Here is a 72,089-nt window from a genome sequence, read left to right on the forward strand (position 1 = left end):
TTAATGAGATCCCTAGGTGATTTTAAAGACACTGAACTTTGAGAAATGTGGGTCAGAAGAAGGAAATTTTTCAGAACGAAGCATGGGGAAAAAAAAATAATGAGAAACAGAGAAAGGGAGCATAAGGTGCAGAGTGAAGACGAGGAGGCCCCAGTCTTACAGAGTCTAAATGCCATCTCCGAGCAAGATTACAGAGAGGCTGGACGCAAGGCAGTATTTTCAGAGACAGTGGCTGAGCAATTTCCAAAACTGACATAAGATATCAAGCCATAGATTCTAGACATTCTAGCAACCCCATATATGGGAAATAAAGGAGATCCATACTAGGACCATCACAGCAAATCTATTGAAAACCACAGACAAAATAAGCAAACAAAAACAATTGTAAAGGCAGCCCAAATAAACCACAGAAACAGGTTCCCTGGAAAGGAGTACCAATTGGATAAAGGGCAGCCTTCTAAACAGAAATAATGAGAGCCAAGAGGCATTGGAATACCTCTAGAGTGCCAAAAAAATGTAAAATGTAAAATCTGACTAGAATCCTATATTCACAACAAAAATTCTTCAGAGATGGTGACATGTTAAAATGTAGACAAATGAAAAATGAGAGAATTTTTCTCCAGCAGGCCTGCAATGAAGTAAATATTAAAAAGCAACTTTTGGGTAGAAGAAAAAATGATCCCAGACAGAAGTTTGGAGATGCAAAGAAAAAATAAAGAACAATGCAAGTGGAAAAAACATCAGTAAATCAAAATGACATTCAACTGTGTAAAATAATAATAATGTATTATGGGCTTAAAACACACAAAAATTAAAATACAATCAATAGCAAAGAATTAAAGCATTAAATAAAATTACTGCATTGTCCAGAAAGAAATAGAAACAATTAATATTAGATTCTGATAAGTCATAATGCATGCTATGATCTCTTGAATAAATATTAAAAGAATGTCTAATGATCTACAGATTCAGTGCAATCTCTATCAAAATACCAGTAGTATTTTTCACAGAACTAGAACAAATTATCCTAAAATTTGTACCACAAAAGACCCTGGCCTACCAAAGCAATCTTGAAATAGAAGAACAAAATTGGAGGTATGTCAATTCCAGGTCTGAAGATATACCACAAAGCAGCAGAAATCAAAATAGAATGGCACTGGCACAAAAATAGACACAAAGATCAATAGAACAGAATAGAGAACCCAGAAATAAACCCATGATTATATGGTCAACTAATCTTCAACAAAGGAGGTAAGAATATGCAATGGCAAAAAGACAGTCTCTTCAACAAATGGTGTTGTGAAAACTGGCCAGCTACATGCAGAGGAATGAAACTGGACCATTTTCTATCATACACAAAAATAAACTCAAAATGGATTAAAGACCTAAATGACACCATAAAACTCCTAAAAGAAAACAAAGGGAGTAATTCCTTGAACATTGGCCTTAGCAATATTTTTCTGGATATGCCTCCTGAGGCAAGGGAAACAGAAGCGAAAATAAACTATTGGGACTTCTTCAGAATAAAGAGGTTCTGCACAGTGAAGGAAACCATTACTAAAATAATAAGGCAACATACGGCATGGGAGAAGATATTTGCAAATGATATATCCAATGAGGAGTTAATATCCAAAATATACAAAGAACTCATACAATTCAACAGCAAGAAACCTCAAATAATTCAATAAAAGTAGGTAGAGGGGGCACCTGGGTGGTACAGTCAGTTAAACATTCAACTCTTGGTTTTGGCTCAGTTTGTGATCTCAGGGTCATGAGATTGAGCCCTATGCCCTCTGTGCTTAAGGTTTTCTCTCCCTCTCCCTGTGCTCTTCCCCACCTCCCAAGTAAATAAATAAATCTTTAGAAGAATGGGAATAGGACTGAATAGACATTTCTCCAAAGAAGACATATAGATAATCAACAGACACATGAAAACATGGTCAACACCTCTAACCATTAGGGAAATGCAAATCAAAAACACAATGAGATATCACCCCACTCCTGTCAAAATGTCTGGCTAAAATGAGAAAGACAAGAAACAAGTGTTGGTGAGCATGTGGAGAAAAAGGAACCCCTGTGCACTGTTGGTGGGCATGCAAACTGGGGCAGCCACTGCAGAAAACAGGAAGGAGATCCTCAAAAAAATTTCAAAGTAGAAATACCATATAGTCCAGCAATTCCACTACGGGGCATTCACCCAAAGAAAATAAAAACACAACTTAAAAAGATATAGGCACCCATATGTTTATTGTAGATATATTTGCAATAGCTAAGCTATGGAAGCAATCTAAGCGTCCGTCACTGGACGAATGAATAAAGAAGAAATGGTGTAATACACAGGCAATGGGATACTATTCAGCCATAATGGGACGAAATCTTTCAAGTAGTGACGTGGATGGACCTAGGCGGTGCTATGCTAAGTGAAATAAGTCAGGCAAAGAAAGACAAATACCGTGTGGTTTCACTTAGGTGTGGAGTCTAAAATACAAAATAAAGGAACAAACAGAAGCCGACTCATGAATACAGAGAACAAAATAGGAGTTGCCAGAGGAGAGACAGGTGGGAGGGGGGAAATGGACAAAATAGGAAGGGAATTAAGAGGTACAAACTTCCAGTTATAAAACAAATGAGTCATGAAGATGAGAGGTATCACATAGGGAATACAGTCAATAATATCATAATAACGTATGGTGGCAGAGGGTAACTACACTTACACTCAGTCCTGTGTAATGTTCAGAATTATCAAATCACTGTTTTGTACATCTGAGCCAATATAAAACTGTATGTCACCTATGCTTCAGTAAAGAAGAAAAAAATGACTGAATTCATATAAGATGCTCGAGTTAACAGAGGGATTAATGTAAACAGAAAAATAGTCAAAAGGGAGGCAAGAGTGGAGAGAAAAGGTGACAGAGAACAGGCAAGAAACACAGAAAGCAACTGAGTGAGATGATGGATCTAAACGAAAGCATCAGGTGTTATATCCACTATGCTGGTCTGGGTAATGAACAGCATCTGCCTCCATTTGGGGATATTTCACTGCTGGCAGTTCTTAAGCCTCACGCTTCTGTCTTCACATCTAGGAAGAGTGAGAAGCTGATGCTCCCTCCTTTGGCACCAGGAAGAGATTCACGCCACACAAGCCCCCATCTCAGTCCCCTAACCGCTGTCTCCCTTCCTTGCTCTCCCTAAGCCATTTCAGGCTTGCGTGGGGAGCCTGACCTGTCCTCCCCGACAGCTTCAATTACGTAAGTAATAAACCTTTCCCTATCCGCTGGCATGTGCGCACGGTGTCATCAGCCCCAACACCCAACACATTTGGGGTAGAGCCCCATTGTGCTCCTTCCATGTGGCTAAGGCAGTTTATGTGCTCTAATGCATTAGACCACTGATGGAGATCTAAGTTCCCATGTTCCAAGATTATAAGATCTGATTTAAAAATAAAAACCCCAACCGTATACCATTTATAAGAGATACGTCTAAAATACAGGGACCCAGAAGGGCTGAAAGGAAGGACTGAAAGATGATTAACAGGAAGTCACTAAGTACATTTGGTTTTGCTAGATTAATATCCAAAGGCAAAAGAAGACTTGAAGGTAAAGTCCATTACCAGAGATAAACACTTTAAAAAATAAATAGATAATTCAATTCAGAGGATGATCTAACTATTCTAGCATTGCATGCATCTAATAAAATAGCATCAAAATATTAATGCCTGAGTAAAGTGTCAGAAACAATCATGGCAGGAGACTGTAGCATGGGTGTTTGGATAACTGAGAGGGCAGACAAATAGCCAGCAGAAACACAGTAAATCTAAACAACATGATTAGCAAACTGCTGCGATAGACACATCATCTTCACGCCAAACTACAAGAGATACGTTGTTTCCTTGAGTCTACTGTGGAGCATTTACAAAAAGTGACCAAGTGGTAGTTACATGGAGCTTTCTTTTTTGATGAATCATTGCACTGTATATTTTTATTTTATTCACATTACTGTTTTTATACAATTTTTTCCATAGTAATCTGGAAATTCTGTCTAGGATTATCAAGATCCTCTGTCGTGCCAAAGACTGAGAGGCTCTTCCTACTCTGGGCTTTCGCTGCGTATACCTCCCATTTTCAAGGCTACCCCTGGCTCAAACACAGGATGAAGAAAGATAAGGAAAGGGATTTCACGAGCTCATTTAAAAAAAAAAAAAGAAAAAAGTAAAAAACACTTTCTAGAATTTGCAAGCACTATTTCTGTTTATATCTCGTTGGCTAGAACTTGTTGCTTTCACAGCTATCTTCACAGAAAGGTGGGGGTTGAGGTTTTATTTTGGTTGGCCATGTGGCAAAAAATAAATAAATAAATAAATAAAAGGGGGATTCATTGCTACACAGGGAAAACTAAAATGATATCCAGATCCTGAAATGGAGAGAGAGAAACAAAAGATTTCCATTCTGATCTTATCTTATTGAAGGGACATTTTTTTCCCATCCTATCACTATAACCCCTACCTCCCCAACAGAGAAACTGTTCTCTAGGGTCCTCTTTGCCTCTGTTCCTTTGGTGTGGTATAAGGTGGGAAGGGATACACCAGGGAGGAACAAGCAAGCAAACAATTATAAAGTCCAAAGAGCTCTGCATCCGTACCCTAAACATAGTCCGTTTGACCAAGAGCTATGGAGGTCCTACTTTTCAACTTAAAATGAGGGAACTGCATGGAAACTGAAGTCATTAATAAATACCGTCTCTATTTTATGTAGGATGTCCAAGGATAAATCAAATGCAACTGTGGAAAGGCCAGATGTTATTCCCATTGCTTCACTTCAGTGTTTTCCTGGAAGTGATCTCACCCTGATGGCAATCCTGTTGTCCAACTGTGCATACTATTTATATCTAGAACTCCGGCTTTCAGGTTCAGAATGCAACAAACTGAACATAGCTATTGCTTTGAATGCTGAGCCTGTCAAGAGAATTCAGGCAGAATCTTCCTTCTGGGATGCATTAACGCTGATGGCTGTCCAGAAAGCAGGAGCTTATGTAACTTGTAAACACGTGGGGGATACGGGTACGGGGCTCTAACGTACGGTTCAGACTGTACCACCACATGAACCAGTGTAGGCAATCAAAGTCTCTACGGTCTTTCGCCATCCCCTTCCGTGAAGAGAAAAGTGAACCACAATTATCTCCTACTGATTAAAAAGTATAAAGTCCTAAAGCCGAAAGAGACTTTTGGTCGGAGCCATAAATGGAGTGCTAATCTTTAAAAGAAATAGAGTGACTGTCAGGGAGAAGTGTGAGGATAAGGATGACTTTGATGTCAAGCATTCTTTTGTTTTTGTTATGATCTCTTTAAATGTGGGGGTAAAGAGAGGCATCACGAGGACATAAAGTGGTTTTGAAGACTAGCATAGAGTTTTAAAATCTTTATTTATTTTTTTTGCTTATTTAGACCATGCGTGCGGGGGGGAGGGGAAGCAGAAGGAGACAGAGAAAGAGTGAGCGAGCACCAGAGCTGAGTGTGGAGCCTGACATGGAGCTCGATCTCACAATCCTGAGATCATGACCCAAGCCAAAATCAAGAGTCAGAGTCTTAACCGTTGGGAACCACATAGGTGCCCCTACCATAGATTTTTTTTTTCTTTTAGGATAATTATACCACTTTGGTTTTATTTATCCATCCATTTCCCAGTAACATTATTTGTAGGATGAAGAAGAAACAATACAATAATGAACATATTTATAGCTACGTACACTTTGAATACTTCATTTACATGATAAATGCAACGGAGAACATAGATAGTTCTTGTGTTATTTACCAATATGAAGGACACTAATGACTAAGGATCATAGAAATAATAGTTAACATTTCTGCGGTGCTTCCCATGGGCCAGGTCCTGCTAAGTGGCTTATATGCTTTACCTCATTGGATAGAAGGAGGTTCTATTATCGTCCCCAGACTCAGCAGAGGAAAATGAGGCGCAGGGAGGGCATACAACTTGCGCCAGCCCACGCGGCTCTTGAGAAGTGAGGTGGGACTTGAGCCCAGTCCAGAGACCATCGTTTTGAGCCTGGATTTCCCAGCCTGGGATTAAATGAGACATAACGTGTTTGAGGGGCTTAGTCTAGCTCTTGGCATATATGAGTTGCCAAAAAAGGCACCATGAAGGACGTTTATACAAAAATAGACTAATGCAAGCTGCAGCTCACACACCATTCACATCACTGAAGGTGTCGGAAAGAAGAACCATGGAGTTGAGAATCCCTTTTTGGTTCTACCTCTGCTACACAGTCATCCCCGGGTCCCAGCTCTGCCTCACTCCCTGAAGGGTTGGGTGCCTTTGGACCAATCACTTCTCTGTGAACCTGATTTTCTTCTGTAAAACAAGAGGATCTGTCGAGAAAGACTCCTAAGTTTTCCCTCTGCTCTGAACCTCTACAAGGTAAGTCACTGCTAAGATTTTGCCTGTGAGATTTAGTCCAACAGCCCAAGGAAGTTGATGTCTGCCTTCAATATATAGGAAGAGATTAACTGTCTATTAAGAGAAAGAGTCAGCATTTTTCACAGGGGATGAACAGTTTCGATGGCAACGGGCTGTGGTAGCAAAACTGCAAGCTTCCAGTGTGGGCATGACTCAAAACCAGAGAGCCAGGGAAGACCTTCAGAAGAGCTGATGGAATCGAATTATGCCAACGACTTCCATAATCCTGCGCCATTTCAGAGCCAAATGCGTCAGTGAGGATGGGAAATGCTGTGGCCTGCTCTGGAGGGCAGAAGCTGAGGCTCTGAAGATTGCTCAATGGCGCCCACTAGTGGACAGCCCAGTGTTGCCATGGACACTAGCTGGTGGCCGCGGTTCCAAGAGCTCTCTGTATCTCACAGGTGGGGAACCTGAAGGAGAAAGAGGAAATGCCTTGCCCAAGGTCACCAGTTAATTAGAGGTAGGGCTGACCTGTTGGCAGCCATTCTGGACCATGCAGAAAAGTCATCTTCCATACAATACACTAATTGTTCCCCATCACACCCTATCATTTAATATTTATTTCTACTAGATACTAGTCACCATGTTAAAACAAAGTGCAAAGTTCCTCTCTACTTAATCCAAGGAAATATAAAATACCTGGAGAGAGTCCTCTTCTGATTCTATCATAATTTAGTAACTGTGAATATAAAGTACTTGGGATCCCCTCTCCCATGCACATTTTTTTCTTTTCTTTTTTTTTTTTTAAAGATTTTATTTATTTATTTGACAGAGAGAGATCACAAGTAGGCAGAGAGGCAGGAAGAGAGAGAGAGGAGGAAGCAGGCTCCCTGTGGAGCAGAGTGCGGGGCTCAATCCCAGGACCCTGGGATCATGACCTGAGCTGAAAGCAGAGGCTTTAACCCACTGAGCCACCCAGGCACCCCATCTCCCATGCACATCTTACTAGAATCAAATGGTTCACAGAGATAAACGATATTGTAAATAAGGATTATTTGACGGATACTTGAATGTCTCATAAGTGACCAGGACAGCATATTTCAAATTCTCAAATAGAAACAATCTGACAAAATCCACCAGTCTCCAAACAAATACATGCTAGTAATGTCATTTACTGGATAATCAATCAGTACTTTTTTTTATTATTAAGCATAGTTGTATTTAAATAGCATTTTATCTTGTTAGAAAAATAAAAGCAGCATACGACTCAGTTCTTACACCAGGACAGTTGCAAATCTCTGCAAAGAATTAAGGTATATACAATGGATAAAATATATGACTATAATTCTGAAGTAATTTAAGTGTCCCAGAAAAAAGTTCTGAGGGAGTTTTGAGAAAGGGTGCTGACAAACCTAGAAATAGCTAGGAGAACTTCATGGAGCAGGTAACACTTGACCTGAACCTTAAGGATAAGAAGGACATTCAAGCATAAGGGCAGCAAAAAAAAAAAAGTGCTCAGGGAAGGCAAACTCACAATGATTCATGGTGGTGGTTGATGCAGAAAGGAGTTCCATGGACAGACAGTATCCAGACTAGTCCTGTCAGGGCACATCTCATGACTTTAGCTCTTCAAGCCTCTTCCATGTATCCGGCTGACCTCTCTCGTTTCCTGTCTAGTGAAGAACTCATGGTCAGCACTTCTACTCAAGCTTGTCAACCCTGGGCTTTAGCTACCTTTCGACTTCCCTCTGCTCATCACGTTCTCTGGCCCCACTCCAGGGTGGTCACACACTACTGGAGAGTCCCAGTGGTGGGTTCCCAGGCCCCAGCCACTTGGCAACCCTTTACTTCATGTCTCATTTCTCAGTTACAGTGGTCAGTTCCAATTCAAGCTCATGGTCATTTCTTCACCATCTTCATATTATCTACTTACCCCATCTCAGAGGACGGTGAAGCTATTCTACAGGAACTTTCCAACACACACTTTCACCACTGTAAAGTGTTTCTTTATTGTCACATATTCTCCATCTGTGTTCCAGACTACCCCCTCACCTTCTCACATCACTGCCTCAGCGATAATTAGGTCCCTCGACTCTTACATTTTCAGCCTCTCTCGGGAGAGAGCACGGTCTTTGCTTGTGGGCATTTTGTGCTTTAGGTGAATGTGAGATACACAGGGGGAAGAGCTCTCTCCTGCCTATTCAGACCTGGAACTCCCATGGTTCCAAGAGACCAGGAAGTAACCGTCATCCCAGAGAGATCATCCTTAGAGGACAATGGATGCAGAAGGAGTCAAGGTCAGACAGTCATCACGTACCATGACTGAGCCTCAGTTTTGGCACAAATCAGGAGCAGAAACAAAAAAGGTAGTAAATGCAAAAAAAAAGTGCTTCATTCTTTTTAGAAGAAACACACCAAGAATGAAGTGCTCTAAGTGGTGAAATGGAAGATTTTTGCATAACCCTTCTAATTTGGGCAAAGCAACATGTTTTTTTTCTCTTTTCTTACAATATGGCTTGGGGAAGAAAAGGACAAACTGTAATTTCTGATGATGAAAAGATGTTTCAAAATATTTAATAATGATCAACAAATGCACTAAATCATGCAATAGGTGATTTTTGTTTCAAAACCCTTGGCCAGAAATCCCCCTTCCAACTAATGTTGTTCTTCAGTGATGAATTGGAACAGCCTGTGCTATTTGCTCTTGAAAATGTGGGGGCCTCAGGCTAACCTGAATGCATGCTCCCTTGCGGGGTTCTCTGTTTGCTCCAACAAACCACCTACTCTCTGCTCTTCCCCGATAGCCCTTCTGTTTCTGTATGGTTTGGCACTGGTAAAACACAAAGGATGTACCGAGTTCTCACAAAATGCAAAACATGCTAATGAAATGTGGGAATTAGGGAGGCTTCTCTGGCTTAGTCATTTTCATTATGTCTTACTTCTCCTCTAACTCCTCATCAAAAGTCTTAAATTGGACAGACCATAAGGAAAGTTTTCAGTGACAACATAATTAAGGACATAAAGCTTCCATAAATGAAAGCAACAAAATGAAATTTCCTCAAGTCCCATGAAGGCTCCCACAGCATGGCAAGTTTGGTCTCTGTTCTAGTTCAACTCTTGAAGTCGAAATACACAGTTAAATTCTTATTTCTGAAGCAACAGTGCTGGGATGGTTAATTGTATGGATCCACTTGGCGAGGCCAGGGTATCTAGACATTTGGTCAAACACCAGTTTAAATGTCTCTGTAAAGGCATTTTTTTAGATGAACGTTTAAATCTGTAGACTTTGAGTAAAGCAGATTACTCTCAACAATGTGGATGAACCTCATTCAGTCAGTTGAAATCTTAAAAGAAAAAAGATGAAGGTCCCCCAAAGAAGAGGGAATTCTGCCTCCAGGCTGTCTTCACACTTCAAGCTCCAACATCAACTCTTTCCTGGGTCTTCCTCCTGCCTGCCTAGAGATTTTGGACCCGCCAACCTCTATAATTACATGAGCCGGTTTTTTAAATAACTCTTCTTGCATTTTCTCTCTCTTCAGCATATAGAGGGTTATTTTGTATATGTAGAATATATATATATATATATATATATATATATATATATATAATATATTTACAAAAATAATAGTGTTATTTTGTATACACACACACACACCCTATTGGTTCTGTTTCTGGGGAGAACCCTGATTAATACAAATGGATACTCTTTTGTTAAGTGCAAAAAAAAGACATCTCCAGAGGAAGGAAATTATGGTTGACCCCAGAACAACATGGGGGTTAGAGGCACTGATGCCCTGGGCAGACATGTATGATTTTTGATTCCCCCAAGACTTAACTATGAACAGCCTGTTGATCAGAAGCCTTACTAATAACACAAACAGTCAAATGACACCTATTTTGTATCCTTTATATATGTTCCATTCTCTAGTAAAGTAAGCCAGAGAAAAGACAATGTTATTAAGAAAGTCAAGGAAGAGAAAAAACACTTATACTACTATACCATATTGATTAAAAACCCGAATCTGCATGGTAAGTGGATCTGCAGAGTTTAGATCCCTACTGTTTAGGGGACAACTCTATCTGAATGTGAAGCTATGAAAGATACTTCCAGCCGAGAACTATTATATTTTCCCCGAAAACTTCTGTTTACCCTGCTGTCTGGCTAAGATTCAGTTTAGGTGGGGTGATGTACTTTGAAGGTCACATTCTGTCTTTTATGTCCAAAAGGTCCAACTGCCTTTCTTTTCTTGATAGTTTCTATTTAGCCACCACAAGAAAATTGTTTTATATCTCTGACATAACTTCTCATAAAACAATTTAAAAATAAACTTTGGAGACAGAGAGAAATACAAATGTACCTTGTCCTTGCACAAATGTATTCATGTATCCAAAAATGACTTCTCTATCCTCTTTCATAGCATCCAACACAAATATTCCTGGAGCAGCTCCAGATCTCCCTGGAGGCAAATGAAATTCAAAAATTCCATCTCTACTCTTGGAAACAAGCAAACAGTTGGATTAGGCTTGATTTATAAGGCCCTCTGCAATCCTTCAGGGACTCGGGCAGCTATGGGACAATCAACACTCCCTCTACCTGTTTCACTCAACCTGGCTCATTCTTACCCTCATTTCCACATCCAGGATGGGCCCCTCCCAGGTTCTTAGTCTTTCCAGACTTGCTTGCCTCCAATCTCATCTTCCATTCTCACAGTGCTGCATCTGGTGCCCTGCACACTTTGCCTATTGAATGCGGGATGACGTGTGTCATCGAACAGTGAAGTAGTATTGTGACTTTGAAAGTCATTCATACAGATGGTTTCTTTTTTAGGGGATATCGGTAGCTAAAGAGAGATATTAATCCCTGAACAGAAGAGCATTATTTCTTCCACTGCTATAATTAATTATCATTCAACTTACGATGTTCAGCTGGTCTGAGTCAATCAGAACAATCGTGCCAAGAATGTGTGTGTTGTAACCTCTGGCAATGCTCTGACCATGTCTGTGTGTGGTGCAATTTCAGGGTTCAAAGCTCATTGGGCCAGTTACATCTGTTTACCATGATTTGAGGTAATCTAAGTCTGTGTTTCCCTAGGTGGCCCAAGGCTGTTTGCTCTCTGCTGGTCAAAGTACTAGCAGATGGTGAAAGTGGGTGAGGAAATATACCCACTGTGAGTCGGCAAGTGTTTGATAGAGTGAGGGTTGTCTATTGACTGGGGCTTAGTACATTCTGGAATCTTACAATCAAATGCTCAGCTGTAAGACAAAATTCTCAGGTAGGATTTTAAAACCAACTCTCATTTGGGGAAAAAAAAATAAAAGGTAGATTTAAATAAAGAATGTGTGTAGGGTCTTTCTTGATTGTATATTTATGCCCAGTGGGACAAAGAAAATTTTATTAGGAAAAGTTCATGTATAATTTAAATCTCACAGACTAGAGTGATCTTATTTTATTTTATGGAGGTAACTACCAGTGACTTCTAGCTGTAAAGGTTTCTCATAGATGGCGAATCAATCAGTTCACAAGAGTTTTTGCGAGCAACCTCAGGTAAAATATTAGTGGTATAAGCTGTGGAAGCAGACAATGTCATCTGATGAGTCATGAGGAGGAATCTCCCCATTTTTGATCCTCTGTCCTTAGCACACAGTAGAAAGAGAGAGGACATTTACATTCTCTACAGGTACAAGCACTTCCCATGGGATCACAACTTTACATAAGGACTCAGCCCAGAGAGCAACCAATAGCTGCTGTCATTAGGAAAAACACATGTTGCACAGGCTAGACAAAGACTATAAATCAACTACTTTAAATATGTTCAAAAAATTAAAAGAAATCACATGTAAAGAACTGAAGGAAAGTATGAAAACAAGAATTTCAAGAGAGAGAAATTTTATATATATATTTTAATATATTTATTTATATATTTATTTTATGTGTTTATATAATATATATTATATGCGATATAATATATATTATAAAATGTATGTTTTATATATTTATTTATATAAATATAAATGTGCATATATATGTGTGTGTGTGTGTATGTGTGTGTGTGTAAACCAAGTAAGAATCCTAGAGTTGGAAAACACAATAACTGAAATAAGAAAAAAATTGTCTACAGAAGTTTAATATCAATTTGAGCATAGAGAAGAACAAATCAGCAAACTTGCAGATTTGTTGAGTAAGATTATCTAGTCTCAGGAACAGAAAAAAAAAAATCAATGAAGAAAAATGAACAAAGACTCAGAGATCCATGGGGCACTGTCAAGAACACCAATATATGCATAACAGAGTCCAGAAGGAGAGAAGAGAGATTAAAAGGCAGAAAGAATATTTAAAGAGGGGCACCTGGATGGCTCAGATCATTAAACATCCAACTCCTGATTTGGGCTCAGGTCATGATCTCAGGGTCATGAAATCAAGGCCTGTGTTGGGCTCCAGACTAGATGTGAAGTCTGCTTAAAATTTTCTTTCTCCTTCTCACTCTGCCTCTCCTTCCCCCCAACTTGTGCTTGTGATGTCTCTAAAATTTTTTTTTCAAATTAAGTATTTGAAGAAAAATATCAATCTACACAAATGAGAAGCTCAACAAAATCCAGGCAAACTTAAAAACTCGAAGACTGGACACAACATAACCAAACTACCAAAGGACAAAGGCAATAAAAGAATCTTGAAAGCAACCAGAGAGAAAATATTCATACATACAAGCAATTCTCAATGATGTTAATGGTTGATTTATCATCAGAAATGGTGGCGGCCAAAAGACAGTGGGATGACATAGTACAGAAAAACAAAACAAAACAAAACTGAAAGTACTAAAAGAAAAACACTTGCCAAATAAGAATTCTACATCTGGCAAAATTATCCTTCAAAAATGAAGAAGTTAAGCTATTCCCAGATAATCAAAAGCTGAGAAAATGTGTTGCTAACACTTAAGCTCTACAGGAAACGTTCAGAAAGTCCTTCAGGCTGAAATGAAAGGACACTAGATAATAACTTGAACCCATACAAAGAAATAAAAAGCATCAGTAAAGGTAACTAACTACTTTATTTACATAGGCAAATAAAACAGTAATTATAAATCTGGGTGTTGATGAACACACAAAATATACCAGTATAATTTATATGACAAAGCACAGGAGTGAAAAATGGAGCTATATAGGGGAAAATCTTTTGTATAAATTGCAATTAAGTTCATATTAAACTGAACTAGATTTTTATAAGTTATAATCAGTTTAACTAGTAAGAAAATGACTGAAAAATATATAGAAAAGAAATGGCTAGAAATAAAAGGTATACTGAAAATATCTACTGAACCCCAAAGAAGGCAGTTATAAAGGAACAGAGGAATAAAAAAGCTTATTTGCAGATGGTATCAGTGTGTATATAAAAATTCTAAGGAATCCATCAACAAATGAAAACTTTTTTATTAACATATATTATTTTTTTTAGGGGTACAGGTCTGTGATTCACCAGTCTTACACAAATCACAGTGCTCACCATAGCAAATACACTCCGCAAAGTCCATCACCCAACCACCCCATCCCTTCCACCCTTTCCCCTCCAGCCAACCCTCAGTTTGTTTCCTGAGATTAAGAGTCTCTTATGGTTTGTTTCCCTCTCTGGTTTTACCTTGTTTCATTTTCCCCTCCATTCCCTATGATCCACTGTCTTGTTTCTCAAATTCCTCATACCAGTGAGATCATATGATAATCATCTTTCTTTGATTGACTTATTTTGCTTAGCATAATACCCTCTAATTCCATCCATGTCTTTGCAAGTAGCAAGATTTTGGCTGGGGGGGGGGGTGATAGCTGTATAATATTCCATTGAATATATATATACACCACATCTTTATCCATTCATCTGTTGGATGGACATCTAAGCTCTTTCCATAGTTTTGCTATTGTGGACATTGCTGCTATAAACACTGGGGTGCATGTGCCCCTTCAGATCACTGCATTTGTATCTTTAGGGTAAAAACCCAGTAGTGTGATTGCTGGGTTGTAGGGTAGATCTATTTTCAACTTTCTGAGGAACCTCCATACTGTTTTCCAGAGTGGCTGCACTAGCTTGTTCTCACCAACAGTATAGGAGAGTTCCCCTTTCTTCACATCCTTGCCAACATCTGTCATTTCCTGACTTGTTAATTTTAGCCATTCTGACCGGTGTGAGGTGGTATCTCATTATGGTTTTGATTTCTATTTCCCTGATGCCAAGTGATGTTGAGCACTTTTTCATGTTCCTCTTGGCCATTTGGATGTCTTCTTTGCAGAAATGTCTGTTCATGTCTTCTGCCTATTTCTTGACTGGATTATTTGTCCTTTGGGTGTTGAGTTTGATAAGTTCTTTACAGATTTTGGATACTAGCCTGTCATCTGATATGTCATTTACAAATATCTTCTCCCATTCTGTTGATTGTCTTTTGGTTTTGTTGACTATTTCCTTTGCTGTGCAGAAGATTTATATCTTGATAAAGTCCCAATAGTTCATTTTTGTCCTTGCTTCCCTTGCCTTTGGCAATGTTTCTAGGAACAAGTTGCTATGACTGAGGTCAAAGAGATTGCTACCTGTGTTCTCCCTAAGCATTTTGATGGATTTCTGTCTTACACTAAAGGCTTTCAACTGTTTTGAGTCTATTTTTGTGTGCGGTGTAAGGAAATGGTCCATTTTCTTTCTTCTGCATGTGGCTGTCCAATTTTCCCAACACCATTTGTTGAAGAGACTGGTTTTTTCCACTGGACATTCTTTCCTGCTTTGTTGAAGATTAATTGACCACAGAGTTGAGGTTCCACTTCTGGGCTCTCTATTCTGTTCCACTGATCTATGTGTCTGTTTTTGTGACACTATCATACTGTCTTGATGATTATAGCTTTGTAATAGAGCTTGAAGTCTGGAATTGTAATGCCATCAACTTTGGTTTGTTTGTTTGTTTTTTCAACACCTCTCTGGCTATTCTGTGTCTTTTCTGGTGCAAATAAATGCAATAAAATTTGCATACAAATTTTAGGATTATTTGTTCCATTTCTTGGAAAAAAAGTTGATGGTATTTTGATAGGGATTGCATCAAATGTGCAGATTGCTTTAGGTAGCATAGACATTTTCACAATTTGTTCTTCCAATCCATGAGCATGGAATGTTTTTCCATTTCTTTTTGTCTTCCTCAATTTCCTTCATGAGTATTCTATAGTTTTCTGAGTATATATTCTTTGTCTTTTTGGTTAGATTTATTTCTAGACATCTTATGGTTTTGGGTGCAATTAGAAATGGGATCAACTCATTAATTTCTATTTCTTCTATCTTATTGTTGGTGTATAGAAATGCAACTGATTTCTGAACATTGACTTTATATACTGACACTTCACTGAATTCCTGTAAGAGTTCTAGCAGTTTTGGGGTGGAGTCTTTTGGATTTTCCACATAGAGAATCATATAATTTGCAAAAGAGTGAAAGTTTGACTTTTTTGCTGACTCAGGTACATTTTCTTTTTGTTGTCTGATTGCTGAGGCTAGGACTTCTAGTACTATGTTGAATAGCAGTGGTGATAGTGGACAGCCCTACTGTGTTCCTGAGCTTAGGGGGAAATGTCTCAGTTTTTCCCTATTGAGAATGATATTTGCTGTGGGCTTTTCATAGATGGCTTTGATGATATTGAGGTATGTACACCTTATTCCTAACTGTGAAGAGTTTTGATGAAGACAGGATGCTGCACTTTGTCAGATGCTTTTTCTGCATCTATTTAGAATATCATATGGTTCTTGTTATTTCTTTTATTAATGTATTGTATCACATTGACTTATTTGCAGATGTTGAACCAACCTTGCAGCCCAGGAATAAATCCTACTCGGTTGTGGTGAATAATCCTTTTAATGTACTGTTGGATCCTACTGGCTAGTTTTTTGGTGAGAATTTTTGCATCTATGTTCATCAGGGATATTGGTCTGTAATTCTACTTTTTGATGGGGTCTTTGTCTGGTTTTGGAATCAAGGTAATGCTGGCCTTCTAGAATGAGTTTGGAAGTTTTTCTTCCATTTCTATTTTTGGAACAGTTTCAGAATAGGTATTAATTCTTTAAATGTCTGGGAGCATTCCCCTGCGAAGTCATCTGGCCCTGTCTTGTTTGTTGGGAGATTTTTGATGACTGCTTCATTATCCTTACTGGTTATGGGCCCATTCAGTTTTCTATTTCTTCCTTGTCCAGTTTTGGTATTTATACATCTCTAGGAATGCATCCATTTCTTCCAGATTGTCAAATTTGCTGGCATATAGATGCTCATAATATGTTCTTATAGTTGTTTGTATTTCTTTGGTGTTGGTTGTGAGTGCTCCTCTTTCATTCATGATTTTATCAATTTGAGTTCTTTCTCTTTTGATAAGTCTGGCCAGTGATTTATTAATCTTAGTAATTCTTTCAAAGAAACAGCTCCTACTTTTCTTGTTCTGTTCTACTGTTCTATTTGGTTTCTATTTCATTGACTTCTGCTCTGATCTTTATTATTTATCTTCTTCTGTTGGGTTTAAGCTTTATTTGCTGTTCTTTCTCCAGCTCCTTTAGGTGTAGGGTTAGGTTGTGTATTTGACACCTTTCTTGTTTCTTGAGAATGGCTTATATTGCCATATATTTTCCTCTTAAGACCACCTTTACAGCATCCCAAATATTTTGAACAGTTGTGTTTTCATTTCTTGTTTCCATGAATTTTTTCAATTCTTCTTTAATTTCCTGGTTGACCTATTCATTCTTTAACGGGATGTTCTTTAGCCTCCATGTATTTGAGCTCTTTTCAACCTTCCTCTTGCGATTGAGTTCTAGCTTCAGAGCATTGTGGTCTGAAAATATGCAGGGAATGATCCCAGTCTTTTGGTACCAGCTGAGACCTGATTTGTGACCCAGGATGTGATCTATTCCGGAGAATGTTACAGGTGCACTAGAGAAGAATGTGTTCTGTTGATTTGGAATGGAATGTTCTGAATACATCTGTGATGTCCATCTGGTCCTGTGTGTCATTTGAAGCCTTTATTGCCTTGGTGATCTTTTACTTAGATGACTTGTCCACTTCACTGAGAGGGGTATTAAAGTCCCCTTCTATTATTGTATTATTGTCTATGTGTTTCTTTGATTTTGTTGTTAATTGGCTTATATAATTGGCTGCTCCCATGTTAGAGGCATAGATATTTAAAATTATGAGATCTTCCTGTTATAAAGACCCTTTAAGTATGATAAAGTGTCCTTCCTCATTGCTAATTATAGTCTTTGGTTTGAAATCTGATTGTCATCCCAGCTTTCTTTTGATGTCCATTAGCATGGTAAATTGTTTTCCACCCCCTCACTTCCAATCTAGAGGAGTCTATGGGTCTAAAATGAGTTTCTTGTAAATAGAATATCAATGGGTCTTATTTTTTTAACCATTCAGATACCCTGTGTCTTTTGATTGGGGCATTTAGCCCATTTACATTTAGGGCAACTATTGAAAGACATGAATTTAGTGCCATTGTATTGTCTGTAAGGTGACTGTTACTGTATATTACCTCTGTTCCTTTCTGTTCTGTTACTTTTAGGCTTTCTTTTTGCTTAGAGGACCCCTTTCAATATTTCCTGTAGGGCTGGTTTGGTGTTTACAAATTCTTTCGTTTTTGTTTGTCCTGGAAGCTTTTTATCTATTTTCAATGACAACCTTGTTGGATATAGTATTTTTGGCTTCATATTTTTCTCATTTAGTGCTCTGAATATATCATGCCAGTCCTTTCTGACCTGCCAGGTCTCTGTGGATAGGTGTGCTGCCAATTTAATACTTCTACCTTTGTAGGTTACAGACCTCTTGTCCTGAGCTGCTTTCAGGATTTTTCTCTTTGTCTCTGAGACTTGTAAGTTTTACTATTAAATGATAGGGTGTTGTCCTATTTATATGGATTTTGAGAGGAGTTCTCTGTGCCTTCTGGATTTTGATGTCTGTTTCCTTCCCCATATCAGGGAAGTTCTCCACTATAATTTGCTCCAATATACCTTCTGCCCCTCTCTCTTTCTTCTTCATCTGGGATCCCAATTATTCTAATATTGTTTAGTCTTATGATATCACTTATCTCTCAAATTTTCCCCTCATCATCCATTAGTTGTTTACCTCTCTTTTTCTCAGCTTCTTTATTCTCCATCATTTGGTCTTCTATATCACTAAATCTCTCTTCTGACTCATTTATTCTAGCAGTTAAAGCCTCCATTTTTTATCGTACCTCATTAATAGCCTTTTTTATTTCAATTTGGTTAGATTTTAGTTCTTTTATTTCTCCAGAAAGGGATTCTCCAGTATCTTCTATGTTTTTTTCGAGCCCAGCTGGCATCTTTATAATTGTCATTCTAAGCTCTGGTTCTGACATCTTAGTAATGTCTGTATGGATTAGGTCCCTGGCTGTCCATACTGCCTCTTGTTCTTTTTTCTGAGGTGAGTTTTTCCATTTTTGTCATTTTGTCCAGCAAAGAATAGATGAATGAAAGAATAAAATGCTAAAAGGGAAACAATAACACCAGAAAAATATACACTAAACAAATCAGAAGAGATCCAAAACCAGGGGGAAAAGAGAGGGAAAAAAAATATGATCAGGCTGGTGAATAGAACAGAGCCACACACTAGATTTTGGGTATATTTTGGTCTCTTAGAAGAAACTGCCTCCCAAAATTTTAAGAAAGAAGAACTTATATATGTAAAAAATAAGGGTAAATAAGATGAAGGTATGGAATATGACTGTAAAAATGAAAATTTAAAAAGATTTTTTAAAAGGAATTGACAAGATAAGATGCTGGTTGAAAAAGGAAAGAAGCAAAATTTTAAAAAATAGAAAAAGAAAAAAGCGAAAAATTTAAAAATTAATTTTGCAAGACTAAAGAATGATGGAGGGAAAGCCATGAATTCCACGGGCTGTATTCTCCTAGCTCTGGAGTTCCACAGTTCTCATTTATCAGTAAACTTGGTCTTGGCTGGATGTTCTTGCTGACCTTCTGGGGGAAGGGCCTGTTGCAGTGATTCTCAAATGTCTTTGCCCAAGGTAGAATTGCACCACCCTTGCCAGGAGCCAGGCTAAGTAATCTGCTCAGTTTGCTCTTGGTAGCTTTTATTCCCTGAATGCTTTCCGTATGGCTTTGGAGGATCGGAGTGACGATGGCAACCTCCCAATTTCCAGCCCTGTAGGGACCAAGAACTCAGGGCCTCACTCCTCAGTGTGCCCTGAGAGAAAAGCAGTCAATCACTCCTGTCTCGCTGGTCTCCAGCCGCACTCCGAGCTCACCAGGCCTGTGACAGTGTTTCTATTTCTGGCACACAGCTCCATTTGGAGTCTCCAAACCCAGCAGATTCCTGTCATGCGCTCCCTCACTGCTCCTCCTGGAGGCAGAAGGTGAGTTTCCCCAGCTCTGCTGCTTGTTGGGTCCCTGATGGAAGAGCAGTAGCCCAACTGTGCTGGGGCTCACTGTTTATGACAACCTCAAGTTGAGAGCCCACTCCTAGGCTCTGTCTCTACAGCTGGCTTCCCCACTCCAATATCTGAGGGCTCTGCCACACTCAGACACCTCTGGTCTTTCTGTGCCCCCAAAATCCTGAGACCACACTGACCCAGAGACAATTTTACCCCCCACCCCAGTTTAACCACTAGAGTGATGTCCCTCAGTGAGCAGATTTCTAAAAGTTCCAATTTTGTGCTCCTACTGCTCTACTGCTTGCTGGGAGCCAGCCTCTACCCCCATGGTCTATCTTCCCAAATGCTACCTCAGATTCACTTCTCTGCATGTCCTACCTTCCAGAATGTAGTTGCTTTTCTATTCACAGAATTGCTGCTATTCTTTTCTTCAATCGCCTGTTGAGTTTGTAGGTGTTCACAATGGTTTGATAACTATCTAGCTGAATTCCTGGGACCAGATGAAATTTAGGTCTCCTACTCCTCCACCATCTTGCTCCTCCCCCTCAACAAATGGAAACTCTTAAACCAAATAAATGGATTTGGCCGGACTATAGGATATAAGATATATATGCAAAAAGCAGTTGTATTTCTATACCCCAGGAAAGAACAATATAAAAATGCAATTAAGAAAGCAATTTGATTTATAACAACATCAAAAAAAGAGAGAAATACTTAAGTCACACATTTAACAAATGAAGTGCAAGATGTGTATCTTGAAAACTACCAAACTTACTAAAATAAATTTAAAGAGAACCGAAACAAATGGAAAAGTATTCCATGTTCAAAAACTTGGGGAGTTAACATCATCAAAATGACAATACTCCCCAAATGGATCTAAAAATTCAATTCAACCTCTATCAGAATTCCAGCTGCCTTTCAGTTTTTCCAGAAACCAACAAGCTAATTCTAAAAAATTTATATTAAAATGCAAAAGATCGAGAATAACCAAAATAATTATGAGAAAAAAGAAAAAGTTGGAAGACTCAGACTTCCTGATTTTGAAATTTACTAGAAAGCTATAGGAATCAAGTCTGTGTGGTAGTAACATGAGACAGACATATAAATCAATGAAACAGAATTGACAGTACAGAATTCCAACAAGGGTGCCAAAAAAAATTAAATGAGGGAAATATAAGTCTTTTAAACAAATGGTGCTGGGAAAACTGGATATCTGCATACAAAAAAGATAAATGTGGACTCCTTGCTTCATACCATAAACAACAATGAACTCAAAATGGATCAAAATACATTTCCTAAATGCAAAATTCTGAACTCTTAAAACAAAGGCATAAATAAATCTTCATGACCTTGGATCAAAGATTTTTCAGATATGACACCTAAAACACAAGAGCCAAAGGGAGAAATTATAGTAAATGTCATTAAAATTAAAAACTTCTGTGCTTCAAAGAACACCATCAAGGAAAGTGAAAAGAAAACACATGTGGTGGGACAAAATATTTACAAATCATGTATCTGACAAAGACTAGACTAGTATCTTGGCAGACAGAGATCACAAGTAGGCAGAGAGGCAGGCAGAGAGAGAGAGGAGGAAGCAGGCTCTCCATGGAACAGAGAACCTGATGTGGGGCTCGATCCCCGGACCCTGGGATCATGACCTGAGCTGAAGGCAGAGGCTTTAACCCACTGAGCCACCCAGGCACCCCCAAAGACTAGTATCTTGAATATGAAAAGAACCCTTACAACTGAACAATAAAAGGATAAATAACTCAATTAAAAATTGGACAGAACATTTAAATAGACATTTCTCCAAGGAGGATATAAAAATGGGCAATAAGCACATGCAAAGATGTTCAGCCTCATTACTTATGAGAGAAATTCAAATCAAAACCACAATGAGATATCACCACATGTCCCCTTGGATAGTTATAATTAAAAAGAAAAATTAAAACAACTGTTGGTAAGGATGTGGAGAAAATGGAACTTTCACGCATTGCTGGTGCAAAAATATAAACTGATGTAGCTGTTCTAGAAAACAGTTTAACAGTTTCTCAAAAAAGTTAAACACACAGCAATTCCACTTCTAGAGACAGACCCAAGGGAACTAACATACATGTCCACACAAAACTTGTAGCTGAATGTGCATGACAGCCATCATGGCCATCACATACACATCACTATGGCCATGACAGCCACTATGGCCATCACAGTCATCATACAGACATCATATAGTCATCAGAGCCAAAAGTGAAGACCATCCAAATGTCCACCAACTACAAAATGTAGCATATTCATGCAATGGACTATTTATTATTCAATCATAAAAAGGAATAAAGCTGTGATACATGTTACAACATGGATAACCTTGAAAACATTATGCTGAGTGAGAGAAACCAGACAGAAAAGGCCACATATTGTAGGATTTCATTTACATGAAATGTCCAGAATAGGCAAATCCATAAAGAGGAAAAGTAGATTAATAGGTGTTAGAGGCTAGAGATAGTAGGAATGGGGAGTGATTACTAAAGTGTAAGGTTTTTCCTTTGCAGTGATAAAAGTATTCTGAAATCAGACTGAGGTAATAACTGTATGATTTTGTAACCATACTAAAACCACTGAACTATGTTAAAAGGGTAAATTTTATGGTATGTGAATTAAATGTTAATTTTAAGAAGATTTAATATGTTAGCAGATATAAAACACACACACACATTTACTACATACGGTAGTTATTCCTCTTGGCTCATTCTCAAATCCTGAGCAAACACTCATATCAAGTGTCACCTTTCCTACCTCCAGGTTCTCCCAATGGAAGAACATGGGTCTAGAGAGCCAGAGAGGGAATCAATGAGACGGAAGTTCGTGGGCCCATTTGGTGCCACCCAAGATGGAAACATTTTCTAATCCATTTTCTCAAAAGAGAGACAGAGAGATTCCACATGGTTGGAAAACCCCTTAAAATTCTTTATCTCTTATTGCTCTCATTCTATCTTCATCAAACCACTTTCCCAAATTTCTAACATCAAGAAGGGAGGAAGCACATCCTGTCAGTAGAGAGAAATCATCTCCACTGAAAATCATAGCTACTTACCTACCTACCTACCTCTGTGCTCATTTATTTAACCTCCAGTAACTTGATGAACCTGAACCACCTGCCCTGCCTCAGACTCTGGGATACTGAATAAAAACTAACAGCCAGATTCTGGATGAAGGTAAATTCGCCTCGATCAAGAATGACAAGTAGATTTCAATCCAGATGCTGATTTCAATATAGTAACAGTTGGGAAAGAATCCACAATGAGCAAGATCATGAGGACATGCCTGAATAGTCTGACAGAGGAACATGCTTGATACATAGTGTCTGCCTTGAACACAGGCAGGGAAGTCATGCTACCTGTACTCGCATAGCTGCCACTCTGAGATAGACAATGTTCCTTCGGGGGTCTCTAGCCAGAAAACCTCCAGGTCACATCCCTCTAACCTTGAAGTGCTGTGTCTATATTTCGTAAAGATAGCTTTCTGCTTTCAGCAGTACAGAACTTAACTCAAAACACAGAAATTTGAATGCTCCATTCTAAGGACTACAACCTATCCCTTCCATTATTCCATCAATGACAAAGTAAATGGCTTATTAAAAAATGCTTAAGTTCCTGTTTCCCAGGAAGTCAAACACCCCATACTTTAGAAAACTTGGGAACAATTCCCCATGTTAAAATTATTTTTGTAATCAAGAGCCACCCCCTTGCTAATTTCACCTCTCAAAGCTGTGGTGACTAATGTCTCATACTTAAAATTGTTACTGTTCTCTGTCTACACAGAGGATTTGTGAGGGATGACAGGAGAGGGGAAATAAGAGTTGAGGAAGGTAGAAAGGATTTAAATGTTCACTCAGCATTCTTGAATCAGAGATGGAAGATGCCAGATGGGGCCTCATCATGAGGCTGAGGCTTCTACCAGCCAGAACATGTGTTTTATGCCTTCTTTATTCTAATCAAGACTAGGGCTGACTTTAGTAGAGCAGTTCTGGACTTATTTCAGGTTTCAGAATGCATTTGTTTAATAAATCAGTAGCTTAACACAACATGCTGTTTCTAGATAGGTTTATCCCAGTGAAACATAGGAGGACTCTATTATGTTTGGTCAGGTGATCCAGGCCAACAACCCTTTGCAAAACACACTGGCCTCCTCCCTTTTGCAAAGGCCTCTGAATTGCAGATCGAACCAAATATCAAAGTTATTAAGAAACGGTATCCTTGCCCTCTCACCCACTATTCCCACAGCTAGGGAAAACCAAAAAGGTTTCATGTAAATGTTCCCAAACGGAAGCACTCAGACATACCCAAAACGTCAACTCTTCCATTATTTAGTATTCTACTAAAATCGGTAGTCTTTTCTTGCATTTAACTTCTAGTGTTATGCTCAGGTGAAGAGAGTATTTAATAGGATATGGGTATTTTCCTGAACAAGAGAGACTAGCTCAAAATTAAAAGAGAAACACATATACCCAAAAATGTTAGTGGGGAATGTTCAGACTCTTCTGAAATTTTGGGAGGGGGGGAGATAATTTATGCCATAAAAATATAGTATGTGGTGCCTGGGCGGCTCAGTTGGTTAAGCGTCCAAGCCTTGATTTTGGCTCAGGTCTCGGTCTCAGGTAATGAGATCAAGTCCTGAACTGGGCTCTATGCTGCATGTGGGTTGCAGGATCAGGTCTGGTATGGGGCTCTGAGCTTAGCATGGAGTCTGCTTGGGGTTCTCTCCCTCCTCATCTGTTCTTCCCCCAGCTCCCTCTTCCTTTCTCTAAAATAAATAAATAAAATCTTAAAAAGAAAAAAAAGAATGCATTACTTGCATAATCAGAACAATAAATACAGCTACTTATTAATAATAAATTATTACAAAAGGATAGTATTAACCCTAAAATAAGATGAAGTGCTTTCTTTGGCTTATCAAAGTATAGGATTCAGAGATTTTAAATCGGAACCAATTTGTTCATCAACTCCTGGAATCCAACCAGTCCCCTCACTCTGGCATTTTGGGGTGAGTTTACTTCCTACGTCGGAGGAAGCAGAGACAGAGTTAGAGAGAAGCAGGGACGAGACAGGAGGAAACAATCGAGTCTGTCACGTGTGTGAGCTCTCACGTTATTCTACTGCAAACCTTTCTAACAGCAGAGGAGAATGATGTGGTAAAAGAGGCAAGTCACTTCTAGTTAGTCTCGATACAGGAAGTAGTTTTTAATACTACTGCCCTCAAACTAGAATTACAGCCAGTTTGAATTTCTCCTCTTCCTCCTGACCCCTTTACCTTTTGTGGAAGTGCTCATAAAAATAAAATGGTCCAGGCATGAGGGATGGGGGAGACATAAGAGGTCAACTTATGCTGATAGTTGACCTTGCAAATCTTAAACATCCTTCCATAACTATAGCCCAACAAGTAACCTGACATCCAAATACATTTCCTTGTGAGGAAGTATAGCTCAGAGGAGATGAAGGTCTGACTCAAAAATAGATAACTCAATGTTGTCTACTAACAGGTCAGAGTCTCTAAACAAAAGATCTCTACCATGTAGCCATCACCTCAGTGTTCCTTACAATCCCTGACAATACACAAGAAACAGTGAGAGTGCCTTCAGGTCCTGGGCTACGATTTCTAAAAGGACATAAGTCAGTCTCCTCCAGGGCACATTTGGTTGGCTAGCTTGTATTTGCTTTAACTCCCTTAATATTTCCTTTACTGTGCTCTGTAACTCTGAGAGCTGATGGTTTTCTAATGTAAATGAAGGGGTGTGCCAGGCTGGCTGTAGGTGGGGGGAGGGGCTGGCTAGGGTGGATCCCTTCCATGTGACTTTCACCCTCTTCCGGAGGGCCAGCAAGTTAGTCTGGGAAGGTTGTCTGCACAGTGAAGGCAGAACACAAGAAGGGGAGAGACAATTCCCTGTAGGGCTCAGGCTCTACTCATGAACTGTCACTTGTGTCTCACTTGATTGGTCAAAGCAGGTTGCAGAGCTGAGACACACAGCAAAGGCTGGGAAAGCTCCCCTGCCTCTGAAGAGAACATGGGAAGGGTGGGGATGCAGGGAGCGAAAACTGAGGCGACAATCTCGGTCTCCTGCAGCCACTGACAAATTATTTACATGGGGATGTTTGCACAGAAAATCCCAGGGCCTCATATAATATTAAACATAACAAGAAGGAGGTATTGACACATACTTGAAATATACAGAAAATCACATATATTAATATACCAATCACCATGTATCTACCTCTGATGATTAATTCATACTTTGATCTACTGGCTTCTCATGCTTTTTACAAAGTATTTTAGAGTTTAAGCATTCTGTATACCCCTCCATAATTCTATTTCCCTCCCTCTTCAGAGGTACTTATTATCCTAAAGTTAATCTGTGTATATTTTTATAGTCTTTCTATGTACACAACCATTCAGGAAGCCAGCCACAGCCCAGAAGACAGTCACCTAGTCTTATCATTTTCTGTTAATATTTAGTCAGCATTTCCAATAAAATTACCTTCTTTTCCAGATCAAACACTTTTACATAGGTCCTACATGTGAACCAGATAGGTACCCAGGGAATATTCAACTTGGACTTGCTTCATTCTCGTATTTTTTGTGTGTGTCTCATACTAAATTAAAGAAATGAGAGATGCAACATTCTGAGGCTAAATAATTCAAACTCGGCTATTCTTCAAAGAGAGTGGGGGCAATTCAAATTATCAGAGGAAGAAACATCATAAAGAAAGCAAAAGCCAAATGTTTTCCACAGGAGTCCTTCTCTCTGCTGTCTTGATTTCAACTGGTAAGTCAAAAACAATTTTAGGAACTTGGCTAATTTAGAAAAAAAAATTTAATAAAAGATTTAAAAGTCATTAATATCACAGCCACAACAGAAACTTACATGGTTGACTACTGAAAATGGGCTAGGAAGAATACATGGTCGGGGGTGGGCGGTCCTCCATGATTTCCACTCTTTAATGAGGGAAACAGAAAAGTAGAATGGAGGACTTAAAGAAAGGTTTATCAATCTTGGTCTAGGATTTAATTGGAACATCATTAGAAAATAAAAAGTCTGTGTGAGAATTTGATTTGGAGAATTCCTGATAATAGCAACTGATATGGACTAAGACAAGGGGAACACTCCCTTAAGAGTCAGGAGAAAAAAATGAGTCATTTAATAAGTTGTCTAATATCTGCCTCAATTCCCAGGGATAAATATTTGTTGCCAAAGTGATGGTATTATATCTCGATCAAGATATTGACTTGAAGCTTTGCTCAAAGGTATAAGACATCTGAAACCCATCATCTAAAAAGTATATTAAAGAATATACAAAAGGCCATTTTCTGTAGCTCCTCTTATACCACGTGTATCTATGGATAGTAAAATATCTTTAAATAAAATCAACAATCAAATTAGCTCATTCTTGTTTTTGCTTCTATTTTGTTAGTTTATTTCAAAATATAAAGATGAATTTGCTAACCGCATCTCTCTATGAATATTAACATCGAAAGCCTAGGAGATTTAACTCAATTGAGTATTTACTGCTTACCATACTAAAGACAAGCTATACCTCAAACAAGTGCGGATAAAATACACTGAGAGAGCCAGCCCCTCTTCCATGCTTTATTGCTATACAATTTTTCATATAATTATTTCTACTCCCTTCTTTCCCTTTTCTTTTCTTTCCACTCTAAATTGGTTTGACAAGTTCTTATTTCTAAGAATCTCCCTCTTCCATGTTTGTAAATATGAAAGAGATTTATTTAGTGCTAAATAAACTTTGCTAGTTCAGAGTCTGTTTACTCTTTTAATTCAAACATTTTCTTGGATTTGATTATTAAGACTGGCAGTAAGGGAACATTTCAAAGTTACTTTAGAATTTCTAGAATTATTTCTTTGAACCATGCTGTTCATTTTTGCTTAACCTGAATATAATGGTCCCAAGTAATAAGCAAAGAAAATTTGAAAAGCACAATCTATGTCACTCATTAGTCAATAATCTGAAACAGACTATAATGATGGAGATGTATTTATGCTTACAAATAAACAGTTGCAAATACACTGTATGTAATAAAACAGTTATTTTATGGCCATGAAAAAAGCTAATTTTCCATCTGAATCAGGAGTTAAAAGGAAGACCTGCCCATAACCTACAGAAAGTTAGAGAAAAGCTATAGTGAAAACAGAATTTTTGAATCCACTGGGATACATATAAGATAAAGAGAGACTGGAAATATGGAGGTCAGAAAACCTGCTTCTCATGTTTCTCTTTTTTAGCACTGGCTGGACCATGGGCTAATATCTGTGCTGGCAAGTCTTCCAATGAGATCAGGACATGTGACAGTCACGGTTGTGGCCAGTACACGGCCCAAAGGTATTCTTTTGGTTCTTACCTCTTTGCTTAATGTCCTTGCCTCAAGTGCTCATCTCCCTCTGACAGTAGGATCCAGGGGCGAAAGCAGTTGTACTAATGTCTTTAGAGCAGCTTCCAAGACCTCTACTTCAAGGACGGACTCTGAATTGGGAACACAGCACATAATAAAGAGGGAGGCCGACAAACATCCAACAATCATCATGAATCTGATTTTTCAGGTGCTGGCCTTTTACAGAGGAGAAGAGCTTGGTAAGAGTGGGCATAAGGACAACAGTGAGGGTTGTCAGACACAACTTAGAAATCTCACAAGCCGGAATCATTTTGTGTTTGTGCTTCATTCACTCTGATAAACTCAGGAGTATTAAACTCACTGTATTAAAATATCATACACAGTAAATGATTTTTTAAAAATATTTATTTATTTACTGGAGAGAGGGAGAGAGAGAATTCCAAGCAGACTCCATAATGAGAAGACAACCCAACTCAGGGCTCCATCCCATGACCCCAAGATCACGACCTGAACTGAAACCAAGAGTTGGATGTTTCATAGCTGGAGCCACCCACATGCCCCAACAGTAAATGATGTTTATAATCACTTTGGGATTACTGAGACAAAAGTAAGATGAGGGCAATGTAATTCATTTATAATAGGTCTCCATAAAAAGACAGCTTTTTAAGTGGACTTGAAGGGGTCAAGATTCATGTATCTATAAAATTTACTTACATAGATTGGCTCATTTCCCCAAAATGCCATATAATAACCATAGTTCATAAATTCTTAAAGGCTCTCTACATACCAAATACTATCTGAAATGTTTTAATCTTTACAATAGGGTTATTCTAACTTCAGTGGGGGAGGTTAAAATGGAGAGTAAGGACATCCCAACGTGTTCTCCAGTTCTAGGGTTTGATATCCTAGCCTGGGAACAATGAGTTAACACCACGTTTCTGGACAAAAATGTTCCAAGGCCAGTTTCTCAGTCTGTGCATTCTTATTTACATTCTAGAACTCACAGGCTTCACCAGGGTGTGGATGTCTTGTGCTCTGATGGAGCCACCGTGTATGCACCTTTCACCGGAATGATTGTGGGCCAGGAGAAGCCATATAAAAACAAAAACGCCATTAATAATGGTGTTCGGATATCTGGAAGAGGTAAGAGGTGTTGTATACACCTGGGACAGATACTGGAAATGTTTGATGCTTATCTATTTAATGCATTTGCCATTTACTGAAGTTTCATACTTAATTCAAAATGGTGACATCTATAATAGAAAGAACATAGGGTATTGAACTAAAAAGTCCCTCCCCTGAGATGTTTATGCACATACTCTACCTAACCCCACAGCCAATCGAAGGACTTTCTTCTTGTTCTACAAACAAAATCACTTTCAAGAGTATTTACTAGAATAAATACTTTCATTTACCAAAATCCCACACTTCTAAGATGGCATTTCTGCAAAAGTTGACTAGAAATATTTTCAAGGCCTTTATGTTCTAGGTAAAGTTGGGTCATCTAGTACTCCAGGTATGGGCCTATTCTTTATCTGTTTTTTTTGTGTTTGTTTGTTTGTTTGTTTGTTTGTTTTTTTAAATCCACTGAGGTCTAACATTCACACAGAAAAGTGCACAAAGCATAAGCACACAGCTCCTAAACTTTCACAAAGTGAGAACACCTGTGTAACCAGCACCTGAATCAAGGAAAAAAAAATAAAATCAGCAGGATCCCAGGGACCTCCTCCTGTGCTACATATACTCATTCCTCCCACAAGGATAATCACTACACCACCACACACTAGTTTTGCTTATCTTGGGAAATGATATAAACAGAATTAAACAGTATGCAGTCTTTTTTGTGGCGTTCTTTCATTCCACTCATGTTTGCAAGATTTGTTTTGCATGCCAAAAATTTTGTTCTCCGTGATGTAGACTGTTCCATTATATGCATACATCTTCATCTATGTAATTACCCTTCTCTAAATGGACATTTCTGCAGCATCCAGTTTTAGGTGACTAAGAAAATACTATGAATTTTCCTGCACATGTCCTGTAACGAACATAAATGTGCTGTCCTGTTGAGAGTGGGGCTGGAGGACACTGCCCTCATTCCGGCCGTAAGAAAGAAACATTCCGTGAGGGACATCAGGTCCTCAAGGATCTCTATGGTGGCTGTCCTCTCTATGTGTGAAATGATAAGAGAAAACTGCTGCCACTGGACAGAGTGCACTTAGGAGGCAAGGCCAAGGTTGGCATGGTTACCCAGCAGGCAACACAGCTGAAGTGCTAATCAGATTCGTCTGAAGCACAGAGATCTGTGGCATTGTCTGGTTAATTACGGCGACCCAGGAGCTGAACAAATGGGCAGCCTACTAAAGCCTGATTTATTTGTGTAAATGGGAACTCTGATGAACAAAATTGTGACTTTAATCATCACAAGAGTGGGACACAAAACCTCTCCCTACCCCCTACCAAATGCCAGGCTCAAGCCAGTTTATGATCCCAAAGCCCCTTGAAAGAAACCAGGACTGGGTCCCTTTGAAGAAGGGCTCTGTCACTTGGCCAAAAATTTATACCATAAAACTTGCTTCTAGCTATCCTCAATGGGACCTGCAGCTATTTAGCAGGACGGGTGCACACTGGGGAAGAAGAAACACTTGGGCTTCTCTGAGATTACTGGATACTCACTCAAAGAGGACACTAATCCTGGACATCCAAAGGCCACTGTGGTCAACCAGTCAGACTACAGGCTTCCAGGGTCAGGTGATCAATGTAGTTTCTCATCAGGGTCCATCTGATAGTGGTCCCAGTGTGTCCACACGTCCGCTCTGTGGCCATTTCCCCAGTTCCAGGATGCATAATTGGCATCGACACAGTGAGGGCAGAATGCTGTAGGAATGGGCATGCTGGGTCACTTGGGCTGTGTTTGCCTTCACGTTAGCCACCACTGCCACAGTTTCCCCGAGTATTACTTCCAATTTATATGACGATATGACGACCAGGAGTGCATAAAAGTTCCAGTTGCTCCATGCACAATATTTGATGCTATTTACTTTTTTCATTCCAGCCATTCTGATGAGTATGTAGCGGTATCTCATTGGCTTTAATATGCATTTCCCTGATGGCTAATGCAGCTGAGCACCTTTTCACATTTATTGATGACATGGATATTATATTTTGCAAGGTGCCTGTTCAAGTATTTTGCCCTGTATTTTCTGACCTTTCTTACTGGTATATAGGAGTTTTTGTTATATTGTACATAAGAGTCCTCTGTCAGATCTGTGTGTTGTAAATATCTTCTCCCACTTCATGAGTTCCATTTCACTTTCTTTTCAAAAGATTTATTTGACACAGAGAGAGAGAGGGATCACAAGTAGGAAGAACAGCAGGCAGAAGGCGAGGGAGAAGCAGGCTCCCCACTGAGCAAGGAGCCTGATGTGGGACTCAACCCCAGGACCCTGGGATCATGACCTGATCCAAAGACAGACGCTTAACCAACTGAGCCACCGAGGGGCCCCTACCTTTCACTTTCCTTATGCTATCTTTTAAATACAAAATTCTTATTTTTAGCGCAGTCTAATTTAGTATTTTCCTTTATTGTTAACATACTTTTTATCTAAGACCCATTTCTCACCCTAAAATCATAAAAATACTTTCATCTTTCATATTTTAATTTACAATCCATTTGGGATTTGGTTTTGTATAAAGAATGAGGTAGGGATCAAAATCTTTTTCCTCATGTTGGTGCCTGACTTAGAACCACTAACTCGACAAGACTGTTTTCTCCCCTACTGTCCCCTACTGTATTGCAGTATAGAATCTATTGTTATAAATTGTAGTCTGAATATAAATAAGTCTGTTTCTGGTCTTTCTACTGTGTTTCATTGGTCAGTGTGTCAATCTTGCACAAATACCACACTGCCTTAATTACTGTAGCATTAGAATACATCTTGATATCTGATAATATAAATCTTTCAACTTCTGTCCTTCTTTCAGATTGCCTTGACAATTCTTGGTCACTTACATTTCCAGATACTTTATAGAATCAGTTTATCAGTTTCTACCAAAAATTCTGCTGGGACTTTGATTGGGTTTGCCCTGATTATATAGATCAAATCAAGAAGAACAGAGATCTTAAAAGTAATGAGTCTTCCAATGTATAAACATGTTACAGCTTCCATTTATTTAGGTCTCCCTTGCACTGTTGTATTAGTAGTTGTCATACTGTTGAGGGTGTGCACATATTCTGTTTAACATGTACCTAAGACATACTGTATTGATTTTGCTTAGATTTTCTATATAGAGCAGTACTGTCCAACAGAAATAAAACACATATAATTCAAAAATTTCTAGTAGTTATGTTAAGAAAGTTAAAAAACAATGAAAGTTAATTTTTTTTAATATAATTTTTTATTTTTTATAAACATATATTTTTATCCCCAGGGGTACAGGTCTGTGAATCACCAGGTTTACACACTTCAGAGCACTCACCAAAACACATACCCTCCCCAATGTCCATAATACCACCCCCTTCTCCCAAACCCCCTCCCCCCAACAACCCTCAGTTTGTTTTGTGATATTAAGAGTCACTTATGGTTTGTCTCCCTCCCAATCCCATCTTCTTTCATTTATTCTTCTCGTACCCACTTAAGCCCCCATGTTGCATCACCACTTCCTCATATCAGGGAGATCATATGATAGTTGTCTTTCTCCGCCTGACTTATTTCGCTAAGCATGATACGCTCTAGTTCCATCCATGTTGTCGCAAATGGCAAGATTTCATTTCTTTTGATGGCTGCATAGTATTCCATTGTGTATATATACCACATCTTCTTGATCCATTCATCTGTTGATGGACATCTAGGTTCTTTCCATAGTTTGGCTATTGTGGACATTGCTGCTATAAACATTCGAGTACACGTGCCCCTTTGGATCACTACGTTTGTATCTTTAGGGTAAATGCCCAATAGTGCAATTGCTGGGTCATAGGGCAGTTCTATTTTCAACATTTTGAGGAACCTCCATGCTGTTTTCCAGAGAGGTTGCACCAGCTTGCATTCCCACCAACAGTGTAGGAGGGTTCCCCTTTCTCCGCATCCTCGCCAGCATCTGTCATTTCCTGACTTGTTGATTTTAGCCATTCTGACTGGTGTGAGGTGATATCGCATTGTGGTTTTGATTTGTATTTCCCTGATGCCGAGTGATATGGAGCACTTTTTCATGTGTCTGTTGGCCATCTGGATGTCTTCTTTGCAGAAATGTCTGCTCATGTCCTCTGCCCATTTCTTGATTGGATTATTTGTTCTTTGGGTGTGGAGTTTGCTAAGTTCTTTATAGATTCTGGACACTAGTCCTTTATCTGATATGTCGTTTGCAAATATCTTCTCCCATTCTGTCAGTTGTCTTTTGATTTTGTGAACTGTATGAAAGTTAATTTTAATAATGTTTTATTTTACTACATATCTTTAAAATATTATCATTTCAAAATGCAACATAAAAATTACTAATATTTTACCTTCTTTGTATGGTCTTCAAAATCCAGATGCATCTTATACTTTAAGTACATCTAACTCAGATTAGCTACATTTCAGGTGCAGACTAACCACATGTGGTTAATGATTACCATGGTGGATAGCTACAATTCTAAGGCGTTTCTTGTGTTTTCTGTCCAATTGCCCCGTTTTCACGGATATGTGGTTAAAATCTTCTATTACTAGTGAGTTTCTATTTCTTCCAGTATCTGAGATAGTCTCTGCTTTCTATACATGGTTTCTGTGTTATCTGTCCATGGACAATTGTAACTGCTGTATCTTCATTGTATCTTTCAGTATAAATAATTGTATATATTTGCATATTGTAGCATAAATTCTCCTCCTTTGTCTTGTTTAATTGCAGTATAACTGCAATATAAATTGTCCTCCTTTGTCTTGTTTCTGTGATTTTTGGCTTGAGTTTTACTCTCTGATAACAGAATCATAACCCTTGCTTGCCTTATTATTTCCATCTGCTTGACAAATCTTGATATAGCCCTTAATTCTTTGCCTTTTTCTTTTTTTATTTAAAGATTTTATTTATTTATTTATTTGCAAGAGTAACAAAAAGACAGAGAGAGCACAAACAGCCGACTCCCTGCTCAGCAGGGAACCCGACATGGGGCTCTATCTCAGGATCCTGAGATCAAGACCTGAGATGAAATGAATGCTTAACCCACTGTAACTTAACACTGTATTGTGTTTTACTGGATACAACATAGAACTGGGTTTTGCTTTTCAAGCCAGTAAGAATTTTTTTTTAACAGAGGAGTTAACATTTATAGATTTACTTCATGTATGCATCCCAACATTGTCATATTACATCATAATTATGGTATTAAATTAACCTTACTTATTTGGTGGGTCTTTGTTTTTAATTTTTTTTCTTTTAGTACTTATTAAGATTTGCATTCTTGTGCCAATTATGTCCATTTTTCTTTTCTTTTTTTTTTAAGTCCAATCACTTTATTAAACTAGGTCTTGGAGTTGAAATTATTCTGGGTAAGAACAAAAAATATGATAAAAGTTTCAATTTTCTCAGCAGCCTAGTGCTTTCTGCTATTCCTCAGTGTCTTCATTAAATTTTCATTTTCATCTACTCTCTCTTGGACATCCAGTCTTCATCTCTGATATGATTTTGATGTCTTCTTCTGTTCCCTCACTGAGTTCAACCACGTCTCATTTCTTTTTGTCTTCTCTTTCATTCCTGTTCTTATTTTTTGAATTTCTGATTCAAGACTACTGAAACCCAGATATTGACTAAATTAACTTCTGATTTCTTTTAGGTTTCTGTATTAAAATGTTCTACATTAAGCCAATTAAATATAAAGGCTCTATCAAGAAGGGAGAAAAACTAGGAACTCTACTGCCCTTGCAGAAAGTCTATCCTGGCATACAATCGCACATACATATTGAAAACTGTGACTTGAGTAATCCTACCATGTACCTGTAAGTGGAAGACACATGACCATATCTTCTAAATAGAAAACCAACTTCTTAAAAACCTGGATGCATATCATACTCTTCAAGAAATTTGTGTCCAAATAAAAACACGGTGAATGTAAGAAAGAAAATAGCATTTTTATTTCAACTCATTACCACTTGAATGTTTGTCAACTAATTTCTGAGAGTCCTCTGATTTTTCTGTCACCTATGGGATCTGAGGGGTTTTACTTGTTTGTTTTTTAAAGTTTCTCAGTCCTAAATACACAGGATAAATAAACATACAAATTCTGGCCTCTCCAGACCATGTTTTTGACACTTCTAAAACTAGCTACCTTTCTGTCTAAGAACAGGAAAAAACCTGAAGCTGTTCTCCTGGTACAAGAATAGAGTGTTGCACAGTGCTGGACACACATACATACTTCATAAATATTAAGTGAATAAACTGGAGTTAAACTCTGAGTAAAGGTAGGGAAGAGCTCCAGCAATATCCTCAGGTTTGTCAAACCGGTCAAAGAGTGAACTGTTTGCGTGGAGAAGACAGAATCCGCTGGTTTTCCCATCCGCACTTGCCCAACCAACATGAGCAAAACATTTTCGAAACATAAATATAAGAAAATACATCAGTATTCTTGATTTCAGTAAGATGGCATTACAGGAGTTTATCATCCTGGAAATTTTCCATGAATTTTTGCTTAAATCCTTTTGGAATGTAGAAAACTCCAGCAGAAAGATTCCATTCTTACTACAGATGTGCTAGAGGAAAATGTAATTAACTGAGCTTTATTATTGGAGAATTAGCTGCATTTGTATGCTAAAATATATGTATGAGAACGTTCATATCACTTTTGTCATGGCAAACCCTGTAACAACTCAAACGCTTACTACAGTTGATATGAACAAGTAAGCTATGAGTTATTTACAGAATGGAATAGTATACAGTGGTCACAGTAAATGAGCCTCAGCTAAACATAACAAATGGATGAATCATAGCAATATAATTTTGAGTTTAAAAAAAAGTCCTGAAGATTATATATAGTAGGATACTCTTTTTATTTTTATTTTTTTAAAGATTTTATTTATTTATTTGACAGAGAGAAATCACAAGTAGGCAGAGAGGCAGGCAGAGAGAGAGAGAGAGGAGGAAGCAGGCTCCCTGCAGAGCAGAGAGCCCGATGCAGGACTCGATCCCAGGACCCTGAGATCATGACCTGAGCCGAAGGCAGCGGCTTAACCACTGAGCCACCCAGGCACCCGGATACTCTTTTTATAAAGTCAAAACAATTAAAACCAAAATGTAATTTTTAGGAACACATATATGCGATGAGTAAATTTAAAGGAAATCAAGCAAATAATGGACACTCGTTACTGCAGGACTAAGTAATAGAAGCTACAAAGAAACATTTAAGTTACTGTCATGTCAATGTTGTCATTTTACAGCTAGGAGGTGAGTATTTATTATAATATGTTATAGTAGTAACAAGACTTGCCGGTGGGTGGTCAGGAAGAAGAATTCCTGATGACTCTTGATTCAGAGCCTCTACTGGGACGTTCCCATATGCAATTACATAGTATTCTCTACTGGATCATAACATCTCATGTAAGGCTAACAAATTAAGAATTTTAATTTTCTGTTTTTTTTTTTTTTTTTTTAAAAGAACTATAACCAACACTGTTGGGTTTGATCATTTACCTTAATAATCTCCTTAGGTTGTTTTCGGAAATTAAAGTTGCTTTTAAAAGACTAGGCTGTGTTCTCTTTCAGAACACAGAATAGGAATTAGCACAGAGACTTCGAAAACAATTTTTAAAGGAGCTCTAAGACGTCTGAACAAGAAATAATCAACCGTATTTAGTGATTGTTTTAAAAACCAGACCTTTTGACTGGAACAGAGAGCCTTCCCAAGGTAGAGCAAGACCGATGCCTTCTGTCTAGCACTCCATAAGCACTCTTGTAGCTGTTAAATGGAAATGCAAACTTTAGACTAAAGGACTGCTCTTAGAAAGAACCAGCATACAGCGCCCTCTGGTGCATTTGATCGGAGGGCTGTTTTGTTTTGTTAAAAATTTCCTTTCCTTTTTAGATTTGAGTGTCAAAAGTTTCAGTTTAAAGTATTGTTAAGGTTCAAATGACAGAATAGTACTGAATAACATATTTTTCCTTAGTGAAAATGACTGTAAAATATACTTTAAAAACTGTGACACATACTAGGCTTGATGACTGTTAAGATAATAATGCAAACAAAATTAGTTTTTACTTGTAAAATATTTTGAGTTTTCTGCAGAAAAGTAATTTAATGGAAGAACAAGATAAGTGGCCATTTTAATCTAGAATCCTCTAATCTTAAGTAAACTGTACTTTTCATAGACTTCCAAAGTAAATGGAGACATTTTCATTAGATAAAGCATTAAAAATACTCTCCATTTTCTTGTCTTGATTTTGGCTATCCTACAAATGTTTGCTGTTGAATTTATAAATGCAGTTAGACCAACCAGGGTCATAAAATGAGCTGATCAATTCTACTGCATTTTCCTTTAAGAGTTCTTATAGTGCTTAGTTCACTAAGTCCGACTACTAAAAACCACCACTGAAGACCACTACTAAAGGCCACCATTTAGAGTGGCAACAACTCACTCAATGTATGAGAGGTGATAGGTACTCATTATCATTCTGTGCTAGCAGGCAATAGGGAGAAACTCCACCTTGACCACCTTTCATCAGTCCCTCTCTGTTTTGCTCATTAGTGAAACCAACACAGGCATCCTATCACCTACTATTCAGATAGGTATACTCCCACCCTACCCCTCCACTACACATCACGTTATCCCGTGAGACCAGAGTTCACCTCTTCAGTATTTCCACCACTGTTCTGACCTCCAAAGAGCCTGACCCTCCTCTCTGTTATGCCAGTTCCTCCATGTGTGTCCTGTTAGCCTAACCAGACCTTGAGTGCCCTACAATATACTGCTTCTGTACTCTCCTGAAATCCTAAGGTATAAATCACATGATCTGCAATAGTAACAACTGTCTTTGAGAATCTGATTTTTTTAACCAGTATTTCAGCCCCACTCACATTTACTGAGGGTATACTAATGTGCTATGCAGTAGTCTGAGAGTCCCAAACACAAAGTTGAAGAAGGGAAGATGCCCATTCTTACAGAGCTCAAAGTGAGAAAGGATGTGGCACACTGCAAGAGAAAGCTTGCACAAGTTACTCTCTAAAAAAAAAAAAAAGAGAGACACAGAAAATATGCTCTTTTTAAAAAGTTACCACTTACATACCACAAAGGTATCCTAATTCTAATTTCTTTAACAGGTAAGAAGATTAAAATTTTTTTCCTCATTAAAAAACTTTTAAGGGGTGCCTGGGTGGCTCAGTGGGTTAAAGCTTCCGCCTTCGGCTCAGGTTATGGTGTCGGGGTCCTGGGATCGAGCCCCACATTGGGCTCTCTGCTCAGTGGGGAACCTGCTTCCTACTCTCTCTCTCTCTCTGCCTACTTGTGATCTCTGTCAAATAAATATATAAAATCTTTAAAAAAAAAAACATTTAAAACTGGAAAATAATAAACTTTTTAAGTTTAATTGCTTTCTTAGAAAGAAAATGAAGATACCGGGGGAAGATGCAAGGGAACTCTGGAAATGAAAGTATCTAAGTAAAACATACTGATTGTCTACTATTTGCTAAATATTATGCTAGATGCTGGGGATACAACAGTGAGCCAAACCTGACAGTGATCTTGCACTGATAAAGTTCACAGGGCAGTGGAATTAGCAGAGAATCATCTAATCATACAAGTCAATGGCAAATTACAATAGTGGTAAGTGCCACAAATGGAAGTCAGAGAGTGCTGAAAGTCAGAGGCCTCCCTAAGGAAATGACATCTAAAGGAAAGAAAGACCTGAGGAAGCAAACAGAGCGATGGAGGTAGAAAGAGACTATATCCTCAGGCGCCCTGACTAGAGGGTGCATTGCTGTCTTTCGGACCTGCAAGAGAATGGAGCAGAAGGGCAAGGGGTAGCTCTGAGAGCAAATGAGGGCAAAGAATCAGGGAGAGGCCAGACCATGTAGGGTACTGTAGGTCATTTTAAGGATATATTTTCACCCTAAAAGCAATCTATAACTACTAAAGAGTTTTAGCTATGCTACTAATTACATTATAAGATCACTCCTGCAAAGGATATCTAGCACGGTTCCAGAAAGAGCAGTATGCCATCAGTATATGCAGATTCCCTCCCAAAGACACTCTGCAAAATGTACTTTTTTCACTAGAGCTTAGCCAAAAGGCTGATAAGTATACTTAATCAACTAACAGTCACAGTATCTTTACAAATTGATCAGTGTTAATTTCGACCTAATGCCCATCTTCTCCTGAGTTAAATGAAGTAGAATTCAATGTGTTAGAAATTAGAAATTGTTTATTGAGTTATAATATGATCTTATGTAGTGCTAAAAATTAAGTACAATTAAGTCAGCTTCTGTGTCTATACTTTTAATTTACTCTTGGATTTAATCCTATATATCTTGTAAAACATACTCATACCAAGATGAAAGAGAAGCAATTAAAGCAGTATAAAGTTACAAATGTCATAATTTAAGGATCCAAAGCTCAATATTATAAATTTATTGAGCAAGCTAAAATGTACCTTCAGCAAAGGCTAAGGAACTCAAAAGTACAAACCATATGTAGTTTTTAGCCTATCAACTACCTAATCCACAATACAGGATCTATGTCCTATTTATGGAAATTTCTGGCTCTTTCCATTTCTCATATTTTTTTCAAATGTTTCTATTCTAATCCATTAAGACAGTTTGCAAATGATAAGATATTTTACCTAAAATAGTTCAGCAACATATCTTAAAATTTATAGTTGCATAGAAAGAAAGAAGCTAATTTTAATAATTTTTAAAAAATTAAGAATCTTTGGTAGACAATCACCAGACAGGCAGGACGTCGGGGAACCACATTCTTCCCAAATGTCTGGAGACCTCAGTGTGAACTTTATCTAGGCTATACTCATCATCAGGGATCAAAACGTCTTCCATTACAGAGAGCTGGGTTAGCCTTTTCCCACACAGTCTTACAAATTCAATGAATGCACTGCAGCTAACTTCACATTCACTGAGGCCCAAGGCTGTTAAGTTTTTACAGTGTTCAGCAATACAAATAAGTTCAGTATCAAGAGTCTGAAGACCATTAGCACATACCACTAACTCAATTAGTCGTGGACAGTTAAGACCTATCCGTCCTAGAATCGCTTTACTTACTGAGCGACCAAAATAAAGGTGAGTAACAGGGGTTTCTTCTTTGAAGAATGCCTCAAATTCTTCTTCATATAAAAAGAAATACATAACAACATTCACTCCAGGGGAGTGTTTGATAAGTGCATCCCAACTTTGTTTTTTAATAGAATGAAATTGAATTTGCCCAGGATTTTCACTCACAACATCAATTCGGAGATGCTCTAGGTTAACATGAGTTTCACTTGAAAGTGCTAGGAGAAGTTCATCACTTAGAATGTAATAATTCAATGCCAGTTCTCTAAGGCCTTGACAGCGATCAGCTACACAAAGGATTCCTGTGGGAAATGGGGAAAAGTTCTTAAAAACAAAGAATAACACTGATACCAATATGATAGCTTATAAACTTAAATTTGACATCAGTTATTCATTATTTACTAAAATAGATATCAAACAGGCTGCCTGGGTGGCTTGGTCAGTAAAGCGACCCACTCTAGATTTCATAGATTTCAGCTCATGTCATGATCTCAGGGTCCTGGGATTGAGTCCCATGTTGGGCTCTGCACTCAGCAGGGAGTCTGCTTGAGGATTCTCTCTTCCTCTCTTTCTACCCCTCCCCACCCCACACTCACTAGCTCTCTTCCTCTGGCACTCTCTCTCTCTCTGAAATAAATAAATAAATAAATCTTTTTAAAAAAAGATAATTCAAAATAAAATATAATAAAATAGACATCAAATGACTTCTGAGGAGACGGATGTCGATATATATATATATATAATTACATGTAAAAGTAAAAAAATATGTATATTAAAATATACATATGACTAAAATATCTTTAGAAGCAATTTAAACTGGGAAACCTGTGTGGCTCAGTCAGTTAAGCGTCTGCCTTTGGCTCAGGTCACGATCCCAGAGTCCTGAGACTGAGTCCCACTTTAGGCTCCTTGCTCGGTGGGGAGCCTATTTCATCCTCTGCCTGCCACTCCTCCTGCTTGTGCCCTCTCTCCCCACCTCCCTCTGACAAATAATAAATAAAAAATAAATAAAATAAAAAAAAAAAAGAAATAAATAAAATCCTTAAAAATATTTAAAAAAGCAATTTAAACTATTATCTACCTTACAGATTAAGACTTCTTTAGAAAAAAGGTTACTTTTTTCATTATGTTTCATAAGCATGTAGTATTCTATGTGAAATTGCATTGTTACACATAATATAGAGTACAGGAGAATATACATACATATGGTATATTATACATATAGTATATATTATATATACTATTCTATGATACAGTATATAGCATATAAGAGTACAAACATGTATATTATATGGATTACATATGACATATATTATACTAATAGTATAACAAAAACATCATGCTTGCTTAAAAAAGTTATAACTTACCATCAGAGGAAACATGCGGACAGCTACTCATTTTTAGGAGTCTTAGGGTATCACTATTATTGGCCACAAGAATTTTCAATGAAGGATCATCCACTGGTGTGTCTTCAATTTTGATCGATGATAATGATTTTGAGTTGACAAAGACAACTGTAAGTGCTGACACAAAATGAGACTTGCACAGCAATAAGAAAAGAATTAGGAAAAAAACATTATTTAAAATCTATGGATTCAATCAAATAGTTCATTGAAACTATATCAACAGATACTAACAATAACATAGTAAAAACAATCAACATATTAGCATTTTAATGACACCATTAGTCATTTCATGTACATACCTTCCAATTACTTTAATTCTAAGGGTTTGATTTTCAGTATTAAAAGGATATAATTGCATTTATTTCCTAGAACAGGGGTTGACAAATTGTGCCCTGCAGCCAAATCCAGCGTAGTCTGGAGTTCAGAATAGCTATTATATTTATAGCTATTTATAAACAGTTGAAAGAAATTTTGTCCAGAATAATATTTTATAACATGTGAAAATTACAAGAAACTTCCAGTGTCCACAATTAACGTTTGACTGGAACACAACCACACTCCTCCATCTACGTACTATGTCTGCTTTCACACTACTATGCTGGAGGGGAGGAGCTCCAAAATCACAGCCTGTGAAGCCCATAATACTTACTGTCTAAACCTTTTCCACGCCTGCCATAGAATAAAGAGAACTTTCATGTTCTATTCACTCCTATATTTCCAGCACCTACAATAATATCTGGCACACCGCAGAAGATCAGTAAATATTTCTCAATGAATAAACAAATGATCTTATTCTTCAGTGATATGCATTTTGCTAGAAAGTCATCTAAATAAATGTTTTAATATTTTAAAAAAGATTTGTAAATTTTTAATTTTTGACTTTTTTTTAAAGATTTTTAATTTATTCAAGAGAGAGGAGGGAGAGCATGAACAAGAGGAAGGAAGGAGCAGGGGAGAAGGAGAAGCAGACTCTCCACGGAGCAGGGAGCCCAATGAGGGGCTCAATTCCAGGACCATGAGATCATGACCCAAGATGAAGGCAGATGTTTAACCAACTGAGCCACCCAGGCATCCCAATAAAGATATATTTTTAAAACTATGTTTTAAAAATTGACAAACAGGGGTGCCTGGGTGGCTCAGTGGGTTAAAGCCTCTGCCTTCAGCTCAGGTCATGATCTCAGGGTACTGGGATCGAACCCCGTGTTGGGCTCTCTGCTTAGCGGGGAGCCTGCTTTCCTTCCTCTCTCTCTGGCTGCCTCTCTGCCTACTTGGGATCTCTGTCTGGCAAATGAATAAGTAAAATCTTTTTAAAAACTATAAAAATTGACAAACAAAAGCCTATTTATAGTTTGACTCCAAAATGGAAAAAACTTCACAAGGTTCATTCAGATCCAGTATTTTTTGACACAGATAGAAAATCTGAAAACCAAATACAGGCATGATCATTTTTCTCTTTTCAAAGTCAATGTGGATTCTGCCAAAGATACTAATACTCCTATGACAATGACCAATTGGTTATAACTCTCATTCATTTATTAGAAGCCATACTGATTTATAATAATTATATATTGATTAATATAAATTTTTAAATGATGGATGGCTAGATCTCTTTGCTAAATTTTACTATGCCAAAAATCATGAGAGAAATACTTTACTTTTTCCTTAAGAAATACAAGGCTTATTTTCCCTTTAATCAATTCTCACTGGACTCTTAGTCCTGCAGGACGTATTTCAGCATTATAGGACCTACCTCATCATGGTGTCCACATAATTCCTTTAGCACTCTTTACGCCTAGCAAAATACTCTATTTTTACCCTATCCTTTCCTCAGTTTACGGGTGAAAAAACTGACACTCAGAGAGATGCATGACTTTGCCAGAAGCCACTCAGTCATTTGACTGTAGAGGCAGAGCCTGCAAGGACACGTGCTCATCATGGCTGCCTCACCCCGGCGACTGCACCAGCTCCCCAGAACCGAAGCTGATGTGCGGCATCTGAGATAGCTGAGAATCTAAGAATTTCAGGCGAAGCTGACTCCATCACTCATACACAAGGAAATAACTATTGAGAAGTAGTAAGTTTCCATCTGATTGCTTATATTACCCTAATTCCCAAATGACCCATATTCCCTGACTATCTCTCAAAAAGATAAATAGGCTGGTGGAAATGCTTGAGAGTCATGACCTAGTTTATGAGCGAGAATATGCTACTATTCCCCTATCCTCTTCCACAGGAAGAGGATAACCTTACTACAGGAAGGTTTCCATTGGCCAGTTTTACTGACAACCAAAATTAATGTTTATTATGTATCAGGCACTACTCTAACTCTTGGCTTGTAATGGCAAATAAACAAAACAGAGTCCCTGCCTTCAAAGAGCGTACACTTTGTTGTAGGGGATGAGAATACACGTGTTAAAGAATGACATTAAAAAAAATACTGTAATACATCAGAGTGTAACTGGAGGAAGGGGTGCTGCTTTAGCAAAGTGGTCAAGGAAGGTCTGCCTGAGGAGATAGGACCCAAGCTGAAGCCTGAATGAAGACAGTTATTAGTTTATGCTTCTGGCAAAGTCGTGCATCTCTCCGAGTGTCAGAGACAGCTGGTGGCTTCCTAACACCCATTCATCCTTTCTTTCTTTGCTAATCGGGTCATAATTTTGAGCTGAGCACGTTACCCGTCAGCTAAAAAATGGTTCCTCGTCACCCAGAAACCTAGCGTGGCCACACAGTTAAGTGCTCATCAGTGAGATATCAACAAAAGCATTACACAGTACTCATGGCTAGGGTTCTTGAAAAACAGTGGGCATACCCTTCTTTCCCCCTTTCCTCCAGCCTCCTGCCATGATGGCTGGAGCTCAGAAAGCCATCTGAAACACCTACAAGAACACAAGATGCCTCAAGGGAGCTTGCAGTCCTAACAACTTCATACAGGCTCTGCTCATGCATGGATTTCTTTAATGTAAAAGAAAGAAACTCCAGCCATGTTGTTTAAGCTACTATTGTTTTGGAGTTTCTATTACACAGAATCTGACGTCACCCTAACTGGTATAGTTCATTTAGCATTATGTTGTTCTAACCTCCAATGGAGAGGCTACAGAATTACAAGAAAAACATCCACTACTGGTCAGACATGCTCTATATTCAAAGAAACTAACTGGCACTTGAAAATTCCAAGTATAACATCTAAATTTTATATTAATGATAGCTACTATAGAAACAATAATTAGAATTACAAAATATGTCAAAAGGATGAAGCCATGCATAAGCTATTTCAGCAAAAGTAAGTGCTAATCAATAGGGACCTGCTTTAAGTAATTCTTTGAAGATAAGGAGGATGTGGCCTGTTTTATGGAAAATAATTCTTTTTGCCTAGATTGAAATATTTGAGAATTTTTGTGTCTCTCACAAAAAAGCCTGGCATCTTTACCTTTGACACATTCATAAAACTTGGCTTGGCCGTTGAAATCAAGCCCAAGGTCTGGATAGAACAATTTACCAGCTGAGAAAGGATATCGCAGGCAGCTTCCGCTGATTCAGTACTACTATCCACCTATAAAAACAATTTTAAATCTTCATTTCCCGAAGGTGAGTTATTAGAAACTTACTGGCAATTTAACTATGTAACAGAATCCCAATGCAAAACTCTATTTATTCCATCAAACTATACAACAAATTAGTATTTCTTCTTTCCACAAAAGGTCTCAGACAAAAAGTGAGGAATAGAGCTGATGACAGCGTAACTTTCTAAGTGCTCCATGCTTCCCAATCCTTTACAATGACCTAAATTTTAGTAGTACCATCCAGATGAAGGAAACTGACATTTAAGTTACAGCTCAAGTTCTACACTTCAATCTGTGCAAACAATCTGTGCAAACGATTACAGAAAAACAGGACATAGGTTGGAGTAAAAATTCTGCAAAATTCACCGACTGCCTCAGCATAAGGATCTAGATACACGAAAATGACACTAACATAACCTAAGTTCTTTCTATTTAATGCTTATTTTTCTTACCTTAAAGCTAACATACTGGAGATGGGTAGCATGCTTTTTAATGATCTGCTGAATGAGATCAGGATGTGTGGACTTAAAATATGAAGTTGCTGACTGGTTCAGTTCAAATTCAAACTTTCTCCAAAGGTCAGGAATATGAAAAACTTCATTCCATTTCCTACATACGGAAGACGCCCGGGCCCGATCTATTAAAGGAAGATACTGAAAAATGCGTAATACTACATAGTGAGGCAAACTCCCCCAGTCTAGAAGGACAGTGTGCATGTGGGTGTGATTGAGAGAAGAGAAGAAGCCAACTTTTGGTTGTTTCACTGCTGGTGAAGATCGGACGATTTTATTCACAAGAGATAAATTGTTCCTCTTCATTCTGTAAACAATAAAAGATTTTGTGATCATACAAGATCCACATTTCCATCAGACATCTATACTCCAACTGCACAGAGTAACATTAGAAAATGAAAAACAGTTAAGCAGATTTTAATAGTAATCTTCCACTATCCTGCACTGATAGGTACTCCCACAGACTACAGATACAGAGGTAAGAGGGAGCCTGCTCTCCAAGAGCTACGGTCAAATGGTGAAGGACCATGATAAATGCCTTCCCTGACATTGGGACAAGTCGCACTGGAAGAATAAAGCAATGATATGTGACTGAGTTTGTGTATGGGAGGGAAAGGTTGGGGAGGCTTCTGGGAGGGAATGTCCACAGAAGCAGTGTGTCTCGCAGGTTTATTACTGGTCAATTACTATATTCTTACTATCTCCTACAGAGAAGAAAGCATCACCATGCAATTCTGCTAACAACTCCGGGGGTCCTGAAAGACAGTAAAACATTATCAAAAGCAGAGGCCTGGAAAAGCCCCAGCTCAGCCATTGACTAACCATGTGATCTTGTCTGCATAAATTAAGCCTCAGGTTCCTCATCTAAAAAGCATGGAAAACAGCAGTACCTAATTTCATAAGGCAGTTGGGAGGATTAAAGTCCGTAAGTACCAGAACACAGTAAAGGCTTAAGAAATGTTGCAGTGATTCTTGTTGTACTAAATTGTCCAGTGAATTTTTCTAAACTAATTTCATTACTTAATTTGAAGCACAATTTCCAGGTAACACCCAGGACACAGCAGCTCTAGAGAAACTGGGCGTAGCAACACACCTGACCCTCAGTGGCAAATGTAAAACAGCAAAGGGATGAGCATTCTTCCCCAACAAAAAGGCAGGATGAATGTCCAGGGAGGAACCAGCTTGAGACACACCTAAGTTACAACAAATTTCAAGTCCAGATATACCCAAATATATAGGGTTACTGTGTACATATAGTCTACATAAGAATGCAAAGTGCTTTATATATACAATTATTTTGAGAGGCAAAATAATGGTAGGAATGGGCTCCCAACTTCATTTAACTTTGCTTGACTACTTAACTCTTTTCATCCTTGAATGTTAGAAATATATATATCTCTGCCTGATGTAAAATACTTCTTAGCCATAATAGAGAGCTGGATCCCAAAGCAGGGCTGACCTATAATTATAGTTGTTGAACAAAATGAAAGGACATCTTTAGGGTTTGGAAAACTAAAATAGGTGCAAAGTTGTATCCCAAGCATGAGGCAAAGAGCTACCACACACATTAAATATGACTCGACTAATTATACACATAACTGAGAGCTGGCCCAATAATACAGAATACATCAAAGTGCTGACACCAATAATTCAAAGCATATTTAAAACATGCTTATTCTGGCAAAATATGCTTATTTTGAAAGGACTGCCCTACTCTTTCATTTTAATTCGCTAAAATGAAATACATTGGCCCAGGTAAGGTAAAAGAATGAACAATGGATCCTAAATTCTGATATGAAGCACATTAATGGGCATTTTGCTTATATGTGTTTCATTTGGTAAACTTACAGAATGGATTGTTAAATTTTCACTAAATGATCACAAAAAGAGTTAACCCTAATATAATCCCTTACTGGAAAAACAGCACAGCCAAAAGGAAAATAAGATTTCAATGAAAGGTCAGGTTAGCAAACTACCTTGCAGTTGTAAACAAAAGGACTGTGCTGTACATTAAAGTGACTCTAGGTAACCTGGACAGATTGTTTCACTTATTCAGCAAAATATTAAATTGCCAGTTCACTGACAGAATCACCATAAATGACAGACATTTAATGAATACCAGTCATCCTATTAAAATAATATTTTAATTTTCTTTTTCTTTGTGGACATTCATTTTCAGAGTCTAAGACTATTCTAAAAGTCAAATGTTTTACATTTAAGTCAGTATCGATGAACATCAGTTAAATATATCTTAGAATGCAAGGCAAATTAATCTTTATTAGCTTGAAAACCTTTATATAAAAAACTCCAACCTAAACATACAGGATCATTTTAAAAAAAACCTGATGGTTGCTTTTTCAAACTGCCAACTTTCTTACCTAAAGAAGGCTTCCAAGTTATAGTTCACTCTGAGCAAACGAACTGCTGCCATGGGGTACTCACCAACATCCATTTGATCTCACTTCCTAGCTTGGCAAAATACCACAAAATAATTCATCAGAATGTGTAAGTAAAAATCCAGTAACTTTTAGGCTTAGGACATTTACCTATCATCACATTATGTTGAAGGATTTTGTTACAAAATTGTTGATCCCAAACAACTGTTTTCTACTCGGGAGGAAACTGGTCCATCCAAACAACTGGCTAGGTGAGCGGGAATATGGTAACCTTTGCCAAGAATCAGGCTAGAAGATCTACTAAGAAAGCCGTGGATCAAACAAAGGGCTCTGAATATTTCTATTTTAATGAACATGTATGGAGAGATTTTACAAAGTGTCTAAGTAGTCCAAGCTTACATTTATTTGTAGGCTGTGTAAATCTTACAGTTCTAGATTTTAAGAGCACATAATGCCACTACAGTTACAATAATTAAATAAGAAGACATAAAAATTTAATTGAATATAGTTTGACTCATCTAATAACTGTAGATTTTTTTTTAAGCTTTTCAGTTATGTTGACAGATGTTAAGTGATTCATTCATACTCAGTCCATTCATTCATATTGTCTTTGAGGTCCGACCAATTTTAGGCAAAGTTAACTTGCCAGAGTTGTGAGCAGTCTGTGGACATGGAAGAAAATAATAATGGGTCTACACCAGGATAATACTCACTGCCTTGGCATCATGAATAAATGTTGTAAAGTCAAAGTAAATAAATAAATGCACTCTACTACCCTCATAAGCCAAATTCAATGTTACAGGGGATGTGGAGGAAGCAGCCCATTAATGCACTAAAATCTTGACTGCTGTGCGCTACCTGCCAGGTCTCAATTTCTCTCTGAATCTTACTCCTAACAGAGCTTTGGTGAACAAATAGGGAGAAAGAATTTGAGCTCCAACATCCACAATTTAATTTTTTCCTCCACTACCTGTATTTACAAGGTAATGTCAAGGTTGGTTCACCCGCTTTTTATTCCACTCCAGAAGTAGGCAGAAAAGGAGCTACTGGCACCATTTTCAAAAGAACATCACAAATAAGGGAAGGAACAAGTCAAGTGACTTGTATTTCCTTCGTCAGATGTTACGCACAAGTTTACTTACTGCAGAAACTTTTCTACTGGGTAAAAGAGACAGCTCTGTGTTTGCAGGCCCTCCTGTGTGTTGGAGAATACAGCAGTAATGTACTAATGGTACATAAACAGTAAATCACTAGAAGCCTAAGAAGATGGTGAGCCAGCACCTATCTCAGATCAATTCACTGGAGTTTTCAGGACCAGATGAACTACTTCCTTGGGTACTGAAGAAACTTGAATGCTGTTTCTGAGTCACTATCAGAATTCTGAGCAATAGGAGAACTTAAAACCAGAATATGAGACCCGATCAAGTGATGAGACAAACTTACAACTGCAATATTCCAGAGCCTGAAAAAGGTTTATTAGCATTTGGGAAAGAATGTAACAATGACTCAAAGTCCAGTCAGTGACTTCGCTAACCATCCTAACCCGATTTTCCTTTTTATTATGTTTACTAATTTGGTGGAACAGGTGACCATGTGAATTGGATCTTCTGAGTATCTAAGAAACCTCCAAAAGTTTTCTTTAGAGTAATATTTTCAAAGAGTAAATGAAAGACTCAACATCCAAAGCCATGCTGGTGCCTGCAGTGGAAACAACCACCTTTTGCAGCATCGCCAGATTCTTCCAGATTGGTTAAATGAAGACAAAGGAAGTACTTTGAAAAGTTTGAAGTATTCAATCGCCACAATGCTAGAATATTGTATAAATATTACAGATAAGAGAATAAAGATTCAAAACTACCTAAAAGGCTAGACAAAGTTGTTAGAAGCACCAAGATGAAAATGAACAGAAATAATTACCAAATGTCCTTTATTTAAGCTGCTTTCTAAACCAGCACGCTAAAAATCTTACTGCTGCTACCAAAATCAGCAAGTGTGGCTAGAGCAGGAGAACTGAAGATCTGCTTCAAAATACAGCTTTCAAACACACAACTTTCTAATAATAGAGCCAATTATGTTAAGGGCCAACACTTTCTCCCAATAAATATCACTCAAGGACAGAGAAAAACATTTTTTTTAGAGATACTGTAAAATAAACATTTATATTCTTTGCAGCTGACATCACCTTAGTTGCCATCTAAATCTAAAAATTGCATTTTTTTTAAGAATACAAAAGTCAAATTACAATATCATCAAGGTTCAACAAGACAAACAGAATAAGTATTATATCAAGTAAATCTTTTCTAAAGCACTGATTTCCAGAATTTTGGCGTTCTCATATTTCACCACTGATTTAGCAATTTTCTATACTGTCTCCAAAGTCTCTCTGTGGTATTAAGTATACTCATTTAAAAAAAGTAAAAAGAAAAATTTTAAATTTAAAATACGCATCTTTCCTTTTAGTGACTCATAGGAAAACTGAAGTTTTCAAAATATACATAGACTTAAAGCACCTGTAATCCTCTATTACAGAGAATCTGAAGCAGGCAATCTGTGAGAATCCCTGAACTGGGGAGGGGAGGCTGTTAGGCTGCTTTTCCCTCTCCATTCCCCCTCCCCACCCTCTCCCACTCCAACCTCACAGGCCAGACTCTGAAAAAGAAAAGGCTGTGAGGACACCAAGCCAGGCCCTCTACAGGGAAAACTTCAGAACTGGGGAGGAGGGTCCCAGACCTAGGGTTGGTCACATTAAGGGATCTAACAATAATACAAAGGTTTCAAGAAAGCATTTTGCAACATCTTTCTGAGAATATAATCAATTCATTCAACTTCACATTTTTGGAAAAATGTCTGCGCAGGTGCCAAGGCAAAACTAGTCCACCTTTGAGTGCAGACTCTCAAAAGCCACGGGAAAGGCTGGTGTCTGCCTCTCTCTTGGCCATTTCTTTGTGGCAGACATAAACGCTCCGCTACCCTCCTAAAACCCTTCCAGATGTTCTGCAAAAGCGACCCCGTCTATCAGTGACCACTGCTCACTATCACCAACTACCCTTATTCAAAATATCCGCGAGGGAGCGTTCGAGGGCCGAGTTACGATGCAGACAATCCCCTCAAAGCTTACCCTCCAAAGACGGGAAAAAAATGACCGAATTCAGGAAGGCGGGTCCCGCGCAGGCCCCTGTTGGAAAAACGCACACGGTGAGAAGCGAACCCCGCGCAGCCATAAAACTGGCTAGACGACACCCCCACCCCCACCCCGGGCAAATCAAACGCCGGCTTTGCTAGGCGGCCCGGCCTGTGGTCTGGAGTGGGGCCGCGCCACCGGGCTCCCACCACCCCCATCCTAGGGCCGCGCCTGGGTCCGCAGCGGCCCCGCGACGAGGCCAGGTCATGCCTCCTCGTGCCCAGAGCGGGCGCGGGGACCGACGGCGCCTCCCCATCCCCACATCGCCACTCGCCTGAGCCAGGCAGAACCCGGGCTCCGGCCCCCGAGTCCCTCAAAGTCTGCGGAGGTGCACCCTTCTAAGACCACTGCGACCCCCACAAGGAACTGCTACCTTCAAGCCTGTAACCGCGGGAGTTCCGCGGGCGCCTGTGTGCGTCCGCTCGGAAGTGACCCACCACCCCGCCGGGGCTCCAGTGGCGGCTAGGGAGCTGGAGGCGCGGGGACGCAGACCGAGACCGCAGCGGCGGCAGTGGCCGTAGTCCCTTGGGCCGGCCTTGCCCGGCCCCTCCCCGGCCCCGCCTCGCATGCGCCCTGCTCCCCGTTCCTCGGGAGGTCCACGTGCGCGGACGCACACCTGCTCCGGGGTCCCGGGGGCGCCTCCTCCGGGCGTGAGTGGGAGGGCTTCTGCCTGCTGGTCTTCAGCTACACCTCTGTGACCCCTGCGCTGTCAAACTGAGGGCCAAAGGAGAGTGAACTTAGAGTTCCAGTTCCTAGAAATGAGCCTCCCTGGGGAAAGGTCACGATTATTAATATGCAAATAGATGAAACTTAAAATATCAAAAGTGGTAAGAGGTCAGTGTTAAATATGTATATATTACCTCTCTGTCCTGTGCCCCATCTCTTTCCCTGGGGCTAACTACCGCAATAGTTCATTGTGTAAACTACCGGACCATCAATATACACACACACACACACACAAAGTGTACCTTCATAGGGTAAGGATTTTATTACTTTTTCTTAAACATTAGTTCTTTTAAAACCTGAAATCAAACTATACGTAATGTTCTGGAACTTCTGTTTTTGCTTGTCATGGACATAGTTCCATATTAACACAGATGGTGCCCCCAGACTTTTTTTTTTCTTCAGATGGCTTTATTAAGGTATAATGAACAAACTGCACACTTAAAGCATAGAATTTGGTAAATTTTGACACCGTTGAGACAATCACTACAATCAAGATAATGAATATATGTACATCTTCCAAAGTTTCTTTACACCCTTCTGTAATCCCTCCTTCAACTCCTCCCGCATCAGCTTTCTGACACTACTCTACATTAGTTGGCATTTTCTCAAATTTTATGTGAACCGAGTCACAGAGCACTCAGCATAATTGTGTCCAGATTCATCCAGGTTACTGGATGTTATACTTAGTTTCTTTTTCAAGTAGTATTCCATTGTATGGATATGCCACAGTGTATATCCATTCACCTGAAGATGGACACTAAGGTTATTTCTAGTTTGGGGCCACTGCAAAATTAAGGTGCTGTGAGCTTTACTGTACACATCATTATATACAATTATGCTTTCATTTCTCTTGGTTAAATACCCAGGAGTGCAATAGTTGCACTGCATTTAAGGCATAGGTTTAACTTCTAAAGAAGACTGCCAATGTGTTTCCAAGGAGGCTATTTTATATTGCTGCCAGCAGTTTATTGGAGATCCATTTTTTCCACATCCTCACCCACACTTTTTAATCCAATAGGTATCTGGGAGATAACAGTGTAGTTTTAATTTACATTTCCCTAGTGAATAATGATGTTGAGCATTTTTTTTTCATGTAGTTATTTACTATCTGTATGACTTCTTTGGTGAAGTCTATTTAAATCTTTTGCCTAATTTTAATTGGTTCATTTTTCTCATTTTTGCGTTTGGGAAAATATTTAGATATTTAGATAAAATTCCTCTATTAGACATATAACTGTTAGAAGGTGGGGGAGGGACTAGAAAGTATTCCCCAAATCAAGAAGGCACTTTGAGGGATGCCTGGGTGGCTCAGTTGGTTGGACGACTGCCTTCGGCTCAGGTCATGATCCCGGAGTCCTGGGATCGAGTCCTGCATCAGGCTCCCAGCTCCACGGGGAGTCTGCTTCTCTCTCTGACCTTCTCTTCGCTCATGTTCTCTCTCACTGTCTCTCTCTCAAATAAATAAATAAAATTTAAAAAAAAAAAAAAGGCACTTTGAGACTGAAAAATGAAGCAGGCCAGTCCATACAGTTTTAACACAGAGTTACTTTCAGGGTAACATACTCACAGGGAAGATGTGGTGGGTGACAATCCGGCTGTGCAATTGTTCTCCACAAAGTCTGGACCTTGGTCGACAGATTTGACAGTGCAAGGGGACTGGCAGAAGGGCAGTGTAGTGAGACAGAAGGGTTCAGGTACACCTACTTGACATCAAACATTCCATTAGATCTTTTGGCCCCACCTGTACAAGGAAGGCGAGAGATTAGGTTATCTTTAACAAATTTACAGAGGGCCATAGCAAGCCTCCCCCATATCCTGGCTTTGGCTGGCATTTCTAAGATGTGCCTATTAATCCCCAAGGGGTTCCAGAAGTCTGCAGTGGTGATGGTGGGAGGAAGGGGGCTGTCAGTGATCAGACTTGAAGGAACAGATGGCTAAAGGTGGAGAGATGGAGTCAATAGGGTTGGTTCTCCTACATATGACTTATAACTATGTTCTTCCCAGTCTTTGGATTTTCTTTCTATTCTTCCTTTGAAGAATAATTTTCATTTTGATAAAGTTTTCATTTTGATAAAGTTCAGTTTATCAATTTGTTCTTTTATGGATCATGATGTCAAATCCAAGAAATTCTTTCCTAAGCCAAGTTCACAAAGATTTTCTCCCATACAATTTATAACTTCATGTCTTACATTTAGACAGATGATTCATTTGGGTTAATATTTGTGCGTGATACAAGGTAGGAATCAAAATTCACTATTTTTGTATACATATATTCAATTATTCCATCTCCAGCTTTTGAAGAGACTTTTTCTCCACGTAATTGCCCTTGCATCTTTATGGAAAACCCATTGTTCATGTATGAGTTGATCTATCTTTAAACCATTTATTCTGTGTGATAGATTTGCCTATCTTTATGCTATTATCACACTGCCTTGATTTCTATAGCTTTATATTATTATTGAAATCAGGTAGTTTTCACCCTCCAAGTCTTTTTGCAAAGTTGTTTGGCTATTCTATATTCATTCTATATGAATTTTAAATTCATCTTGTCAATATCTACAAAATATCTTGCTGGGATATTGCTAGAGATGGCCTGCAATTTAGAAATCTATATGAGAAGAACTGACTTAAAAATATTGAATCTTCAAACCCATGAACACAATATATCTATTTATTTAGATCTTTAATTTCTCTCAGCGGGGTCTATAGTTTTCATACAGGTCTTGCAGAGATCTCTCCTGGTATGGCACATTTTTTTAAATATAAATTGTGTTATTTTTAAAATTTTAATTTCTAATTATTGTTGCCAGAAATAGTTAATTTTTCAATATTGATCTTGTATATTGCAACCTTGCTAAAATCACTTATTAGTTCTAAGAGCTTCCATTGGAATCTCGTACACTCCATTGGATTTTCTACATAGACAATCATGTTGTCTATGAATGAAAAGCTTATTAACTTCCTCCTTTCCAATGTAAGTGCTTTTTATTTCTTTTCCTTGCCTGATTGCACTGTACTTGCAGTATAGTATTGAATACTAGTGGTGAGAGCAGACATCCTTGGCTTGTTCCTGATCTTAGGGGGAAAGCATTCACTCTTTAACCAGTAAGAACGTGGTTACCATGATGTCAATAAAAACTTATCTATCAATAATCACTCTCAATGTGAATGGCCTAAATGCACCCATAAAATGGCACACGGTTGCAGATTGGATAAAACGACAGGACCATCCATATGTTTTCTACAAGAGACCCATTTTGAACCTAAAGATACACCCAGACTGAAAGTGAAGGGTTGGAGAAGCATCTTTGATACCAATGGGCCTCAAAAGAAGGCCAGGGTGGCGATTCTCATATCAGATAAATTAGATTTAAAACTAAAGACTATAGTCAGAGATACAGAAGGACACTACATAATTCTTTTTTTTTTAAATTTTATTTATTTATTTGACAGACAGAGATCACAAGTAGGCAGAGAGGCAGTCAGAGAGAGGAGGAAAAAGGCTCCCCGCTGAGCAGAGAGCCCAATGCGGGGCTCGATCCCAGGACCCTGGGATCATGACCCAAGCTGAAGGTAGAGGCTTTAACCCACTGAGCCACCCAGGCACCCCAAGACAGTACATAATTCTTAAAGGGACTATCCACCAAGATGATCTAACAATTGTAAATATCTATGCCCCCAATATGGGAGCAGCCAATTACATAAGAAAACTGTTAATCAAGATAAAGAGTCATATTGATATGAATACATTAATAATAGGAGATTTTAGCACATGTCTCTCAGAAATAGATCATTGAAGCAGAAAATCAATAAAGAAACAAGAGCATTGAATGACACATTGGACCAGATGGACCTCATAGATATATACAGAACATTCCACCCTAAAACAACAGAATACTCATTCTTCTCAAGTGCACATGGAACCTTCTCAAGAATAGACCACATACTGGGTCACAAATCAGGACTCAACCGATACCAAAAGACTGAGATTATTCCCTGCATATTCTCAGATCACAATGCTTTGAAACTGGAGCTCAATCACAAGGAAAAGTTCAGAAGGAACTCAAACACCTGGAAGCTGAAGACCACCTTGCTTAAGAATGCTTGGATCAACCAGGAGATCAAAGAAGAACTGAAACAATTCATGGAAACCAATGAGAATGAAGACACTTTGGTCCAAAACCTATGGGATACAGCAAAGGCGGTCCTAAGGGGGAAATACATAGCCATCCAAGCCTCCCTCAAAAAAATTGAAAAATCCAGAGCACACCAGCTGTCTCTACACCTTAAAGAACTGGAGAATCAACAACAAATCAAACCAACTCCACACATAAGAAGGGAAGTAATCAAGATTAGAGCTGAGATCAATGAGGTAGAAACCAGAGATACAGTAGAACATATCAATGAAACTAGAAGCTGGTTTTTTGAAAAACTCAGTAAGATCGATAAACCATTGGCTGCACTGATCCGAAAGAGAGAAAGCCCAAATTCATAAAATTATGAATGAAAAGGGAGATCACAACTAACACCAGGGAAGTAGAAACAATCATCAGAAGTTATTATCAACAGTTATATGCCAATAAGCTAAGCAACCTAGATGAAATGGATGCACTCTTGGAAAACTATAAACTCCCAAAACTGAACCAGGAAGAAACTGACAACCTGAATAGACTGATATCTAGTAACGAGATTGAAGTAGTGATCAAAAACCTCCCAAAAAACAAGAGCCCAGAACCTGACGGATTCCCTGGGGAATTCTACCAAACTCTCAAAGAAGAAATAACACCTATTCTTCTGAAGCTCTTTCAAAAAATTAAAGCAGAAGGAAAACTTCCAGACTCTTTCTATGAAGCCAGCATTACCCTGATCCCCAAACCAGGCAAAGGCCCTACCAAAAAGGAGAATTTCAGACCAATATCACTGATGAATATGGATGCTAAGATTCTCAACAAGATCGTAGCCAACAGGTTCCAACAGCACATTAAAAAGATTATCCACCATGATCAGGTGGGATTCATTCCTGGGCTACAAGGATGGTTCAACATTCACAAATCCATAAATGTGATAGAACAAATTAATATGAGAAGAAAGAAGAACCACATGGTCCTCTCAATTGATGCAGAAAAAGCATTTGACAAAATCCAGCATCCGTTGCTGATGAAAACGCTTCAAAGTATAGAGATAGAGGGAACATCCCTGAACTTCATAAAATCTATCTCTGAAAGACCTACAGCAAATATCATCTTCAATGGGAAAAAGCTGACACCCTTCCTGTTGAGATCAAGAACATGACAAGGATGCCCACTCTCACCACTCTTGTTCAACATAGTATTAGACGTCCTAGCAATGCAATCAGACAACAAAGAGAAATAAAAGGTATCCAAATTGGCAATGAAGAAGTCAAACTCTCTCTATTCGCAGACGACATGATTCTTTATATGGAAAACCCAAAAGAATCCACCCCCAAACAACTAGAACTCATACAGCAATTCAGTAACATGGCAGGATACAAAGTCAATGTACAGAAATCAGTGGCTTTCTTTTTTTTTTTTTTTTAAAGATTTTATTTATTTATTTGACAGACAGAGATCACAAGTAGGCAGAGAGGCAGGCAGAGAGAGAGAGGAGGAAGCAGGCTCCCCGCTGAGCAGAGAGCCCGATGTGGGACTCGATCCCAGGACCCTGAGATCATGACCTGAGCTGAAGGCAGAGGCTTAAACCACTGAGCCACCCAGGCGCCCAATCAGTGGCTTTCTTATACACTAACAATGAAAACCGCACAGAAAGAGAAATTGGAGAATCGATTCCACTTACTATAGCACCAAGAACCATAAGATACCTGGGAATAAACCTAACCAAAAAGGTAAAGGATCTGTACTCGAGGAACTACAGAACACTCATGAAAGAAATTGAAGAAGCCACAAAAAGATGGAAGACCATTCCATGCTCTTGAATCGAAAGAATAAACATTGTTAAAATGTCTATACTTCCTAGAACAATCTATACTTTTAATGCCATTCTGATCAAAATTCCACAGGTATTCTACAAAGAGCTGGAGCAAATAATCCAAAAATTTGTATGGAATCAAAAGAGACCCCGAATCGCTAAGGAAATGTTGAAAAACAAAAATAAAACTGGGGGCATCACGTTACCTGATTTCAAGCTTTACTACAAAGCTGTGATCCCCAAGACGGCATAGTACTGGCATAAAAACAGACACATATACCAGTGGAACAGAGTAGAGAGCCCAGATATGGACCCTGAACTCTATGGGCAAATAATCTTCGACAAAACAGGAAAAAAATATACAATGGAAAAAAAGAGAGTCTCTTCAATAAATGGTGCTGGGAAAACTGGACAACTATATGGGGCGCCTGGGTGGCTCAGTGGGTTAAGCCGCTGCCTTTGGCTCAGGTCATGATCTCAGGGTCCTGGGATCGAGTCCCGCATCGGGCTCTCTGCTCAGCAGGGGGCCTGCTTCCCTCTCTCTCTCTCTGCCTGCCTCTCCATCTACTTGTGATCTCTCTCTGTCAAATAAATAAATTAAAAATCTTAAAAAAAAAAAACTGGACAGCTATATGTAGAAGAATGAAATTTGGCCATTCTCTTACACCATACACAAAGATAAACTCAAAATGGATAAAAGACCTCGACGTGAGACAGGAATCCATCAGAATCCTAGAGGAGAACATAGGCAGTAACCTCTTCGATATCAGCCACAGCAACTTCTTTCAAGATATGTCTCCAAAGGCAAAGGAAACAAAAGCGAAAATAAACTTTTGGGACTTCATCAAGATCAAAAGCTTCTGCACAGCAAAGAAAACAATCAAGAAAACAAAGAGGCAACCCACGGAATGGGAAAAGATACTTGCAAATGACAGTACAGACAAAAGGTTGATATCCAGGATCTATAAAGAACTCCTCAAACTCAACACTCACAAAACAGATAATCATATCAAAAAATGGGCAGAAGGTATGAACAGACACTTCTCCAATGAAGACATACAAATAGCTATCAGACACATGAAAAAAATGTTCATCATCACTAGCCATCAGGGAGATTCAAATTAAAACCACATTGAGATATCACCTTACACCAGTTAGAATGGCCAAAATTAGCAAGACAGGAAACAGCATGTGTTGAAGGGGATGTGGAGAAAGGGAAACCCTCTTACATTGTTGGTGGGAATGCAAGTTGGTACAGTCACTTTGGAGAACAGTGTGGATATTCCTCAAGAAATTAAAAATAGAGCTTCCCTATGACCCTGCCATTGCACTACTGGGTATTTACCCCAAAGATACAGATGTAGTGAAAAGAAGAGCCATCTGTACCCCAATGTTTATAGCAGCAATGGCCACGATCGCCAAACTGTGGAAAGAACCAAGATGCCCTTCAACGGACGAATGGATAAGGAAGATGTGGTCCATATACACTATGGAGAATTATGCCTCCATCAGAAAGGATGAATACCCAACTTTTGCATCAACATGGACGGGACTAGAAGAGTTTATGCTGAGTGAAATAAGTCAAGCAGAGAGAGTCAATCATCATATGGTTTCACTTATTTGTGGAGCATAACAAATAGCATGGAGGACAAGGGGAGATGGAGAGGAGAAGGGAGTTGAGGGAAATTGGAAGGGGAGGTGAACCATGAGAGACTATGGACTCTGAAAAAAAATCTGAGGGGTTTGAAGTGGCAGGGGATGGGAGGTTGGGGGAACCAGGTGGTGGGTATTAGAGAGGGCATGGATTGCATGGAGCACTGGGTGTGGTGTAAAAATAATGAATACTGTTATGCTGAAAAAAAAAAAAAAGGAACGTGGTTACCTATAGACTTTTCATAATGCTCTACATCAGGTTGAGGAGATTCCCTTCTACTCCTACTTTGCTGAGAGCTTTTTTTGGTTAACAAAAAATAGATTTTTGTCAAATGCTTTTTCTCATAACTACTGAGATGGTTTTATGATTTTATTTTTTCATTTGTTAAAATGAAGAATTACATTGATTGCTTTTCAAATGTTAATCAAACCTTGTTTTCCTTGGATAAAACTCAGTCATAATTCATTATCTTTTTACCAATTGTTAAATTTAGTTTGCTAAAATTTTGGTTAGAGTTTCAGCATCTATATTCATGGGGGTATATTGGTTTGTAACTTCCTTTTCTTGTAATATCTTTGGCAGAGTTTGATATCAAGTAATGGTGGGTCCATAGAACAAGTCTAGAAGTACTTCCTCCTCTTCAGTATTCTGGAGCAGTGTGTAATAATGGTACTATTTATTCATTAAATGCTTGGTAGAATCAGCTAACGAAGCCATCTGACACTGGAGTTTCTTTTGCAGGACAGTGTTTATTTACAAATTCAGGTATCTACTTTAGTAGATATGCCCAGGTTACCTATTCCTTCTTGAATGAGCTTTGGAAATTTGTCTTTTAAGAAATTTCTCTACTTCATTTAAGTGACTAAATTGGTTGGCATAACACTGTTCCTATTATCCTATTACCCTTTTGTGTCTATCGTATCTGTGAGGATGTCACCTCTTTCACTCCTGATGCTGGTACACTCTTCTTTAGTCATCAGTTTAGCTGATTTCTGGAACTGTTTTTTATGTTTTATATTTCACTGACTTCAGTTCTGACCTTTATTTCTTCTCTTTTGTTCACTTTGGACTTAATATTCTCTTTCTAGTTTCTTAAGGTAGAAGCAAAGTACATTGTTGTAAGACATTTTCTCCTATTCTCAATGGGCTTTAGTGCTTTAAGTATTACCCTCAATACTCCCTTTGGCCTATCACTGATGCCTAAATTCAGGGAGTCTACTAAACAGAGTCTGGGTTCCTTCTCTCTTCCTAGATGGCAGCCTATAACTCTCTCAAGGCAGTAAAATGGGAGCACTTGTAAGGAATCAGATCACTTGTGTCTTGAAAGCTCCTATATCATATATCGTGTGCTTTTGAGTGGGTATTTACACAGAGGAACAATCTAGTCCTTGCTTCTCTATCCTGGTTGGAATGAGAGGTTGCCGCATACTTTGTTATGGCTGAATGAGAAGTTCCATGTATGTGGTCACATCACAAGTTCTCTAAGTATTGCTGGACATTTGATTTTTGTTATTATGAAGTATGCTTTGAAGATGATGTATCTTGCATTTCTATGAATATTACTGAAGAACATTAATAGAAGTGGAATTGCTGGTTAAAATATTTTAGATTTTGATAGATATGGTAATATCTAAAATAGCGTTGGTCCGATAATTGTGATCTACTTCCTTTCAAACTACGGACCACAGAATTACGCCAGTAATAATTTTTTTAAAAACAGCATCTCTGTATAGTCATTTTGTCATGCTTTGAACAAATAGTGATTCTGGTCATTTGAATCAGGATAGTTTATGCTGCAGGAACAAAAAGCAGCAAATCACAGTGATTTAGTACAGCAAAGGTTTATTTCTCAGTCATACTACATTTCTCTCCAAATGCAGCTGATAGCTTTGGTCCCTGTTGTCTTCATTCTGGGACCAAGGGTGATGGAGAAGCTACTAGCTAGTAAACTGTCAATTTGTCACAGAGAGAAAGAGAGTGGGATGAATACACTGCAACTTCTGCTTCTAACCACATGTCAATTCCATTCTCCTTGGCCAAAAGCTAGTCAAAATGGCCACATCTACCTTTAAAGGGGTGAGAAAATGCAATCATACCACATACCTGAAAGGAGAAACCTGGACTGTTTGAGAACCCCCATAATGACTGCCATATAGTAAGTGTGCAACCAAAATTTCACCAAAAATATTCAAGCATAAAACAATATCTCATGGGGGCGGTGGTTATATAAAGTTTAAGGAGAGGAAGTTCCTCAGACTGCAGTCACTCCTGATACCAACAGAAGATACCAGGGATCTCCAAGACCCCCCTCAGATTGATAATTCACTGTAAGGACTCACAGGACTCATAAAAAGCTGGTATACTCACGGTTATGATTTATTACAATGAAAGGATACAGATTAAGGTCAGTGAAGGAAAGAGATGCATGGGGCTGAGTTCAAGACAGTTTCAGATGTGAGCTACCAGTTGTCATCTCCCACTGGAATCATGGACAATACTAAATTGTATTTAGAAGAGCATGCATGGAGTATTGCCACAGAGGAAGCTTACCCCAGCCTTTGTGTCCAGAGTTTTTACTGGGGCTTGTTCACAAGACATGGTTGACTTTCTGCCTACGTGGCTGACTTTCATTCTCAAGCCCCTCCAGAGGTTGAGATAATACCTCCTGGCCCAAAGCCTTCGCCATAAATCATACTGTTTGACTATATGGTGTGACCCAAAGCCCCAGATAAACAGATACTATTATCAGGCAGAACATTCCAAGGACTAAGATTATAACACAGGAGCTGGGGGTAAAGATCAGACCTCTCTCTGAGTAAGGATAATTCCTGACTACACAGAGTTAAATCATATTTGATTCAACATGATTTCAGAACTCTATAATGAAATGGCCTGTGAGTCCTATTGGAAAGAAACATGCCTTTGAATTGTATCAGTAATATTTGCTACCTAATATAAAGTCTTTATTTTTGACAGTGTGACAGGAAAAAAAAATGCCATATTTTCCTTAATATATAAACTGTCCACTTGGCAGAGAAAAATTCAGGTACGTTTCCCACTTTTTTTCCTCTTGCACATTGCCAAACTCAACACCTACATAAAAAGATACTCTAAGATTTGCTTTGTTACAGTTTATCTCCGTTGACCTCTACAATACATTTAAATATGCTCTGAAGATCTATCCTGCCTTTCTTTTAAGAATTTATTTTCTTATCTATTTTCTAAATACTCTCAGTATTTTTCTGAAGATTCAGCTTTCACCTCATATTCCTTTGGAATAAGTTTCCCCAAAGGAAAGAAGGGGGCATTTAATTTTACAGAAACCTTAAGGCAATTCATTTTAAATCACGAACACCAGCTATTGTGTCTATAAACGTGGATGAACTTGCTGCTGTTTGTACTGTATTCAAACACAGTAGGAAGCCCCTGTAAATAGGGGGAATTATGAAATAAGCATTTCTAAATGGGTCAGGTTAGTCATCACTGACAACATTGATTCTAAGCCATCACCCTGTATTGAAGAGTGAATAAAATCAAGAGGATTGCGTGGATCCCAACATTTCATTAACATCACGTTCTATCTGGTGTGACGTAGCTTTGTCTTATACGCTTTCATGGGCCTGACCTTTTCATTTATTAAAGCAAAGAAGAAAAATTATTTTTGACCCGTTACTTTTCACTAATGCTTTTCTAACCAGGCCCTTATAAGATAACACTGAATGATGTTTTCCAATTTAGTAGATTACTTAGTTTTAGAAGCTGTAACTAAGTAAAAAATTTGGCAAATACATTTTGCTTAAAAAAAAAAAAAAAAAAAGCAAATGGGGGCACCTGGGTGGCACAGTCAGTTAAGCGTCTGACCCTTGACCCTTGATCTCAGCTCGGGTCATGAGTTCAAGCCCTGCACATTGGGCATGGACCCTACTTTAAAACAAAAAAAAGAAAAGAAAGAAGAAAAGAAAAGAAAAGTGAATATATCTATTTTCTTGATTAACTGAACAACATATCGTGTAAATACTTCATCAAAATCTAGAGATAATTTTTTTGCAATTGTTTTATTTATGAAAGGCAAAACCTGTATTATTAACTTGATTGTCAGCACAAATCTGGGATCACTGAGAGAAACAGGATGGTCATTCTAGATCATTTAATAAAACAGGTTAGTAGGTCATGTTTTATAGCTGTTGTGGTAATCAGCCATTTCTGAGGGCATTTCAAAAAAGGAGTCGTTAACAAAAATGAAAATTTCTTAGTTTTTTGAACAAAAGAACATTTTAACACTGAACTATTTTTCTTATATAAAACAGTAAACTCAAGATACAAATTTATATTTCCTCGTTTATGGCAAGTTTTCCTGTGTTACTTCAAAATCTTTGAAAAATTAATGTCTCTTAAAATTGAAAATTAAGTACACAGATATTTAATTTGACTTACGGGTTTTAGAAAGAAACTGCTTCAGTGTTTTTTAATGATTACTATTCATTAACATAAGGAATATACTCTATTGCCAGTCAATTACAATGAGATCATAAAGCAGAACTGTCAGAGGACACAGAAAACAATACTATGATACTTAATAGAAGTAATATTTAAAATGCCACAGGATAGCAGTAAACTGCCTACAAACACAGTAATCAAGCACCCAAACTGAAATAGGGCAGCTCGTTGTTACCGAATTATTAAGGAGACTGTGAACAACAAACAGGCTCACGGACAGAAACAAGGTTTGCCAATCAACAAATATGGTAACAAATCAAGGACAGAGAACAGTGCTAAAGAACTAACAGTGAGTCACACAGACATCTGTCCAACCTATCCAGGCGCGTACAACCATACAGGAAACTCAAATGGCTGTAGAACACACACACATACACACACACATGCATACCTGAGGCTGCTTGACAGTGGTGGTAATTGCATTTATTATAATAGTCGAAGTTAAAACAGAGCACAGCACGTCTGATTTTTCCATTTCCCTATATAGGCTCCCTATACTGAGTGAAAGTATAAAGCTCAACATTCACAGGGAGAATTACATCTTCAAATGTAACACATGAGTGTTCTTATTTGAGCCTTCCAAAAACAGGATGAGGTATGCAAAACATGTACAAATAAAAATCAAGTAAAACCATTTTCTTGATCACACATCTTTCTAGTACTTAGGGTGGTATGAGATCTAAGAAGGGCTTTTGGGAGAAGCCCAGTCTTTTGAGAATGCACTAAGTTCTAGGTTTGGGGGAATGACTTTCCTCCTGAAGGAAGGAGCAGATCTCATGTGTGAGAGCTGGAGCTGTTTTCTTCCCACAATGATGTGTCCTAGCATATAATATCCCTTTGGGTTGAATCATAGTAAGAGTATATTTAGATCCCTAAATCCTTATTAAGCATCTTTGCCATTATGTTTCATAAGAGAGGTTTTCTCTTCAGAGAAAATTTTGTTACTCATTTCTTTTATCAACATCAATCACACCATTTTACTTCTAGGGAACTTTTCAAATCTTTGAGAGGATATCACGACACCGTCCACTATTGAATGGAGGGTGTTTCATTAAGAGCAAATTGCTATTGAGTCATATCCTGAAAGTGAATAATTACTTTTAGCAGGATAATTATACAGATGCTTCAGAAGAGAACCCAGTCAAACTCTTATTAGATTGATGTATTTCCCTTGGAACAGAGTTTTCATTTTCAATCCAGGAAAATTCACAAATATTAAACTTGTAGAATGACATATATAGGTCGCTTTTTATAAGGGGGTGGTGATGATGTGCATCTCCTTCATTGACTCCTACATTTAATTCAGTTACATTTCCTTAAATTAACTACATAAATACCTTGGAGATAGTACAGGTTCAGTTCTAGACCACAGTGATAAAACAGATCCCACAATAAATTGAGTCAAATGAGTTTTTTGGTTTCCCAGTGCAGATTATTGAGGAAGACACTGAAAAAAAGGGGCTCCCAAACCTGAACATTAAAGTTGGCCATCAGTGATGATGGTCCCCAATCTAGGACAGAGAAGAGTACAAAAGAACAAGCCGTGAGCCACACAGGCATCTGTACAACACAGAGAGGTGCTCACGACAATAATGTCCACTACTGCTCACATTGTTTAGAAGTCCTGTTTATTCTACACTGTAGTCTATTAAGTGTGTAACAGCCTTATGTCCAAAAAATGTACATGCCTTAATTTAAAGATGCTTTATTGCTTAAAAAAAATGCTACCCATCCATCATTTGAGCTTTCTGCGAGCTGTCATCTCAGTGCTGGGTGGCTGCTGCCTCATCGGGGCGGTGGTTACTGAAGGTTGAGTGGGCTGTGGCAATTTCTTAAAAGACAGCAGTGATGTTTGCCACAGTAATGGACTCTTCTTCTCACAAACAATTTCCTCTGTATCATTCCATGGATGTATTTCGATAGCATTTAACCTACTAGCAGAACTTCTCTCAAAACCGGAGTCAGTCCTCTCAAAGCTCCCACGGCCGCATCAGCAGGACTTCTTCTAAATCCTCTGGGTCATCTCAAAAATCTTCACAGCATCTTCACCAGGAATAGATTCTATCTGAAGAAGCCACTTTCTTTGAACATCCATGAGAAGCAATATTTCGCTCATTTAAGTTTTATCATCCTACTGCAACAGTTCAGTCACATCCTCAGGCCCCACTCCTAATTCTGTTCTCTTGCTATTTCTACTGCACCTGCAGTGGCTTCCTCCATTGAAGTCTGGAAACTCTCCAAGTCATCCATAAGGGCTGAAATCAACTTCTTCCAAACTCCTGTACATGTCGGTAGTTTAACCTATCCCATGAATCACTGATGTTCTTAATGGAATCTAGAATACTGAATACTTTCTGGAAGGTTTTCAATTTGCTTTGTCCAGATCCATCAGAGGAATCACTATCTGTGGCAGTCTTACAAAATAATTTTTTTCTAAGATTTTATTTATTCAACTGAGGGAGAGAGAGAGTGAGGGAAAGTGAGTGCATAATTGTGGGGGAGAGCAAAGAGAGAGAGAAAAGCAGATTCCCCGCTGAGCAGGGAGCCAGATGTGGCGCTTGATCCCAGGACCCCTGAGCTAAAGGCAGGCGCTTAATTGACTGAGCCACCCAGGCACCCCATGAAATGTATTTCTTAAAGAATAAGACTTGGAAGTCAAAATGACTCCTTGGCCCATGGGGCTGCAGAATGGAGGTTGTATTAGCCGGCATGAAAACAGTATTAATCTTGCACATCTCCTTCAGAGCTCTTGCATGGTCAGGTGCACTCTCAATGAATGGTAGTATTTTTAAAGGAATCTCTTTTCTGAGCAGTACATCTCAGCAGTGGAGCATGTGGGAAACAGTCATGCTGTCATCCAGGCTTTGTTGTTCCACTTAGAGATCACAGGCAGAGTACATTTAACATCTTTCTTGAGGGCCCTAGGATTTTGAGCATTAACTTCCACCAAAAGTCACCCACTGCATTAGCCCCTAACAAGATAATCAGCCTGCCTTTGAAGCCGGGCATTGATTTCTCCTCTCTAGCTATGAAAGTCCTGGATGGCATCTTTTTCCAGCTGAAGGCTATTTTGTCTACATTGAAAACCGGCTGTTTGGTGAATGATCTTACCTGGATCTTCCAGATAACTTGCTGCAGCTTCTCCATCAGCCCTTGCTGCTTCACCTTGCACTTCTATGTTCTGGAGATGGCTTCTTTCCTTAAACGTCGCGAACCAACCTTTTCCAGCTTCAAACTTTTCTTCTGCAGCTTCCTCATCTCTTTAAGCCTTCATAGAATTGAAGAGAGTGAGGGCCTTGCTCTGGAGGAGGCTTAAGGGAAGGAGGCTTAAGGAGCCTTAAGTGAATGCTCTGGCTGGTTTGATTTTCTATCCAGGCCAATAAAGCTTTCTCAGGTATCAGCAGTTAAGACTGCTTTGCTTTCCTATCATTTGTTTACGCAGTGGAGTAGCACTTTTAATTTCCTTCAGGAACTTTTCCTTTGCATTCATAATTTGGCCAACTGATGCCAGAGGCATAATTTTGGGCCTCTCTGAGCTTTCAGTAGGCCTTCCTCACTAAGCTTAATCGTTTCTAGCATTTGATTTAAAGTGAGATGCCTGACTCTTTTCACTTGAACGCTTTCAGACCCTTATAGGGTTATCAATGGGCCCGATTTCAATATTGTTGTGCCTTAGGGAATAGGGAGGCTCGAGGAGAGGGAGACAGACAGGGGAGCAGTTAGTTGACAGAGCAGTCAGAATACACACATTTATCAGTTAAGTTTTCCATTTTATATGAGCACTGTTCATGGCACCCCAAAACAATTACAATAGTAACATCAAAGATCAATGATCAGAGATCATGTAACAAATATAATAATAACGAGAAAGTTTGAAATATTTCAAGAATTACCAAAAAGGGAGAAACACGAAGTGAGTAAATGCTGTTGGGAAAATGGCACCCATAGACTTGCTCAACACAGTATTGCCACAAACCTTCAATTTGTAAAAACAAAAACAAAACAAAAGCCCCATAATAGCTATAGATCCCAATAACTTGAAGCACAATAAAATGAGGTAGAAAATTGTGGTAAAAACATCAATCAATAAATCTCAGAATTTCTTACTCAACATGAATAGCATCTCTAGCACTTTTCCTGATTGTTCTTAGTATAGAGCTAGAACATGATCCAACCATAAAATAGTATGAATTTGACCATGAGGTCAATGGACTTGACCAAACTTTCTTTTCACAAACCCCGATTCCCCTATATTCTGGAAGTCATATAAAACCCATTTTCAAATAGCTTAAATTAACTTTTTTTGTTGTTATTACACAGAAGTATGTTGAGAATGGTAATGACTCCTTCTGAATTATGCAGAAAAATATACTCAAATAGTTTTTAAATAAAATGCTTCAACTTTTAAACTTCAGTGTGATATAAAATAGGAAGAATAATGGGAAAGCATCCCTATTAGATTTCTCTGAACTGATGACATCATATTATTCTATTCCTATGACTTTAGTGTATTGGAGTCCCAGCCCAAATCCAACATTTTTCTAGAAAGAGGACAATAATGTAAAATGAACTTTTGAGTGCACCGTTTAATTATGTCCTATCCCAGGGTGAAAGACTGTGGATACAATATCTAGTCTTTCCCCAGTTGCACTGGCCACTTCTTTCTTTCTTGTGTCTTTAAGCTCAATCTGTATTTTATTGACTCCTAAATGTGTATCTCCAGTCCTGACCTCTCTCTTAAACTCCAGACTTTTATATCCAATGTTCTATTTGATTTCCCTTGGATTTCCAAAGGCCATCAGAAACTTACATCCAAAGAAACTTCCAGCTCTTCTCCTTCAAAACCTGCTTCTTTTGTGGTTTTCCTATCTCACTAATAGCAATGCCATGTTTTCTGTTGCTAAGACACACTTTGCAATCATTCTTTACTCCCATATTTCCATCCATAATCTCTGTGCAATCTGTCAGCAAATCTTCTCAGTTAGACCTTCAAAACGTGTACAGAATCTGAATACTTCTCACCACCCCTACTACCACCATCTTGGTCCAAGCCTGTCATCTCTCACCGGGAGGGCACAATGGCCTCCTAATTGCCCCGCCTGCCTCCTTTCTCACTCGTACAATAAAATCTTAATGCACTAGCCAGAGTCATCCTGTTCAGATGTTAGCTCATGACATTTCTTTGTTCAAAAACATCCAGAGGGATCCTTGCCCTCAAAGTAAAAGGCAATCCTTACAGTACCTATAAAATCTCCCTTTAATCTGTTCTGCCCACTGCATTTCTTTGACTTCTTTCATCTTCTCCCACCTCCTCCCTCCCTCCTTCCTTCCTTCAGCTCTAGTCAAAAGGGCCTCCTCTTCCCTGTCCCCCCAAGCCCTCAAAGTACTCTCTTGTCTTGGGGCCTTTGTACTCACTTTTCCCTCTATGTGGAATGCTCTTTCTAAAGGTACTGACAAGACTCACTCTCTCTTTCTCTTCCAGGGCTGTTTTATTTTCTCACTAACCACTATATGATATACTACGTGTTTTTTTTATGTGTCACTCATATTGAAATATAAGCTGCAGGCAGGCAGAGATCTTTGCCTGATTTGGTTTCTGGTATATGTGCACTACTACCTAGAGTGGTACCTGGCATGCAGCAGGTACATACTGTATAATCGAATGAATAAATGTCTTATTATTTTACATCATATTTTGTTCCAGTAGAGAGATGATGGATGAGTGTGGATGGATAGACAAGTGAAATGAACCTGCAGATAAGCTGGTAGGACCTGTCATTACCATGCCCCACCCCTTTCCAGGAAAGACAGCCCAAGCACCAATACAAAATTACAGATAGAAATCTCCCCATTTTAGCCTAAGGACAGCATATAATCATTATGCATTTTATATTTCTCAGAGATTTAAGTATTAAATAACACCTTTCACTGGAGCACCTTAAAATGTCTTCCCCCCCAAAAAGCAGCATAATTACTCGTACTTATACATCTCTATTATACTTCAGGTAGCAGTAGAAGGCTTTGCGGATTCAAGATCCCTCAGCTTCTGACACCTTTGTATTGGAACAGAAAATGTAGATGAGCCCAGGAAATGTCTGGCATTTACAATAAATCCTTTGTGCTTTAGAAAGTCTATTATTGCCTGCCTTATTAGCATAAGAAAAAAGTGAAATGACTTGTAGACTGTCAACAGAGTGCCACGGTGACCCTGGGCCAGTCGTTTACCTCAGCTAACCTCACATGGTTCTTCTAGTCTATGTGGGCATGTCAGAGTGAAACACATTAGTCAAGGAAGGCTCTGAGAAGGAAGCAGGGCTCACTCTTGGTGGTTAACCAAGAGTGTTTTCCTGAGGTCAAAGTGTGAGTGCCACAAGTACTCGGTGTTGACCACAGGTACAATGAAAAGACAAGTGTTCCTGAGGAGACCGAGCCCCTGCAAACTTGCCTGCTGTTCAGAGGGTGGCCCTGGCCTCCTAATGGCCCATCCCTCACACTTTCAGTCCCCTCTTCAGAAGCCCAGGACCTACACTCTTCTTCCTTTCAAAACTGGCATACAACTAAGCCACTGATCACAACTGAAACAAGTTGCCTCTTGCTAGGTTGTGGTATGTCCTTCTGGAGAGAGGGAAGCCAGAAGCAAAGTGCATGAAGGGCCAGCAGTGAAGTATCAGGAATCACCAAGCCTCTGCTTAAGGGGGCAGGACTTTGTCAGTGCTCCGGAGATAAAGCCATGCAGGACAGACATGCACAGCCCCTCTACCCTGAGACTGTACCTGCTTTACTTACCGTAATGACTAACATTAAAATTAAAATTAATTAAAATTATTATCTCTGCCCGTGGGTCTAAAGTCTGAAGGAAATTCAACAGACCTTCAAGCATGTACTCACAAACTTTGGGAGGACCTTTGAAGTCACTTTATCTAACTTTCTCATTTTACAGAAAAGGAAATAAAGTTTCCAAAGAGTCAACTGCTGCCTTGCAATCTCCTCGGTACACACTCCATACCTTGATTTTGTGTGTGCTTGAAAATGACTGGACTGCATTTGTTACAAAAGGCCCTGCAATTCAGCATAGTCTTTTTGCATATCCCCTGAGTCTGAAACACTAATATCTGACTGAGCCTGTCGACCAGGATGCTCTAAAAATGCCCATGCTCTAGGAATATAGATTGTATAATGAAAAGTTTTCAAGTGGGACTAAGAAGGAACAAACCTGTCATCTGACTCTAAACTACATTAGCCCCATGGCCACAGACATTATCTGATTGACCAAAGAAAAGCCTGGTGGTATGAAGAGGACACTGGATGGGAGAAGGTAGATGGGAGTTTCAGCCCAGTCTTTGTCATAAGGTAACCATTTCACTTTGGGCAAGCACTTCATCTCTTTGGGACTTAGAAACCCTCCTAGTAAGTGTTCAAACTTACTGTCATCTTCTAGGACAGGGCAGATGGATGAGCAAAGCAAGTGGACAATAGTTTTGCTTTAAAGGTAAAATGCCTCTTTGGTACAGTATCTCCTAATCTAGCAAAGATTTGGAGAAACAGATTTTCTAGAAAGGCTAAGAACACACTTGTGCTATCCTAAGACTCTCTAGTTCCTTTCTTTGGCCAGAAGATGAAATGAGGGCAGGAACCAAGAAGATCCTTCCCCTAACCTGATTTCAGTGAGAGACACATGATCTATACTTGGCCAGTGATGGTACTTACTTCCCTAGCAATCCAAATAGGTCCAAAGTATAGATAGAGGACCAAAGCAGACCCAACC

General features: G+C 38.7%; 2 protein-coding genes across 3 annotated transcripts; one reads left to right on the forward strand and one right to left on the reverse strand.

Annotated features, from left to right (window-relative positions):
• Window positions 1-26,354: 26,354 nt before the first annotated feature.
• Window positions 26,355-35,292, forward strand: LECT2 (leukocyte cell derived chemotaxin 2). Its single transcript, XM_004744914.1, has 4 exons — window positions 26,355-26,628; window positions 28,105-28,201; window positions 29,209-29,354; window positions 35,014-35,292. Exons 1-4 carry the CDS (start codon window positions 26,583-26,585, stop codon window positions 35,178-35,180), a joined length of 456 nt encoding a protein of 151 aa, XP_004744971.1. The 5' UTR covers window positions 26,355-26,582; the 3' UTR covers window positions 35,181-35,292.
• Window positions 35,293-39,560: 4,268 nt separating this feature from the next.
• LOC101688617 (F-box/LRR-repeat protein 21) lies at window positions 39,561-52,017 on the reverse strand. 2 transcript variants are annotated; one of them, XM_004744916.3, is made up of 6 exons: window positions 51,875-52,017; window positions 51,439-51,495; window positions 45,865-46,231; window positions 45,280-45,402; window positions 41,814-41,985; window positions 39,561-40,748 (listed from the first exon to the last, which is right to left on the reverse strand). In XM_004744916.3, the coding sequence occupies exons 3-6, from the start codon at window positions 46,228-46,230 to the stop codon at window positions 40,105-40,107; spliced, it is 1,305 nt and encodes a 434-aa protein (XP_004744973.1). In that variant the 5' UTR covers window position 46,231; window positions 51,439-51,495; window positions 51,875-52,017; the 3' UTR covers window positions 39,561-40,104. The 2 variants fall into 2 exon arrangements, with proteins under 2 accessions (XP_004744973.1, XP_012907928.2); XM_013052474.2 differs by lacking the exons at window positions 51,439-51,495; window positions 51,875-52,017 and having other exon boundaries at window positions 45,865-50,580.
• Between the last annotated feature and the right edge of the window lie 20,072 nt (window positions 52,018-72,089).

Source organism: Mustela putorius, unplaced genomic scaffold (assembly GCF_011764305.1).
Source record: "Mustela putorius furo isolate JIRA1106 unplaced genomic scaffold, ASM1176430v1.1 tig00000145_pilon_pilon_pilon, whole genome shotgun sequence".
Lineage (NCBI taxonomy): Eukaryota > Metazoa > Chordata > Mammalia > Carnivora > Mustelidae > Mustela > Mustela putorius.

Bases quoted from the DNA above. Each gene is read 5' to 3' on its own strand.
- LECT2 (XM_004744914.1), top strand. From the start codon at position 26,583: ATGTTTTCCACAGGAGTCCTTCTCTCTGCTGTCTTGATTTCAACTG. The intron at 26,629-28,104 runs GTAAGTCAAAAA...TCTCTTTTTTAG, and splicing joins TGCTGTCTTGATTTCAACTG to CACTGGCTGGACCATGGGCT. The intron at 28,202-29,208 runs GTATTCTTTTGG...TTTACATTCTAG, and splicing joins GGCCAGTACACGGCCCAAAG to AACTCACAGGCTTCACCAGG.
- LOC101688617 (XM_013052474.2), bottom strand. From the start codon at position 46,260: ATGATCACAAAATCTTTTATTGTTTACAGAATGAAGAGGAACAATTTA. The intron at 45,403-45,864 runs GTAAGAAAAATA...TTGTTTTTATAG, and splicing joins TCCAGTATGTTAGCTTTAAG to GTGGATAGTAGTACTGAATC. The intron at 41,986-45,279 runs GTAAAGATGCCA...TTGCTGTGCAAG, and splicing joins GTTTTATGAATGTGTCAAAG to TCTCATTTTGTGTCAGCACT.